This window comes from Cornus florida, unplaced genomic scaffold (genome assembly GCF_030987335.1).
Source record: "Cornus florida cultivar Cherokee Brave unplaced genomic scaffold, ASM3098733v1 CherokeeBrave_3.0.0_Hap2_Chr07, whole genome shotgun sequence".
Taxonomy (NCBI): domain Eukaryota; kingdom Viridiplantae; phylum Streptophyta; class Magnoliopsida; order Cornales; family Cornaceae; genus Cornus; species Cornus florida.
Genome location: NW_026775577.1, coordinates 20528579 through 20600667, shown reverse-complemented (window position 1 = coordinate 20600667; position 72089 = coordinate 20528579). Strand labels below are relative to the sequence as shown.

The following is a 72089-nucleotide window of genomic DNA, read 5'->3' as shown; positions in this document are numbered from 1 at the left end:
TTTGGCAAACTTTTTCACTTTCCTCTTTAGAATGATGATCGAACAGAGAAATGTAATGTTTGTGCAAAGAATTCTCACTCATTTTTTTAAAGAGGTGCCAAATGTCGTCTTCATGTTTCCCAAAATATGAGCCTCCACATGAGGTATCAATAATGTCCTTTTACATATCGGATAGGCTTTCATAGAAGTATTGGACCACTTGCCATTTTGGAATACCATGATGTGGACACTTTCTTAGCAAGTCATTCAATCTCTCCCAAGCCTTATGCAACAACTCTCCTTCCCTTTGAGAAAATTCTCTAATTGAAGCACACATGACATTGGTCAAACTTACGGGGTAAATTTTTTTAAAAAACTCATTTTGCATTTGCGCCCAAGATGTGATTGAATTTACCCTTAAAGTATTGAACCAATGCTTTACTTTGTTTTTAACTGTGAAAGGGAAGAGGAGTAGTTTAAGAACTTCCTCCGGGACATTCATATGCCTCACGGTGGAACATAGTTCAAGAAATTCATTAAGATGCCTATATGGTTCCTCTTCATTTAAACCATAAAAGAGTGGACACATTTAAATGGTCTCGGGCTTGATTTCATAATGATTAGTCTCAAAATTAAGCAACACGATGCAAGTAGGTGTATGGTATACATGAAGATTATAATGATCACGAAGGACCATTGGAGGAATTGGAGCATGGAATCCGGGGCCATGTTGATTAAGTGGTGGGTTTTGCATAAAATGTGGGTCTACGTAGCCATGATTACCCTCTAGATTTTCCATGTGAATGCCTAGTATGAATGGTATGGCGAGGTTTACACAAGACTACAAATAACACACAAATCACCACAAAACAAGCAAGCACTCCCCCTTTGCAACAATTCAACCATCAACAAACTTCCTCCACATACATTGTACCCACACTCCCATGCTTGAACAACATGCAAAGAAAAGTAAATTGCCTCTACGCGGGCTCACGATCTACCTAAGAATTTAAAAACTTGCCTCTACGCGGGCTGACGATTTAACTAAGGGATTGAGTAAAGAAAGTCTCACAAAGGTACTTTAGCACTTCAACTCTAAATTTAAAGCTTAGCTTGGCAATTTTTTTAAATTTTTAGCATTTGTCCTTTCCATGCTCAGCTTCTTTACTTGGATGTTCCTTTGCTTGCCTTCTTGCTCAATACTCCTTGTCAAATATGAACAAACACAATAAGTAACCAAAAGAAAAATGAAACAAGTAAAGACATGATCAAAAAAGTACTAATTCCTAATTGATCCCATAACTACGACGTTGCATAATCCCCGGCAACGGCCCCAAAAACTTGTTGGTCCTTATATTGTAGGTCGCAGTAACCACAAGCTTAGAGAAGCATGCAATTTAGGCGAGGGCCAAGTTTTACACTTGTAAAAGCCACTACTACATTTCACTATAAATATAGCTAGGGCGAGTAGGGATCGTCCCAAGGGATTGGAGTCGGAGTTGATTGTGGAATCGCTATTAGGGTTAGTAGGTCGAGTGATCAAACAATTGGTTAGTAGGTTGATTAAAGAGCAACAAAATTAAACTAAGTAATTGAATACAATGGAGATTAAGTAAAAGAGAGAGAAGAGTCTTGGGGTTAGAGATCACCACAAAGCAATGCATTTCTATATTATTGATAAGTGATTAATGAGGGCAATTAGGATGTTGCAATATTGGTGTGTGTGTATTTGGTTAATTTAACAAGCAAGGATGACTAATTAAGTATACATTGTCTAACCAACATGTTAAAAGTACAATATATCTAACAATTAAATATATATTGTCTAAATAGCATGTGAAAAACACAACATATCTAGCAAATCATTGGTCCTTTTCATTAGGCTCACAATCCAAATATAACACAAGATTAGAGACATATGCTACTTGCATTCAAAAGTATGGAGCACAAACAACTAGCATGGATTGTCTTCCCATCTAATATTATACTATCACTAAACTACAATTAAGCCATTGAAATTAAACTAATTTAGCTAAGAAGGAGACATAATCCATCAAGATATGAGTATGAAGAAGCACTATGTTTTGACAACCTCTAAATTTATGGCATCAATACACATATACATACATTAACAACACAAAATCTAGAGATAAACACATGAACATCTATTCTAACATACATAGACATATGGATAGAATGAAATGATCAATTGGAAGCATTAAACCACATAAATCATTGATTAAACAAGATCTATGTATATCAAAGTGTCAAAACATTAATTACAACACTAATTCCTCAATAATACACAAGATTAAGATATAGAAAGCATGCTTGGGGCTAACTCTAGCCCCAAGAGGATGTCTAGCCACTCATGGTGAGGATGCTCCAACCCTCAAAGGTTAACTCCATGGAAGAGGTTTGCTCCTTGTTGATGAAGATCTCTAATGGTGTTTCTAGCCTTCTTCTTCCTTTAAACTTCCTCTCCAAGAGATGATATCAAAAATAATGTTGGCTCCCCTTTGAAAAAACAATCCTTATTCTTATATAGGTAGGTCAAAATGACACCCAAAATGAGCTGGGGTCGTGCACACAATATTCCCTAATGATTGGATAAAGGACAACTTTCAATGGGATGAAATTTTAACTTTTTCGCACTGGAGGAAGTTCGATCGATCGAAAGTAAGTGAGATTGATCGAACTTAGGCTAGATCGATCCAACTGGTTGAGCTTTTTAGAAAAAGACAAATTCGAGATATTTATGGGAGATATTTATAGGAAAATGACAAAAGTGGTTTGTGGGTGGTACAGCTGTGGATATGATCAATTATTTGGATAAGGACAAAGGTGTTCGATCGATCGAAGAATGATGTTGGATCGATCGAACTTTTGGACTTAAGTGCTTTGGGTCAAGGCTTGGATCTATCTTGAAGTGCTGAGATCGATCAATGTTCGATCGATCGAACCTTGGACTTAGATCGATCGAACTTGCTGCTTTGCTTCATTTTGCTTCTTTCTTCCTCCACTTTGCTCCTTTCTTTGTTAAATCCCATAATTGCTTCAATTAAGCTCTTATTTGGCTGAATTAGCTTATTTTCGGGATAAGTGCCTGGAAATGGAAATAATACGAAATCAATCTAAAACGGTAAAATAAGATAGATAAAGATATTAGAATGCATAAGCTTAAGGGGTTTAAATACAATCTTTTCAGTGCTCATCACCAATCCATCAAGTATCAATAATTACATTGCATTCCTACTTTAGAAAACGTAGTGCATAGGGCCATAAAATAATTTTTATTATTTATATATATATATATATAAATTTTCAACAATCTCCCACTTGGTCCATGTACTTTAAGTTTTATAAAATGACACTATGAATTACTATGAATTGCAACACACTTTATAAAAGTCGAGTAGCCACTCATTTTTATTTAGAAAACACAATTATCGAAATTGATAGATTGAAACTTTAGAACACTCTCCTCCATAAATTTCCTCAATAGTGAATCATGAATGCGTAGACTAGTAATATATTAGTCTAAACAATTCCATGGTCTCAAAACCGTTTCCATCTAGGATTCAAGCAAATAGTGGTTTTTACTGTATTTCATAAGATGTGCAAACTGCATGTAGTCTAAACGCACACCTCACTATCCGTCCTGCTTCTATTCGGTGTGAGGGTTTACCGATATAGAGCCAATCCCACATCTAGCCCAAGCTATCCTCATAGAGTGTGAAATACTCCCACAGGCAAACTTTAATATTTATCTTTGGATTTACCAATGTGGTGTCAATCTCACATCTGGTCCAAACAACTTCATGAGTGAAATACCACTCCCAGACAAATCTTATATTTGGATTTACTGATATGGTGTCAATCTCATATCTAGCCCAAATAACCGTATGAGTGGAATATCACTCTCAGATAACCTTTAATAATTATTTTGGATTTACTGATATGGTGTCAATCTCACATCTAAACCAAACAACCTCATGAGTGAAATACCACTCCCAGACAACCATAATAGCACTTGCATAAACCGTATAAATCAAGATAATAATAATGATGCATCATAACTTTATTTTGGATGCAAATAACTGTCATCATGAGGTATAAACTGGAGGAAAAATAACCGTCACCACAAAGCGTAAAGAAACTAACTGCAATGTAACATATACAAAAAAAAATACCAGACATCATAACATAATGACTCTTGAACACTTATCCAAATCAAATGCTCTTTAAATACTTTATTATCTTCGGCTGAAGAATTTAGTAAGAGGATTTACAACAATCTTTCTGTAACCATATAGGGAAATCTTAGTGACACTTAAACCTTAACCTTCTCATGCTTGAAAATGTATTTTATGTCAATGGGCTTACTACACTTGGTCACCCTTAAATTGTTTTCATATACTTAATTAATATAAGTCTTTAAAGGAAACCTAAGTATTTGCGATGACCTTGTTGACGGGTGTGCCGTGGGCGGGTGTGAGAGACATTGACAGGCTACCACATTGGCGAGCTACGGGTACACAAGTCCCACATCGCTTGGGGTAGAGGAAAGGTGAAGTGCTTATATGTAAATGTGTCATCTCCAATTGGTATGAGGCCTTTTGGGGTGAAGTCCAAGAGCAAAACCATGCGGGCTCAGGTCTAAAGTGGACAATATCATACCATGTAGTGGAGTGGGTCGTTACAAATGGTATCAGAGCCTGACCCAGCCAGAAGTGTGCCGACGGCGACGTCGGGCCTCCAAGGGGGTGGATTTTGAGGACCCTGTGGGCGAGTGTGCCGTGGGCGGGTGCGAGAGATACTGACAAGCTACCACACTGGCGAGTTACGGGTGCACAGTCCCACATCGCCTGGGTAGAGGAAATGTGAAGTGCTTATATGTAAGTGTGTCATCTCCAATTGGTATGAGGCCTTTTGGGGTAAAGCTAAAGAGCAAAACCGTACGAACTCAGGCCCAAAGCGGACAATATCATACCATGGGATGGAGTGGGTTGTTACAAATGGTATCAGAGCCTGACCCAGCCGGAAGAGTGCCGACGGGGATGTCGGGCCTCTAAGGGGGGTAGATTGTGATGACCTTGTGGGCGAGTGTGCCGTGGGCGGGTGCGAGAGACACTGACAGGCTATTGCATTGGCGAGCTATGGGTATACAAGTCCTATATTGCCTGGGTAGAGGAAAGGTGAAGTGCTTATAAGTAAATGTGTCATCTCTAATTGGTATGAGGCCTTTTGGGGTGAAGCCCAAGAGCAAAATCGTGCGAGCTCAGGTCCAAAATGGACAATATCATACCATATGGTGGAGTGGGTCATTACAGTATTTTAGTAGCATGATCTCTATGGATTATAATATCAAGGACATACTTTGCATACCCATGTCCTTCATGTTAAAATTTCACTTAAAATTCTCAATATCATGTATCATAACATATAGGACAAAGAAAACAAAAAAAAAAAAAAATAAATAACTCCCACTGAACTTGAGGTATATGCAATTATCCATAACATTCTCTTTGAACCCACAATTAGCAATCATTGTATCAGGATACCACTTTTGTAAAATTTACTTAAGCCATAAACGAGCGATAATAAAATAATGACTCTTAAAGATTCCTTTAATGAAACTGAAGAAAAAATCTCAAAGAAATCAATACTTTACTTTTGCTTAAGCAATTGGCCATCAATTTTGTCTTATATCCATTAAACAGCTCAAAAACACCAACTATAGCAACTAAACATGCTTAGGAACTAGATTGGAAACTGAAAGAAAAACCTGCAAAACTGAAAGAGTGGGAACATGAGCTTTAACTGAAACCACTAAAGAAAGTGTAATGAAGCCTGGAATAAATAGAATAGATGCTGAAAATACTTTTCTGCAAAAAGAAACTACAATATCTTAAACTCCCACTGGATTAACCATTCTCATTAAATATGCATGACATATTCTAATAATCTCCATAAGTCTACAGGACAGTAAAATCTCGAATCTTTTAATAATTCAAGATGCCCAATAAAATAATCATTGGTAGTGTGAGTATTAAGCTCCTTAATATCTGCATTATATAACTCTATCTCTATAAGACATTCTTACACTTTCTATTTTTTGAAACTTTATTTTGTTCAAAAAAACTAGGAGTGGTGTACTGTTGCACAATGTACTGCTCTTTAAGTATGTACTAAAAGTATTACGATTTACACCATCCTTATCATTCTCCTATTAAAACTCACCACCTTAGTCCGATCTTTTACCCATAATATTTATACCAATTACTTTTAACTTTAGTCTGGTATATTTTACACACATCAAGTGCTTCGAACTTCTGGTGTATTAAGTACACAGTCATACCTTAAGAACTCATCAACGAAGACAATGAAATACCTTTACCGCAAATGAGCTACAATAAGAAATGGACCACAAAATTCTGTATAAATATAGTCTAAAAGACCAAATGACCGACTAGCCTCAAAATTATGTTTCTCTGCATCTATCATTTGATACAACCAACGCATAAAATTTGTGACCCAATAATCTCATCATTGACCAAGCAGTCAAGTCTTTTTTGAGACATTCCCGAATATTCTATGCATAACATAGATGAATCATCTTTAACCAAAACACGATTTTATTCGAACGGTATCGAGTCAATTGAAAAACAAGAAATAGATATGATCACATCCAGATCCATCTACTATGTCTATACCTATACTTTTACCAAGTTTGGCTCGAATATTAACATGTCAATTTTTTTTTTCTGCTTCGTTTTTCTTTTTCACCACAATAACCTTTTCTTTTTATGTCTTTTTATTTTTACAGAACCAACATTTATCATTCCATGATCAATGTCTTTTCATGCATTGTTCTGTCTTTCTTTATTTTGTTTAGCCTTATACACTTTCTTGCCACCTAGTCTCTTCTTGAAACTATTTTTACTGTCACGGTAAGATGAGCTCACTCAATTTTAACACCCTTGAGTCAGTCCCCTTCAATCACACAAAGTGCTAACAGCTGGTTAATGCCACATTTAACTTCTTGTGAATTATAATTCACCTTGAAAAAATTGAAACAATCTAAGTAGAAAATAGATCACCATGTGGACTAATAATTTCTTATCAAATATGAATACCTACTACTTTAGATCATTAATCAGCTTGCATATCATATAGATGTACTCCCTCACTGAACCATTGTCATCATATCTGACTAACATAAACCATGTCAGATAATAGTATTGTAGTTACTTCTTAATGTCCATTAACTCTTTCTTGATAAAATCAAGAAGTCCATTAACAGTATCAAAAACTAGAATACCATCCTAAATAGTATCACCAATAGAAGCATAAATTAACCTAATGGCATGGTAGTAACTTTAGTCTACCTAAAATTGCAATAATTTTTCCACCTAAAAAAACTCCACACTGGGCATATGGGTTTCTTCCTCGAAAAACATAGACTCATGGCTCAAGAAACCCAATATAATATTAAAACATGTCTTCTAGGCAACATAATTTTAACCATTCAATGGTTCAATCCCTATGAGCTATCTTTAAGTTGCAGAAGCGTCTGTAACCTGAATAAATGTTATATTGAATAACACCATAAAAACAACATATAAAATAATATGTCATAACTTTAGGGATTATTATTTTAATTCGTGCTTGGGGTTTTAAACCGAATATCTCAGGGTATTTTACTATGTGCAAAAATTATCCACCCTGCGGGAACAAATAAAATGCCATCTAAAAATCACATTTTGGCAGAATTTTAGATTTTCACTTTATCCCCAAATCTGCGATAAAATCGCACATAGATCTATTTGATTATATTTGAATTATTGCTAAACACTTCTACTACCTTTTGGGAAGAGGGTTATTTAGTTATAATTTAAACACTCTCAAATATTCTACTCACTTATTCCACACTAAGACATTGATCACCTTTTAGCATAACAAATGACCTCATGTAAGTAAGTGTACTGTGAGACCTCAATAAGACCAATGTCTTAAAATTTCAAAAAATAATAACCTCCGTGAGCATGTCACCTTTTGGCAAACATCACTCACTTTGGCTACCACATTTGAAACGGTCACTTTACCGTTCTTCCTAAACCCCAAGGAAAAACCTAAACTGCAAAAGTTTCATTTATTTAAGTTCAACAATTTATTTATAATGCACATAAACTAAACCCAAATATTATTGAACACTTGATTTCACTGTAATATAAATGACTTTAATATAAATAAAATAAAGTTTCTTCATATATCTTAAGAAATTACAGTGAACAATATAATAATAACATGCACAACAATCAAGATTTAAAAATCTCAATTCTTTATATACTTTAATTAAAATAAATTAACAAAACTTGACGCATGTATATTATATATCTGATAAACAATTTAAAGTATTTGATTCTTTAAATCAATCAAGTTAATACTGATTCTTTATGATACGCAAGCCTTATAGGTTTTCAACCTAAAATTAAACAATTAAACTTGAATCTTTAAATCAATCAGATCAATAATACTTGCTTATGGCATGCAAACTCCCATAATTTTTTCAACTTAAAATTGAACAAGTATCATGAATTACTAAATAAAAGCATTGGGCATAAGGTGTGGTTACATAGCCATACAACCTCGTATTTAACTTAAAAGTTACTTGTACCGTACCTTTATAAAAACTTTATAAAGAAAACATGTAAGGTATACACAATATTTAAGCTTGAACAAATTTGAATCTTCTAGCAACTTGATTCCAAAAGAATCATTGATTCATTACATTTTATAATCATACAAAAATCAAATTATTGAATAATTTGATAGTTGGTTAAATTTTCATATAAAATAGATTCACAAGTTCCATATAGAATATATATGAAATCATTAAATGCTGCACGATTATATTGCATACACACAAGATAAAGTAATTGTCCCATTCCATTGTCATGCACGTGAAACAAGATAAACAATTTTAATCTTTAAGTAACTTGATTTCAAAAGAAACCAATTCCTTGTACATGTAATACAATATTTAATCAATGTCTAATAAATGGAGAAACTAGCCAACCTATATATACATACAAGCCATGCACGAAAACTGAAATAGTAAAACATGATCACAATTTTCATATGAAACCATTATATCTATACTTTATGCACGGATCACGAAGTACTAGTTTAACAAGTGGGCTGGCCATCAAAACAAAGTAATAGTCGCATGGTTATAATAAACAGGCAACAACTGAGAACACAAACAACTGAGAGAAGTTTGGATTTTGTTTTAATGAAGGATAAAAATGTTGCAATAACCATAAAGAACCATGAAAACACAAACCCATAAAAGTTTGAAGAAAACCTTCTCCTGCAGTACTAATGGGTTGATTTATAATCAATCATGCTCATGCAATAAGTCCACGCAATTAAGACATGCTGATCCATAAGATTTAACTTTATATATATGCAGTATATTCATTATATTTATATACTACATGAACAGGTAATAAAAACTCATATGCAATTTTGAACAGTGTCGAATATCCATGGCGAGAAAGAACAATGAACCGAAAACAATAATCGGACAGTATAAATTACGAGCACATAAATTTAAATGATATATTTAATTACTTCAATTTTGACTTCTACAAAATTAAAACCCTAGTATAAACATGGCTCTGATACCAATTGTTGGGTTTTAAATAAATTATCCACAGGCAGAAATCAAGAATACTACAATTAATTAAATAAAGAATTTAGTCTCGTACCTGATTGATGATTAAATCGCAAATATCTTTAGATTTTGGAGGATAGCTTTATAATTCTTTATAATTCTGCAAAACATGAGAGTGCTTTACCCACTTCTGAGAGTTGTTCTTCGATATGATAGATCTAAATAAGGGTTTTAAAACTTTTATATATAATAACAACAGGGTGGACGGCTTCTTTACAAACAAGTATACCTAAGTCTCCCTTCCTATCATGGAAACTTAGATATTAATGGTTAAAATTAAATCACATCAAATAAGTTGGAAAATCACAATCCAACGGTATAAAAACCATACTCTCAATTAGACCACCAAGTTGGAAAGTACAACCCAATCCATCAAGTATCTATAATTACATTGCAAACCTACTTTAGAAAACATAGTGCATAGGACCATAAAATAATTTTTATTATTTATATATATATATAAAAATTTCCAGCACATACTACTTTACTCTTGGTATTTTACTGAAATTAAGTATATTTGAAATTATTTATTTATTTTACTAATCCTCTCTAAAGTACCGCTATCAGCTGGTTGGTGTTCAATTTCAATTAACATTTGTTCTTACAATGTAAATAAGATTAACAAAAATAAGAAAATTTTCTTTCAAAAACAAATATAGCAAAAGATAAGAGTTCGTTACCCCCACATCTCCAGAGCCCTTTAATTTTAATTACGGCAAAAAAAAAAAAAAAAAAAAAAAAAAATGCAAGTCCAAGGTCCAAGTATTCGCCAGAGACTAGGCAGAGATGAGGCAACCTCTCTCAGAGAAATATTTTAGTGCTCTTATTTTATTAGTGGCATAGTGTTATTAATTTATTACATATTAACCAATATTATCGATCAATACAGAGAAGTTTTTCTTCGCTCTTCGATCAAGTTTTCAATTAAAGATTTGACGTGAAAGTACTTCTCAGTATTAAGAGAATGAATTGAGTTGGATTTTTTGGAATTTGTAAGAAATAAAATAATTTTTTTAATAAAATTTTCAATACAAAAGTCAATAAAGAAAGGTCATGAATGAATTCTAATAATAGTATTGCTCATTCCAATATAAGAATGAATGGCAAGGATTTGAGTATCGAGCAAATGGATGGTTAAGTGATGTGTGTAAATTTCTTGGCAATAAATATATATATATATAACATGTGATTATATACTTTCAATTTGTTGAATATTTATACAATTTGAGTGTTCTTAATTTAAAAAGATTTACTTCATTCTCTAAAATAGCAATGTTGTTTATTATTTGAAAAGGATATAATCGAATGAATTTTCTTATATTTTAGAAAGATGAATATTTAATAGCTAAGTTTATAAAATGAAGGTGGGGAGTGTCAATCCATAACAAAATATTAAAACATGTTTGGATAGTTAAAAGGTTCATTTTTAATGACAAATTAAAATTTACACAAATATATATATATAATAAACAATAATACCTTTTATGAATCTCCTCTCATGTGAATCTCAAGTGTTGTTTGGGAACAGGAATAAAAATGCTCAATTTCCTTCCTTTCACTCCACTCCCGTATGGATTATAATAAACAATAATACCTTCTTTGTTTTTTTTTTCTTTTTTTCAAATAGCTTCAAACACGCTGAATTTATTCAAGGTAGCAAAACAAACAATGTACATCATACATATACTAACTGAAAAACAAAGCCATTGCTTTCAGTCACAACAAATTACATGCTCATTTAATTTCAGTTGGCAATTGTTGGCCACTTGAGATAGTGAATTGTAGGACGACCCCCCTTTGTAAAAGCTTGCACTGCACTTTTTTCAAGTTCCTTGGCTTTAGCTCTTTTAGAGTTCATTCCATTGTCCTCCGTAATCAACCTCACCATCTTCCTCCCTCGTCACCACTCCCTTCGACCGCGATACTTTTGGCCGGTAAGCCACTCCGACCACTTTCGTCAGAAAAACAGCATCCATACTTTGCTTTGCGAACAACGGTCATGCAATCGGTGACACTCCATTGATAATGCTCTCTAGAGTTGAATTCCATCTACAATATGATAAAAATCTTCCCACCGATGTGTGAGCTAAAATCTCAGCCTATTGGGCCCACATCGGGACCACAAGACCCCCATCCTTAGTTCGGGCTAAAAACCCATTGGGCAAAAAATCTAATGACCCATCACAGCCATTCGTTGCTGCGTTAAGATAATCAAGCGCACCGTTCTCCATTGGTGGGCGTACCACCCAAACAAATCTCTGGCGGCTCAGCTCCAACCCCCAAGCCAGCTAAGGTCATTTGCTGGCTTGACAAGGTTCCACCAGTCCAATACACCACTCCTCGAATTAGAAGGTTGAGCTCGTCTGGTCAATGGGCCCACAGAATAAATCGGTACCTTAATGGTTTCTCTAAAGACTTTGTGATTTCTGAGGACCCTAATTGTAATGGCATCTAGATCCTGCTACGTGTTCACTAAAACTACATCAGCCGTCGACATCTCAGGCCCAACACGCGCGTAATTATCAAACGTCTGACCGATCCGGTCCTAAACCGCATTGACAAGATCATCGAACCGGACCGGCCTACAACCCGGAATTGTCAACGGTTCATTTTCACTGCCAAATTCACTTTCGATATTTTTGTTCATGGCGGGAGTGTACAGTGTCATGGCCGCGAACAATGCTGCGTTGGGCATGTAGAAGCACTTCCACATCCCGAGCTCATCAGCCATGGCCAGAGAAAGAAGTTGACGACGAGAACGGTGGGCTAGGGCGAATTCAGGAATTATTAATGGGGGTTAATATTAAATAAGAGGGAATTGGGGATCGAAAGATTAAAGAGTTAAATTTTTTTTGAGGAAATAGGGTTACACTTTAAAGGGAGAGAGGAATGAACTTTTTAATTTGTGCAAGATTAGAAATTTAGGAGTTCTCTATGTTTTGACTTAGTGATTGTTTAGGATTTATTTGCCTTGACCTATTTGGTTGGACATTTGTTTTAAAATTATGGCTTAGATATTGGACTTGTTTGGATGGATTAAAATTGGGAGTTAATACTATTACTAATTTGTTTTTTTTTTTTTTAAACATTAGGCTAAAGATACCTATACTAAAAATAAAAAATAAAAAATAAAAAATAAAAAATTGGGGGGGGGGATGGGACTTCTTGCAGACCGGAGGTTGGGTATTGATTGGCAAATCATAGCTAGGAGTTGGATGGAAATATCGGCGTTGGGGTCCACTGAGCCGGAGATATCTACCAGGAGCGTAACGAAGTTGAAGAGATTGGAAGTGAGGTGTTGGGATTGTGTTGCTGGTGATGTCCCGGTTGAGATGGTGAACACAATGACATCGAAGTTGTGGTGGGTGAAGAGGCGGTTGGCGAGCTCAATGACGGGGATGAGGTGGCCAATGCCAGGGCTTGCGAGTAGGGCTGCGTGAGGCTTTGTGGTTGCCATGGCTGAAGAATGGAACTTCAGATATATATGTATATATATATATATATATGTATGTATGAGGGAGAGGGGTATTGAAACAATGAAAACGGAGAGAGATGTGATACAAGGGTGTTGATGCATGCAATGACTGGTTTTGGAATATATATAACAAAAACGTGGATCCTCAAGAAAATTTTCAAGAGGAAATTGTTGGGTGCATGTGGGAGAGAATTGTTTGTATCAATAATGAATTATATGGTACACTAACAGACCTGATATCACCATCGTGGACAATAATAATAATAATAAAATAATAATAACGGTCATGCATAGCTCTACAATCTTTCACTTGGTTTTTTGGTTCAATTTTCTTCTTATATTTGTTGCAGATTAATGTACTATGAATGAAAATGAAGAGAGATTTTATTAGGAAGGTGGCTGCAATTTAGTGATTAGGTACGTAAATGTAGGCATGTGGCTATACGTCTATGACATTAACTCGAAGAGTTTAAGGCCAATATATATATATATATATGCATGTGTGTACATGTGAAGTTGACATGATCTTGTTTTCATAATTATCTATTAATCCTGATCAACGTACATTTTTTTTCTCTTGAAGGCTTTCCATTGCTCTCATTTTATTTATGTTGATGTCCTTAATATATTAGGTTGTATTTAGCAGTATGGAATTAAAGTATTAGAATTAAAATTGGCTGAATTGGAGAAAATTTTAGTTTAATTTTCTAAGTTATTTTTCTTTAATTCTACAAATTCTAATTCTAAAACTTCAATTCTATGCGCATCAAACATAGTCTTAGAAACCTTTCAAATTTGAGAAATGTTAAACGCAGTAGTGACTCAAAAGCAAAGTCAAGAATCAATAGACTCAACAAAATTTAAGAGCTGTAGTTGCATGTACTCGTGCTTAGCATGTACAACTCAAAAGTGAATCAAACAATCTTTTGTGCAGTAATTTTTTTTTTCCCTTCAATAAATTATCAATGTTGATACAAACACGTGACTCTAATTTAGAAGCACTTCTAATTTTAAAAAATCCCTTCCAATTTTGTTTTATGACACCAATAAAATACTTTAAAACTGTACAAATTTTTGCAATAAAGTTTTCTGATACCAAGAAAGACCCTATTTCACATTTTTTTTGAAAAAAAAAAAAAAAAAAAAAAAAGAAGAAGAAAAAAGATAACTTGTGGGCCTTATCCTCAAACAGTAAGAGTTATGCTATTCAAGCCCAGTCTTCATGGGTGAATGATTTGGGGACGATGCATGCCGTATGCACTTGGATTTAGAGACGAGAACCGAGCCGTGTGCTTCGAAGATTTGGACTTTAGAGTATTTTTCTTATAGTTATAAATCTAATCAACAAAACCCAAGTCCAACTAGATTTAGATAGACACATTATATGACTTTGGATCAGGTCGGACTTGGGAAACAAAAATGCTACTTGGGCTAAAAATTACCAAACCAAGCCCACCCGCCCAAAAGATCGAACCCATGTGTAAATATTTTATAATGAACCCATTTTTTATTCCTATAGCATAAACCCCATTGGGTTCTGGTATTAGAAAAATCCTTTTATTCTTTAAATATTTTTTCGGGTCACTTGATTTTTTTGTATTTAGTTCTCTCACAATTTATTTTTCTTGTGAGTAACAAGTGTCGGATCAAAAGGCTATAAGCCTATAATATAGTAACATTTTTTCACATTTCAAAGTAAAAGTTGGAAGTTAAAAAAAAAAAAAAAAGGGTTAAATGAGAAAAAGGATTGAATTTCGCTGTGAATGTTACTGAATGTAATAAATAAAATGCACATTATTATTATTATTTTTTTTTCTTTTCTTGGGTTCAAATACCTTAGAATGCGGCCATTTGACTCACAAGAAGTGTGATGGAGGGAGAATATATATATATATAATCTGAATTTATTCAAGATTATTAGAGGGTAGCATAAGATACATATATTAGTAACTGAAAAAATAAGCCCTTGCTTTCAGTCACAGCAAATTACACGCTCATTTAATTTCATATGGCAATTGTTGGCCACTTGAGATAGTGAATTGTAAGAGTAACCCCCTTTGATCAAAGCATTCACTGCACTATTTTTGAGTTCCTTGACTTGAGCTCTTTTAGAGTTCATTCCATTTTCCTCCACTATAATCAACCTCACCATCTTCTCTATCTCCTCTCTCATCACCACTCCCTTGGACGGCGACACAAGCAAAGAATATTGGTAAGTAAAAGGAAAAAAAAGAAAAAGAAAAAAAAAGTGATAACTAAATATTGTAACTTTTGTAGAAACTTTTATGAGATTCAAAACAAAACTATATTACAGTATTAAGATTGAAAAAAAAGTAGATATTGGATCTAGAAAGAAACTACTATGTATTCTTATAAACTAATGGCTAAGATATTGGCACTCCACCTTTCTCCAATTGCATTATATTTATCATTTTCTTTTAAAGGAATGACAAGAAAGTTCTTGAATTTATTAATGCATAATTCCTTATTTTTTTTACCTTCTTTAATTTCTTGGCTATATATTTTTTTTTCCTTTTAGAGATAAGGATAGAAAAAATAAAAGGGCAGTTGTGTCATTTAAGAATTAATAATTATTTTTTGTAAAGGTAAGGTTAGTATTGTCACTTCATTTAAGATTGTAGTGCAAATGTTGAAAAGTGGAGTCCGGATATCGGCACCCATAATATAACAATATACGAAGTAAAATTTTGAGAAATTCAACTTTTTTAGAGACTAAAAAAATCATAACTAATTAGTCTAGTCCAATCCAAATTTAAGAAAGCTGGAAAAAAAAAAAAAAAAAAAAAAAAAAAAAAACTCTGAGATTAATCTGGATTGCAGTGTGCATAAAAATCATCTACACTGATGAGAAAAAAGTGATTCCTTAGGTTAAATCAATACATGTGTACAATGAAATAAGGGATTTTTTTAATTATTATTTTATTTGATGGAAAAGCAAACACACACTTTTTTGCCCACGCCAGTCTCGAACCCCTCCCCTCTTCTTTGAAGATGGAGAGGTTATACTATTGGGCCAAAGGCCCTTTGGTGAAGTTACATTGAAATAAGGGACTGTAAGAATATAATATTTTTTTGTATGTAAAACTTGTCTCTCTACACTCTCTTTCTCTGATGAGAAAAAGGGCAAACAAATTCAAGTGGGGAACAAGACAAAACAAATTAAAAGGTTAAAAGTGTCGATGAAAAGTATTAAATGGAAGTGTAAAAATAGGTAATTTAAAACCAAAATATAAAATGCCTTTCAAAACAAAAACTCTCCAAAAATAAATTAACAAAAATAATTCTCTTTACTTGCGGAAAGGAGAAAAAAAAAAAAAGAACAAAACAAAAATAACTTAAACAAAAAGTAACAATTGAAAATTTAACAAAACAATAACTATAATTAAAAATAAAAAAAAAAACACAAACAAATTAATAAAATAAGAATTTAGATTCTTCAATTATCAATTTTTGTTGATATTCAAGACTTCAAATGAAAATTTTGTTCTACATTTTGAAAATTAATTTCGTTTAGAATTCTTATAAAAGCATTCTAATAAAAAAAAAAAATGAAAAAAAAAAAAAGGTGATGGAAAGAATCACGTATAAGATGAAATTTTAGGATAACAAGGTCATAAAGAATCGTGCTTGAGTTGGAAGGATTTTAAAAATAGTCACGTTATGGAAAGAATTGCGTAAATAGTCACGTTATGGAAAGAATTGCGTTTGAATTGAAATTTTAAAATAGCCACATTAAATTTGTGAGCACGGCCCACGCCCCAAGTCTTCTCATCCCCTCTCTAAATATATACAAATGTTTACATATAAATAATATATATATATATATAAAGGCAGGCTCTCATGCGGTCCAAAACAACGGACTAAAAATCAAATAGTCAATTATACTTTACTACCATATAAAATGTAACCATAGTTAAAAATATTAACTTTAATGGTGAATTTACCATAGTTAGCAAATACAATCTCTCTCCTCCTTAATTCTCAAAATCGATCTCAAAATCGATCTAATTTATATATATATATATATATATATATATATATATATAGTAATTATGCAGAAAGGGTCAATGATTTGGTGGGATGATTTTACCAAGAAGATTCAGAAAAAACCGAGCTGAACAAAATTTGGAAAACAAATCAAAAGGTCAAAGGATTCATTATTGAGAAAGCAAAAGGAGGGAATAATTACTGAATAAGCTTTTTTCATAAGCAATGATTACAAATCTATGAACGAACAAATTGACTATTGCAGCCATGGCGGTTTTGGAGGAGGAATGGTGATACTCACGCTCTTTTGGGCATTTGATTGGTGGCAATGCATTATTTAGCGGAATTTTTACTTGATGACCTGACGATTGCATATCGCTTTTTAGCTTTTGTTGGTGCAAATTCAAAGTTTGAATTTGCTTTTGGGTTTTGTTTCTTTTCAAATGGGTTGCTTTTGTGGTGCATTGTACTAAAAAACAGAGCCTTTTATTATTTTTATGGCATTAAAATAGTGACCATCCAATTAAATATAAATGAGTTTCTCAATGTATGGTGACCTTTTATTATTTTCATAGCAGGATTAAGCAATATATGCTTTTTGTTTGAAACTCCATTAATTATTAGTGGTTGTGTTTATTCACGAACCCTAAAAAATTGGTATCCTTTGAACCCTTAAAAAAAAAAAAAAAAAAATGCCTATTCACAAAGTGTGGAAAATAATGGGTCTGAAGAAAAAAATTAAGAGAGCAAAAAAATAAAAAATAAATAAGTGAGCAATAGTCCAGCCATCAAGGGAAAAAAATTAATAGAACCAAAAAATAAAAAATAAATAAATCAAAGTGCAAAAAGAAGAGAGAGAGAATAAAAAATAAATAAATCAAAGTGCAAAAAGAAGAGAGAGAGAGTGCAAAAATAAGAGAGAGTGACTTGGATCTGTTAGCCTTGGAGTCCGATATTCGAGAATGAATATGATAATTGTGTTGTGGCTGTATTGGTGAAGACGGTGGCTGTGATGGTGTGGATATGGCGATAATGAACGATGGAAGAGATTAAGGAGGAGAGAGATTGTATTTTCTAATTATGGTAAATTCACTATTAAAGTAAATATTTTTAACTATGGTTACATTTTATAAAGTAGTAAAGTTTGACTTTTAGTTCGTTGAGAAGTCCATTGTTTTGGACTGCATGAAAGCCTGTCTGTATATTCATATATATATATATATATATATATATGAATATGTATATGTATTCCCTCTCTAAACTCTCTCTATTTTCATCATTTTCAGATGAATTATAAGACCGGTCAACTTATGAACCCCAGTTCTTTAATTTTCAATTATTGTTCTTGATATATAAAAAAAAATCTAGATGACGAAAAAGAGAAACGAAATAGATATATGTAAACCCAAATTTTTTTTTTTCTTCCTCTTTTTCTTTCTTGGGTTGAAAACTATATATAGTTGAAGTTGAAGATAATAGCAAAAGACAAAAAATTTCATTCCCTGCAACAAAGTCTTTTAATGAAAAAGATATTTTATAAAGAGATGAAATTTTAAGTAAAAATATGTATATATGAGTAACTTGCAAACAAAGAAAAGATATAATAGAAAGAGCAGAAGGGAAGGGTAATTTTGTTTAAAAAAATGTATTGCATTTAATATGCCATATAAGACTTGGTATTGCGATTAGTGTATTGCCACCTAAAAGTCGGTTTTTATCGGTATGAGAAAGTGGTCAAAAATCAGTTTTCATTGGGCGTAACGGTCACATAATTATCTAAATTGTTGATATTTTATTTGCGGCTAAAGATACTAAAAATAAATATGGAAAGAAGGTGAAAATGTTTTGACTACCCATATCTATCTATCTTATTTCTCTATTCATCTTCTTCGTTTAACTGCTTCACTACGTCATTGATTCGTTCATTGAGGAGTTGATGATCGGTCTGGTGGAGGCGTCATATTGAAGATTAAAGAGAGAGCGTATCCACTTTGTAATGAACTTTTGTAGTTAATTTTTTTTTTTTTTCCCTTCTAATCAAATCCCCAAAAACCGATACAATAAATAAAAGCTAAAATATATATTGAAAAATAAAAAATTAAATGAACGATGAGAGGGTAGTACTTGACAGTCGTACTTCTTCGTAACGAACTTTTGAAGGTTTTTTTTTTTTTTTAATCAAATCCCCAAAATTAATACAATAAAGTGAAAAAGAGAGAACCTCGAGTAAAAGAGAATCAAAGAAGCGTCAAAACCTCTTCAACTTCTTTCCATATTTATTGTTAGTATTTTAGCGCATAAATAAAATATAACTATTTAGGTAATTAGTTACGCGTAAAATTTGGATTAGGAGTAGGCTAATTTGATCGGACTATAGATTTTATACCATACATGCTATACTATTTTTATTTTTCTTTTGCGACGACCAGAGGCTCAGTGCCGATTCTGCCGAAGAAGTCGACGAGGAAGTTGGGAGGGGAGCCGTGGAGTTGATTGCAGATCGGAGGTTGGGTATTGAGTGGCGCATCATGGCTAGGAGTTGGGTGAAAATGGTGGTGTTGGGGTCCACCGAGCCAGAGATATTTACCGGTGGGAGTGTGTCGACGTTGAAGGGATTGGAAGTGAGATTTTTTGGATTGTGTTGGTGATGTTTGGAGGCGGTTGGAGAGCTCGAGCACGGGGATGAGGTGGCCGAGGCCGGCTGCGTGAGGCTTTGTGGTTGCCATGGCTGAGAATGAACTTTCAGATATATGAAGTATATGCATGGAGACTAGAGAGAGAGTATGGAAACAATGAAAATGAAAGAGAATTGCTTCCAGGTGTTCATTGAATATGTGAGCCACGTAAAATGTTCTACTCTCAATAATTAATAAGGGCTTTGACCAATAAATTACAAATATTAAAAAATCGTAAAAGTACAGTAATAAATAAGAAAAATATTGAGGTGGATAAATGTAGAATGTGATTTACTGTAAAGAAATATTTTTGGAAAGAGGTTGTTTTCTTCCTTATTAATATTATTTTTTTATTTTATGCAAAATTTTATTGTATTTAGTAGTTTTTATTATTTAGGTTTCTTGTTTATTTATATATAATTTTTGATAGCAAGTTTAATACTATTAGGTAGTTTTTTTTTGTCTTTTTTTGTTTAATTTCCTTATGTTATAAATTTTCTTTTAACTTCATAAAGTCCAAATCCCAAGAGAGGGACCAAAAATTTTGATTGAATGGCTTCCATCACTGCTACTGAAATCAGCATCTGCCGGCGAAATCCCTCTTTCGGTTCAAGTCAGTCTCTAAAGCATGGTTCTCTCTCATCTCCACTCCTTGCTTCCTCTGGCAACATCATCATCCCAAAGTCTCCGGCCTTTTCTTCAAAACTAGATCCCAAACTGAAACCATCAAATACATTCCTCTCACTCACTCCGACGACTTGAGGAATCAATGTGATGATATTGCAACCGTTATTAATGGTGGAGAAGAAAACAATTCACCTGTTAGAATCATAGACTCTCGTAATGGTTTTCTACTCGTCCTTTTTTATAAGAAGCAGAGCTATAGTTTCAGTTGGAGACGGTCGTACCACATTTATAATCCTACTACCAAGCAATTCTCTACTCTTCCGGGGCATTTTCCGATCACTTTCACTAGCCTTGGTGATCACAATGCATATTTGGTTTTCGATCCTTTAAAATCACTTCACTACAAAGTTGTTTTGGTTCAAGCTTCAGATCATGGTAATCCCTACATGTATCAAATACATATTTATTCGTCGAGAACCAATGACTGGCGGACATCACCACTTGGTGATTCTCATCCTTCCCCGAAATCATTAAATAAATCATTAAATAGTGTGAACTTTAATAAAGGAGTCTATTGCAATGGTTCCATCAATTGGATTTCTTACTGCGCAGACAAAACTTCCTTATACTTCGATGTTGATCAAGAAAGATTTTGCCCAATGCCATCTCCGCCATCTCCGCCATTTACAAGGCATTTTGGGGAGTCCGGAGGTCATTTGCATATTATTAACTATTATGATGATATGGGATTCAATATTGTCGACGTCTCGGAGATGGAAAGTGATTACTGTGATACCCCTCGATTCTAGAGCCACGGGTGATCAAGTCCGAGCACAGAATATAAGGGATATCAAACAATTAATATTTAAACAAGCATTGGAATACAAGATGAATTAAAAATAAACAGATAAACTGAAAGGAAAACTAAATAATAAATTCTTATTTAAAAATCCTCAAATAAATAGTGATTAAAATTCCATAATAAAATCCTCCAATCTTCTGATACCAGTAATTAATTAAACTACAACTCGGGAATCCATACTGTGGACCCCTAATAATATCCTAACTGACATAACTGAATCGAAAAAAATAATAAGTTACTAATGAAGAAGAGTCCTACGTAGTGTCGGAAGAATGAATGGCTGTCTCTGCTCGGCACGAACAATCTCTAAGACTGGAACTGACGAACACCTGAAAAATAATGGTGGGTCAGGCCCACATACAAGTTCTAATCTACTACATCCCAAACAGAGACCCGATACACGTACACATCCTAATTAATTCAACAATAACTAAATAGTCCATATATAGATATATACACACACTAAAGGAACCTCACTAGACTATAGAGTTGTCTCAACCTGAATAGTAGGCAACATGCAAAACGCACATATAGTGGGCATGAGTACCTAGACCTACCAGGGTACACAACTACGCTATATCTAGCTACACATCCCTGGCAATATACGCACCCTAACCACTGATCCTGAGACTCAAGCTCATATCATGGTGTATAATTATATATTTAAAATCCGTCCTATCCAACCATCAAAAATAAACTATCCAATTATTATTTCAATACTATGTCATCCAACTATTCCGTTGACCTGACACGAATAAGTAGGACTTAACACTATGGTTAATCCGTTCCCTTATTAAAAATAGGTAGGACTTAACTCGTAAGTTAATCCGTCCCTAATATGCCCCCATCCCATAATGGTGCATGAATCTATACCATAATCAAATAAAAGTTTCAAATCCAATGACAATGTAAATAATATTTACATCTAAGAATTCAAATAAATATGATGTAATCATATGTACATCACTTACGTTTAATTGAGCAAAAATAACAATTCTAAGTATCATGCAATTAATTTACCTCATAAAAATTAACATGTTTTTCAATTAATTGCACTCCTCCACAATTTGATTAAACTCATTTAAACCCAAATAATTTATTTAAATAATTTAATCCAACCCTATTTAATTAATTTAACCTTTAAATTAAATTTCACACTTGGCATGAGTACTCTAAATCATGCAACCCAATCCTTAATAAATCATAATAACAATTATTCTTTCAATCATTACTTTACTTTATAATAATCATTATTTAAATCATTAAAACAAAATCATGACTCCAATCATGAAAACACAATCATGACATCCATCATTATTTTAATCATTATTTAACTAAAAACCCCAAAATAATAAAACTGATTTCACGCCAAACTCAATCTCGCCTCGTTCGGCGTGCTATCTCTATGAAAAGAAAAAAAAACAAATAACAAACAAATAAAATTTAAATTTAAATTACACAAACTGGTGCCTTATTCCTTCCTCGTTCGGCGTGCTAAATGTGTGAAGAATCAATTCCGTACATGTACACAATTTGGTTTATGTTGATTTATATAAAATACTTTCCTCGTTCGGCGTGTACATCATGAACCTATTTTATTATATATATATTTTTTTCATCCATTAAATATTAAACTATCCGTACTAGCAACAATTCATGTAAAAATAGAATAAAATAATTCTAATTTAATTTATTCAAAGAACTTATAATTAATCTAGCATGCATAGAGTACGAATCAAAGGAGAAGAGAAGAATTAAAACTTGCCTTTAGGGATTAGATAAAAACCCTAACCTCCTTCTTCCTTTTCTCTTCCTTCATCTTCCTTCTTTCTCTCTCTAAAATATAGTACGTAATATATTTTCTAACCTCTTTCACAACCCTATAATTATATATTTATAGTCAAATAAAATAACACTAATCCTTTTCCCAATCCAAGCCAAACTAATAATAAAAATAAAATAAAATCTAAATACTAAAAAGGTAACTAAAATATATGGTACGTATAATCTATGTGTAATCCTTTTTATATGTAATATATAAATATATATGACTTTCCTTATATATATATATATATATTTATTTATTTATTAAATATACATATACATGGGTAATTATCCGTACCCATTAAACCCCTTATCCAAGTAGTCCATGGAGCCCAATTAGTTGGTCCATTACTACTATCCATATCCAATTCCCTAAAAATATTAAAATAAAAATAAAATAAAACAATTAAATTCCTAAATAAATACACATCATCACACACAATTTCATTTAAATAATTAAATCAATTAACACATTTAACAAATAATTAAATCAATTAAACAAGTAAACAATTAGCCAAGAAATCAACTAAATAATTAAATGTAATTAAAATAATTTTTTTTAAAAAAAAAAATACCGAGACTATCCTTTTAAAATCAGGGGTATTACATTCTTCCCCCCTAACAAAAGGAATTCCGTCCTCGGAATTCGCCCTTACCTTCTTCCATTATATCTGGAAACTGTGAGCGAATGACATCCTCTTGCTCCCAAGTAGACTCAGCCTCATTATGGTGACTCCACTGGACACGCACTAACGATATGACTTTATTGCGAAGAACATGATCCTTACGGTCTATAATGCGACACGGTGGCTCCACATAAGTTGCATCCGGTTGCAACTCAATCTCACCCACATCTATGTGCTGATACCTATCCTCATCGCGCAGAAATTTTCGCAACATGGAAACATGAAACACGTTGTGGATGCGATCCAAATGATCCGGAAGTGCCAACCGATAAGCTACAGCTCCCACGCGATCGGTAATCATGAATGGACCCACAAACCGTGGTGATAACTTCCCTTTCTTTCCAAAGCGCATTAAACCTTTCATAGGAGACACTTTGAGTAGAACCTGATCCCCAACCTGAAACTCCAAAACACGAGTACGACGATCCGCATAACTCTTCTGCCTACTCTGGGCAGTGCGCATGCGATCCCTAATAAGAGCAATCTTCTCAGAAGTATCCTTAATGAACTCAGGACCCAAAAAACGACTCTCGCCAACCTCCATCCAACAAACAGGAGATCTACATGGTCGTCCATATAATGCCTCAAACGGTGCCATACCAATAGTCTTCTGAAAACTATTGTTATATGCGAACTCCACAAGTGACAAATACTCCTCCCAATGGCCCTTAAAGTCAAGGACACAAGAACGAAGCATATCCTCCATTATCTGATTAACCCTCTCGGTCTGTCCATCAGTTTGAGGATGATAAGCAGTGCTAAGATGCAACTCTGTACCCAAAGCCTGCTGAAAACTCTTCCAAAACCCTGATACAAAGCTCGAATCCCTATCCGATATAATAGATAACGGAATGCCATGCAACTTCACAATCTCTGTAATGTAAAGTTTCGCCAACTGTTCCGAAGTGTAATCAGTGCGAATAGGCAAGAAATGAGCAGATTTAGTCAACCTATCAACGATGACCCAAATGGAATTGTGATTCTTAAACGAGTTAGGTAATCCCTCTACAAAATCCATAGAAATGCTCTCCCATTTCCACTCCGGTATCGGCAGTGGCTGTAGAGCTCCTGGCGGCCTCTGATGATTAATCTTGACCATCTGACAAGTACTACATCGTGAGACAAATAGAGCAATGTCCCTCTTCATACCTGCCTACCAAAACTGCCGCTTCATATCCTGATACATTTTGTCACCTCCAGGATGAACCGAAAACTCAGAGTGGTGAGTCTCAGTCATCACATCCTTCCTCAACTCATCAGCAGAAGGTACCACTAACCGTCCCTTGTACCTCAAACCTCCATCAGCCCCAACATAGTAGAATGGAACCTCTCCGGAAGTTATCTCTGCAACTTTATCAATGCACTGCTGATCCGTGAGTTGTGCCTTCAAAACTTTGTGAATGATAGAAGGTGTAACTACCATGCAAGCCAAGAAAGTATCCGACAATTCATCCACCCTCTTCAACGCATTCCACTCAGTAATGAACAGAGTGGAAAGACTACTAACAGGTCGACGACTAAGTGCATCTGCCACCACATTCGCTTTCCCTGGATGATACTGGATAGAGAAATGATAGTCTTTCACAAACTCCAACCATCGGCGCTGTCTCATATTCAGCTCTCGCTGAGTGAACAAGTACTGCAGACTCTTGTGATCACTAAATAATCTGAAGGATTCACCCAACAGATAATGCCTCCAAATACGTAAGGCAAAGACCACCGCTGCCAACTCCAAATCATGTGTTGGATAATTAAGCTCATGAGGCTTAAGTTTCCGAGATCCATACGAAATTGGTCGCTCCTCCTGCATCAAGACACATCCCAGACCCTGCAAAGAAGCATCTGTGTAGACAAGATACTCAATCCCGCTCTGTGGGGTAGACAAAACCGGTGCAGAAGTCAACTTAGTCTTCAGTTCATCAAAAGCTTTTTGACAATGTTCATCCCACACGAACCGTACACCCTTCTTAGTCAGATGAGTGAGTGGTCCCGCTATCTTTGAGAACCCCTGGATGAACCTTCTATAATAACCTGCCAAACCGAGAAAACTCCGAATCTCGGTAGGTGATGTAGGCTGTCCCCACTCAACCACCGCTGAAACCTTGGCTGGATCCACCGCTATTCCCCTTTCTGACACCACGTGACCCAGAAATTTCACTTCCCGCTGCCAAAATTCACACTTCTCAAACTTGGCATACAACTGATGCTCACGAAGCGTCTGTAAGACTATCCGAAGATGTCTAGCATGATCGTCCTCTGATCTCGAGTAAATCAAAATGTCATCCATGAAGACAATGACAAATTGATCCAAGTAAGCTCTAAAGACTCTATTCATTAAATCCATGAAAACCGCTGGTGCATTAGTCAACCCGAACGGCATCACCCGAAACTCATAAGATCCATATCTAGTGAGAAACGCTGTCCTCGGGACATCCTGCTCCCGAACCCGAAGTTGATGATATCCAGACCGCAGATCAATCTTAGAGAAATAAGTAGCTCCCTTCAACTGATCAAACAAGTCATCAATCCTGGGCAAAGGATACTTGTTACGAATAGTAACCTTGTTCAACTCCCTGTAATCTATACACAAGCGGAGCGAACCATCCTTCTTCTTCACAAATAAAACCGGTGCTCCCCAGGGTGAAGTACTCCGGCGAATGAAACCCTGGCTGAGTAGCTGCTGAATCTGATCCCTTAGCTCGCGCATCTCCACTGGTGCCATCCTATATGGTGCCCTAGCAATAGGCGTAGTGCCTGGAGCTAAGTCTATCACAAAGTCGATCTCGCGACTAGGCGGCAACCCTGGAATCTCCTGAAATACATCCGGGTAATCCTGTACAATTGGTATGTTATCCAATAATACAGTAGTCCCCTCATCCGTTTCCTCCTCCATATGAAACAAATAGGTGCTAGTGATCCCCTTAGAACGCGGCATAGCAACGACGTACATGTCCTGACCAGGTATAGTGAAAATAACTGATCTATCATAACAATTAACTTGGGCATGGTAATGCGATAACCAATCCATCCCAAGTATCACGTCATAAGTGTGCATGTCCAGGACCAATAGATTGGCTAGAAATCTGAGTCTACCAATATCTAGTGTCACAGGCCCATCACTCTCATGTAAAATGGCTGTATCGCCCAATGGTGTAGAAATACCTTGAGGTTTAGTGCATACCCTCGTCCTCATCCCAGATAAAGCAACAAAAGTCCTAGCTACAAATGAGTGTGTAGCACCCGTATCAAATAAAACACGTCTATGTAAACCATGAATAGGAAACTTACCCTCAATAGCCTGAGGTGCCCGAACATCCTGTGGCATGAGGTTGTACACCCTGCCATAATGTAACTGCTGCGATGCCTGTCCCTGAGGCTGCGGCGGCGCTGGTAAAGCTGGATATGTCTGTCCCTGAATCCGTGGAACCTGTGGAGCTGGTAAAGGCACTGGTGCCCTCTGCCCCTGCTGCACATGTTGTCCCTGTCTCTGTCCCTGTCTTACTGTAGGACACTGCCTGGAAGTGTGACCATACTCTCCACAAGTATAGCAACTACCCTGGAAAGTACCAAATGGCCTCCTCTGTCGGTTAGCCTGTGGCTGACCCTGTCCTGCCTGTGGTCCCCCATTCTGCTGCCTCTGAATAGGTGCCCCATTCTGCTGAGCATCTGAACCACCCTTGTGCTTCTTCCAAGGCTGATGTCCCTGGAATTTGCCCTTGTCATTCTGTCGGTGTCCGTTCCCATTCCCTTTCTCAGCTGACTGATTAGCAGAGTCTCGATCACCCCGCTTCTCACCCTTGGCCTGTCTAAAATCCACGGTCAACTGATACTGCTGTAGAGCGGCGTTTACCACCTGAGCATAAGTAGTATAGGCTGGACTACCCGTAATAGCTCTCTTGATAGACCACATCAGTCCCTTGACGAAACTGTTGCGCTTCTTCTCCTCTGTATCCACCTCCTCCGGTGCAAAGAGAGACAAGCGTGTGAACTGCTGCTCATACTCCGCTACTGTCATGTTCCCCTACTGCAGATTAAGAAACTCAGTCTTCATGGCTGCCCTGATTGCATAAGGGAAATACTTTTCATCAAAGCGTGCACTGAACTGATCGTAAGTCAATGCCATCCTCTCCGCTGCGGTGGTAACTGACTCCTCCCACCACTGTAGTGCATCCCCAACTAGCTTGAAAGTAGCAAGCATCTGCTTCTGAACCTCCGTGCACTGAACCAAGCGAAGATGTCGCTCGATGTCCTGTTTCCACTGATGAGCTGCTCTCGCATCGGTGGAGCCTGTGAACTCAGGTGGGCTCCCCTTTGTGAAAGAACTCCTAGCCTTCTCCCAAGTATCAATCCGAACAACCGGTGCCGGTAACGGTGCCGGCTGTACTTGAGGCTGATTCCGAAGTGCAGCGGTTACCCCTGCTTCTATAGCCCGAGCAATAAGGTCATTGATGTGAGGAGGAAACTCTGGATCTCCTCCCTGATCCCGAATCTGCTGAACTTCCTCATGCTCCTCATAGAACTGACCCTCATCCTCCTGACGCTGCCTATGAGCCGCCTCCCTTCGTTGCCTGTTTCTCTGATTGTCCCGTCTTCTTCTAGCGTTAACCATTCTGTTAACATAGAAAGACAGACATTAGTACGATTTAACCGAACCGTAAAGAATACAACGAATCCTAATCTTAGGCTCTAAATAAAAGAATACGCTACGCGGAAGTCTTAAAACGATAGATCCCTAGAGACACTTGAACCTGGAGTGCTCTGATACCAACTGTGATACCCCTCGATTCTAGAGCCACGGGTGATCAAGTCCGAGCACAGAATATAAGGGATATCAAACAATTAATATTTAAACAAGCATTGGAATACAAGATGAATTAAAAATAAACAGATAAACTGAAAGGAAACTAAATAATAAATTCTTATTTAAAAATCCTCAAATAAATAGTGATTAAAATTCCATAATAAAATCCTCCAATCTTCTGATACCAGTAATTAATTAAACTACAACTCGGGAATCCATACTGTGGACCCCTAATAATATCCTAACTGACATAACTGAATCGAAAAAAATAATAAGTTACTAATGAAGAAGAGTCCTACGTAGTGTCGGAAGAATGAATGGCTGTCTCTGCTCGGCACGAACAATCTCTAAGACTGGAACTGACGAACACCTGAAAAATAATGGTGGGTCAGGCCCACATACAAGTTCTAATCTACTACATCCCAAACAGAGACCCGATACACGTACACATCCTAATTAATTCAACAACAACTAAATAGTCCATATATAGATATATACACACACTAAAGAAACCTCACTAGACTATAGAGTTGTCTCAACCTGAATAGTAGGCAACATGCAAAACGCACATATAGTGGGCATGAGTACCTAGACCTACCAGGGTACACAACTACGCTATATCTAGCTACACATCCCTGGCAATATACGCACCCTAACCACTGATCCTGAGACTCAAGCTCATATCATGGTGTATAGTTATATATTTAAAATCCGTCCTATCCAACCATCAAAAATAAACTATCCAATTATTATTTCAATACTATGTCATCCAACTATTCCGTTGACCTGACACGAATAAGTAGGACTTAACACTATGGTTAATCCGTTCCCTTATTAAAAATAGGTAGGACTTAACTCGTAAGTTAATCCGTCCCTAATATGCCCCCATCCCATAATGGTGCATGAATCTATACCATAATCAAATAAAAGTTTCAAATCCAATGACAATGTAAATAATATTTACATCTAAGAATTCAAATAAATATGATGTAATCATATGTACATCACTTACGTTTAATTGAGCAAAAATAACAATTCTAAGTATCATGCAATTAATTTACCTCATAAAAATTAACATGTTTTTCAATTTCTTTTCATAGAGATAGCACGCCGAACGAGGCGAGATTGAGTTTGGCGTGAAATCAGTTTCATTATTTTGGGGTTTTTAGTTAAATAATGATTAAAATAATGATGGATGTCATGATTGTGTTTTCATGATTGGAGTCATGATTTTGTTTTAATGATTTAAATAATGATTATTATAAAGTAAAGTAATGATTGAAAGAATAATTGTTATTATGATTTATTAAGGATTGGGTTGCATGATTTAGAGTACTCATGCCAAGTGTGAAATTTAATTTAAAGGTTAAATTAATTAAATAGGGTTGGATTAAATTATTTAAATAAATTATTTGGGTTTAAATGAGTTTAATCAAATTGTGGAGGAGTGCAAAAAAAACAAATAACAAACAAATAAAATTTAAATTTAAATTACACAAACTGGTGCCTTATTCCTTCCTCGTTCGGCGTGCTAAATGTGTGAAGAATCAATTCCGTACATGTACACAATTTGGTTTATGTTGATTTATATAAAATACTTTCCTCGTTCGGCGTGTACATCATGAACCTATTTTATTATATATATATTTTTTTCATCCATTAAATATTAAACTATCCGTACTAGCAACAATTCATGTAAAAATAGAATAAAATAATTCTAATTTAATTTATTCAAAGAACTTATAATTAATCTAGCATGCATAGAGTACGAATCAAATGAGAAGAGAAGAATTAAAACTTGCCTTTAGGGATTAGATAAAAACCCTAACCTCCTTCTTCCTTTTCTCTTCCTTCCTCTTCCTTCTTTCTCTCTCTAAAATATAGTACGTAATATATTTTCTAACCTCTTTCACAACCCTATAATTATATATTTATAGTCAAATAAAATAACACTAATCCTTTTCCCAATCCAAGCCAAACTAATAATAAAAATAAAATAAAATCTAAATACTAAAAAGGTAACTAAAATATATGGTACGTATAATCTATGTGTAATCCTTTTTATATGTAATATATAAATATATATGACTTTCCTTATATATATATATATATATATATTTATTTATTAAATATACATATACATGGGTAATTATCCGTACCCATTAAACCCCTTATCCAAGTAGTCCATGGAGCCCAATTAGTTGGTCCATTACTACTATCCATATCCAATTCCCTAAAAATATTAAAATAAAAATAAAATAAAACAATTAAATTCCTAAATAAATACACATCATCACACACAATTTCATTTAAATAATTAAATCAATTAACACATTTAACAAATAATTAAATCAATTAAACAAGTAAACAATTAGCCAAGAAATCAACTAAATAATTAAATGTAATTAAAATAAATTTTTTTTTTTAAAAAAATACCGAGACTATCCTTTTAAAATCAGGGGTATTACAATTACTCCAAGTGGTCAGTGAAGTATCGAGTTTGCCTCTTCTTGCATTAGAGGGGGAGATGGTTGTCTCTTAGTTTAATCCATGGTGAAGATAAAGGGGATGTGTTTTTGGTACTTATTGTACGCACAGAGATGAATTATATGATCATCTCCTACAACATTAAGGAGAACACTTTTAAGAAGAGTCTTGTATCAAGACATCCTGTTACGTCTTGTTATGATGCTTGGTGGGGTACACATTCTTGTATCCATAGTTACGTTGAGACACTCTTTCCTCCATAGTTACATTGAAACACCCTTTTCTGTTTGATTGATCGTAGGTTGGTTTTTAGCTATTTCAGTATTCTTGAACTCCAATCTTAAAATCTATTTATTTTACATGCATTATATTTATTAATACTATTTTAGTTGTTTTATGTCCATCAATTTTATTATATTAATATTATTTTGTTTTATGGTATTCATTGATCATTTTGGGCTGTAACTATCTCAGAGTTTTAGTTGTCCTTGTTTTGCTTAGAAAAATCCTCTTATTCCTAGAGTCCTGGGGTGTTTACTTGGTTGTGTTGCTATTATAATACTTTACTCTGAAATTAAGTATTTGAAATTATTTATTTATTTATTTATGTTTATTTTAACACTGCATTGTGAATTGACTAATCCTCTTCAAAGTAACTGTTGGTTGGTGTTCAATTTTAATTGACATTTGTTCTTACAATGTAAATAAAATCAACAAAAATAAGAAATTTTTCTTTCAAAAATAGATACAGCAAAAGATAAGAGTTCGAGCCCTTTAATTTTAATTACGGCAAAAATAAAAATAAAAAAGCAAGTCCAAGGTCCAAGTCTCTGCCAGAGAATTGGCAGAGATGAGACAACCTCTCTCAGAGAAATATTTTATTGCTCTTATTGTATTAGTGGCATAGTATTATTAATTTATTAAATATTAACCAAGATTACCAATACGTACTTCTCAGTATCAAGAGGATGAATTGAGATGGTTTTTTTGAAATTTGTAGGAAATAAAATAATTTTTAATAAAATTATAATTCAATATTACCGTAAAGAAACGGCATCCAATATAAGAATAAATGGCGAGGCAATAAATATATATATATATAACATGGCAATATATATATATATATATATAACATGGAATTGTATACTTTCAATTTGTTGAATATTTATACAATTTGAGTGTTCTTAATTTAAAAAGATTTGCTTCATTCTCTAAAATAGCAATGCTGTTTATTATTTGAAAAGCATATGAATGAATTTTCTTATATTTTAGAAAGATGAATATTTAATAGCTAAGTTTATAAAATGAGGGTGGGGAGTGTCAATCGATAACAAAATATTAAAACATGTTTGGATAGTTAAAAAGTTATTTTTAATGACAAATTAAAATTTACACAAATATATATATATATAATTATAGAAAAATAGTTTTAATTTAAGAATGGTATAAATGAAAGATTGAGACATTAAAAACTTATGTGGAGAAAAACAGATTTCAAAAGTGAGACTTAATGGTGATTTTCCATATAATATATGCTTGAAAACTAGATTTAGATTTAGATTTACATTATATGACTCTGGATCAGGTTGGACTTGGGTAGGGAAAATACTACTATTGGGCTTCAAATTACCAAACCAAGCCCGCCAGGCCGAAAGATCAAACCTAAAGATATACTAATGAATCAAAATAACTTGCTATATATATATATATTGGAGTAGTTTATATAATTTATTTGCACGCCTTTTTCTACGTGACCAAACAGTACGTGCTGTGAATTTAAGTAATTGTGGAAAGAGAGATATCGTCACCGAGGCAATGGATGGCGAAGAAGATGACTTCCTTCTTTACACACACAGACATTGAAGCCATCTTCTTCATCCTCCTTTGTCTCGAGCCTAATCTCACGCTTCTTTGCTTCTACAATCAATTTTTTTTTTTTTTTTTTTTTTTTCTTTCATATTTCTCTCATCTTTGAAATCAAGAGTTAGTTTTATAATATATATATATATATATATATGAAAAAGATTCAATTGAGATGAGTTTTAAATTTTGGGGCTTGTATTCTTGAAACTGAAAATTCAAGAAATTAAACAATTTTTGTTGTGCAAATTCAAAGGTGGTTTTTGATGGATGACCAGGAAGAGTGGTTTCGATCAATTTTTGTAAATTCGATGAAATTAAAGACACCTTTCAGAATCTATATGTGTGCGTGGGGGAGAGAAACAAAGTGCATTGTGTTGTCTCATATCCACATGCATAGTAATCATTAGTAGTAGTATGAACATAATTTAGTTTAAGGTTTCTGCAGTAAAGTAAATTTCAGCAGCACTCCGAAGACGAAGCAGCATGTCCTTGCACTCCACAGTTTGGAGATGGTTATCGTCAAAATTCTCAATACTTTGATATAAGTTGTTCAGGCAACCAATCTCCCATTTTGATGCTTGTTCACGTGAGGGTCTAATAATGGTTCCAATAGGCATAGTCATGAGGCTGAAGAGAACATCAACGAAATCATTATTGGACTCGGCAAAAACAACTTGATTCGTCTCTTCATCCACCAGGACATTCAGACTTGGACTTTATGAAGCTTCATCTGCCATTGCTTTGAAAGAGGGGGGAAGGAAAAGAAAAGGAAAGAATTGGCAACTAAGTAAGCAAATGCAGTCTGCATTATTTAACACATGATAGTTTATAGCTACATTCACCACTGTAGAAAAAAAATCTAAAGCATCATCTGACTCGGACCTCAAGTAAATAACAAGGTAGGACATCCAACTAGAAGGTCAAAGAATCAAGGCCACAATGTTTCTTTGAAAGAAAAGAATATGTTACGTGAAATTCTTATGATTCCCCAACCTTGCCCTTCCCAGTAAGAAAATGGAGGACATAAAATTTTGTGATGTCAATTGGAACTAATACATTATAGAGATTTCGCAACTATATGTTCCACTTTCCCTGCCTTGTCTTTAGGAAAAACCTCTATAACCTTTCTGTTCACTATTTATAATTAAATATAATGGAATGGAAATTCATACCACATAAACTTATCTTATAAATATTGTGAAGTTTTTATGCAAAATTTTGTGAGTGTGAGCATTTGACACTTTCAGAATACAAATACACTCCCATGACTAATTGTCATCATGCACCATCTATTAACTTCAGTTAAGTTTGGGAGCACCGAATTGGTGTCTTGGATTTATGATTGGAGAAAGTTTAGTTCAAACTTGTACTAAATTTTCTCCCATTCCAAATCTAAAGAAATGATGCCAAACATAGCATTTTTGTTTCATCTTCGATTTGACACAATTGTTGTAGTAGTGTGTATAACATGATGGGAAAACTTAAAGAGGTCCAACTAGCAGTGGAGGATATATTTATTTTAAGACAAAAAAGAAAAGAAAAAGGAAAAGGAAAAAAAAGACACCCAAAATTGCAGAGAAATATGGTAAATTAAGGCCTATATGAGGAAAACATGGATTGAAAAAACCCAATAAAAAAAAAATAAAACAAAAACAAAGAACTGCAAGCGGAAAATTTACTATGAGGTTTTGACAATAACTAGTTGACAAATAATCCCTGGAATGTCATTGTATGCCTATTTTGTGGTTGGGAGGGCAGAATCAACATCTTGGAATTAGAATTGAAGAAAAATTAGTTGAAACTAGGAACTAAATTATGTCCGGTTCCAATTCTAAATTCAAAATGCCGATTCGATGCTCTCAAACCATAGCATTAACTCAATCAAGTAACTGTTAAAAGCATGTAAGGCTTAGAATTATACCTGTTCTGAATAATCAAACCTTGAGCACTGAACTCTAAACATGTTTTTGAACTTCTACTCATAACTGATTACAGAGTATGCACATCAGTCATGGGGTTATATTTGACTGATCACAGCGATTTTAGACTCAAATTACATAATGCACTTTGTTTATTTGTGCAAATTCAAGATGATAATCTTTATTATACTTCAGTTTTCTATCGTATAGATTCCCAATATTTTTATTTTTTTATTATTATTATTTATCCATGCAAAAATAAGATTGTTTAAAAAAAAATTAAAAAAAGAAAAAAAAAAATTTGCTAATTGGGCTGAAAATTACCAAATCAAGCCCACCAGCCCAAAAGATCAAACCCATGTGTAAATATTTTAAAATGAACCCATTTTTTATTCCTATACCATGTACCCCATTTGGGTTTTGCTATTAGAAAAATCCTTTTTATTCTTAAATATATTTTCAGTTCACTTGATTTGTATGTCCAAGTTCTCTCACAATCTATGTACTTGCAAGTAACAAGCGTGGGATCAAAGGCTAGCTATAAGCCTATATATAACATAGTGGTACTTTTTTTTACATTTCAAAGTAGAAGTTTGATGTTAAAAAAAAAAATTTCGTTGTGAATGTTGGGTGTCTATAGGTAATAAAGGAAAAAATAATGCTCAATTCCTTCCTTTCACTTCTCTCCCATACTGATTATAATAAATAAAATGCTTCAAGATTATTAGAGGGTGGGCAGCAAAAGATACATAGTAACCGAAAAAAATAAGCCCTTGGTTTCAGTCAGAGCAAATTACTTGCTCACTTAATTTCATTTGGCAATTGTTGGCCACTTGAGATAGTGAATTGTAAGAGGACCCCCCATTGCTCAAAGCATTCATTGCACTACTTTTTAGTTCCTTCACTTTAGCTCTTTTAGAGTTCATTCCATTTTCCTCCATGATTAACCTCGCCATCTTCTTTATCTCCTCCCTCGTCACCACTCCCTTGGACGGCGACACTTTTGGCCGATACGCCACCCCGACCTCCTCCGTCAGCAAAGCATCATTCATATTGTGCTTTCCAAACAGTGGCAATGTTATTAGTGGCACTCCATTGACAATGCTCTATAGAGCTGAATTCCACCCACAATGTGATAAAAATCTTCCTACTGATACGTGACCACCAGGCCCACATCCTTAGTCCGGGCCAAAAACCCATCAGGCAAGAAATCTAAAGACCCATCACAGCCGTTGGTTGCCGCGGTAAGATAATCAAGTTCACCGTGCCCCATGGGTGGGTGTACTGTTGGAAACGGGGGCATTAAAACCATAAACTTTGGATGAGGTTTGTAATAGATTCCGCTAATAATTTTTTGCGGAACTCTAGATGAGCGCGTTTCTCTGCTGTGGAGGGAAAAAAACTCCCTCCAATAAAAACCGCACACGTCACCACTACACATATCTACATTCCAAGGACATATAAGGTCCATCATGCTGAACCCCAAATTGAGGGTATTTACAGCCCAAGACCATTGTTATTTGTCCTCCAACCTCCATCAAGGCCGAATCAAGAGGTCATCAGCCCAACTTGTTAATATTTAACATCCGGTCTGTTACTCAAGCCCAGCCGGATCAAAATATGTTCAGCCCAGTTATTCAAGAATGCACAAGTCCTACCAGTTGAAGGATTTACTGTAGAAGGAAAATTCTGAGATAGGAAGTTCTATACAAGACAAGTTTTATGTATGGAAAATTAGACAATGGAAAGAACTCTATTAGTAAAGAATGTTTATATAGAAAGAATTGGAGGGCAAGCAATGCGAGTCCTACCATAATTTTACAATCTTTTGTATATAAATAGAGGCTAAGACCTCCAATAAAGGATCAAGCAATTCTACGCTTTTCTATACACTGTTCTTATTTATTCTTATTGTTTTTTGAGTGTGTTGTTCTATTTTTCTCAATCATTATTGGTTGAGCGAAATTTTGCACTTACACTTTGGCGCCGTCTGTGGGAAGAAGAACGCAGAAGTGCAGCAAGGGGCTGGGATTGAGAAAAATAGAACAACACACTCAAAAAACAATAAGAATAAATAAGAACAGTGTATAGAGAAGCGTAGAATTGCTTGATCATTTATTAGAGGTCTTAGCCTCTATTTATATACAAAAGATTGTAAAATTATGGTAGGACTCGCGTTGCTTGCCCTCCAATTCTTTCTATATAAACATTCTTTACTAATAGAGTTCTTTCCATTGTCTAATTTTCCATACATAGAACTTGCCTTGTACAGAACTTCCTATCTCAGAATTTTCCTTCTACAGTAAATCCTTCAACTGGTAGGACTTGTGCATTCTTGAATAACTGGGCTGAACATATTTTGATCCGGCTGGGCTTGAGTAACAGACCGAATGTTAAATATTAACAAGTTGGGCTGATGACCTCTTGATTCGGCCTTGATGGAGGTTGGAGGACAAATAACAATGGTCTTGGGCTGTAAATACCCTCAATTTAGGCTTGAGCATGATGGGCCTTATATGTCCTTGGAATGTAGATATGTGTAGTGGTGACGTGTGCGCTTTTTATTGGAGGGAGTTTTTTTTCCTCCACACTTTGCCCCAAATTTCATTTTTAATTGAGTGACGGCTCCTATTAAAGAGGGAATTGAAACCGGTTTTTTACTTTGCTTCAGAAACGGTTCGAGGTCTTTCATTATTACTCCGTCATACAAGATTTTACAAGAGTTACATTCGCCCTTGCTGCACTTCTGCGTTCTTCATTCCACCGCTTCCAACTAGAAAAGGGCAGGGGCCGGGATTGACATCACAACACCTAAGGGTACCAAGCTGCAGCAGTCAATTTTACTAGATTTCCCAACTACTAATAACGAGGCCGAGTATGAGGCGTTGCTTGCCGGACTTCGGCTAGCTAAACAGCTACAGGTACGGTGTTTAAAAGTTTTTAGTGACTCACAGCTTGTGATCAATCAAGTGACAGGGCACTATTCTCCCAAGGAGGAACGTATGAAGTCATACAAAGATGCTGTAGAAAGTGCTATCCGGGAGTTCGATCAAATCGAATTCCATCAGGTACCACGAGATGAAAATGCCGACGCAGATCGATTGGCCGCAGCCGCATCATCTTCAGACGAAGAGTTGATTCGGCTTGTTCCAATCGACGTTCTCGAAGAACCCAGCATTAATCCCCGGCAAGAGGTGATGGTAATCCCGGAAGTTCCACGCGAGCCATGCTGGATTGATCCAATCGAGGCCTACCTCAAGGAGGGAGTTCTCCAAAATCAAAAAGCTGAGGCAAGGAAGCTTAGGCTTACCGCGGCTAAGTATTCAATCATCAATAACCAGTTGTACCGAAGGTCATTCTTCGGTCCTTATCTCAAGTGTTTAACCCCCACTGAGGTTCTCACAATTCTAAAACAAATTCATGAAGGAGATTGTGGAAATCACTCGGGAGGAAGATCCCTTGCACACAAAATTCTAACCCAAGGTTATTTTTGGCCATACTTGGCTCGGAATGCCAAAGAATACTCAAGAAGATGTGACAAGTGTCAGCGCCATGGTCCAATAAAGCATCAACCTGCCGAAGGTTTGCACGCCATGGCTAATCCATGGCCGTTCGCCCAATGGGGGATTGATGTAGTAGGACCGTTACCCAAAACCATGGAAAAAAAGGAGCATGTGCTTCTGGCTACGGATTACTTCACCAAGTGGGTGGAAGCTGAAGCCTTCTCTAGCGTCACCCACGAAGAAGTAAAGAATTTCATTTGGAGCAACATTATTTGCCGGTTTGGGGTACCAAAGGTCATCGTAATGGACAATGGTAAGAACCTCGATAACAGAAGTACAAGAAAGTTCTTTAGCGAACATGGAATCCTGCAAAAATTGGCTGCAGTTAGTCATCCACAAGGCAATGGGCAAGCTGAAATAACTAATCGCACGATATTCGGGTGCTTAAAGAAAAAATTGGAGAAATTGAAGACAAAGTGGTACGAGAATCTCCCTCAAGTGCTCTGGGCCTATCGAACCATTCCAAGACGACCCACAGGAGAAAGCCCATTTGCTATGGCATATGGATCCGAAGCTGTCATTCCTACCGAGTCCATAATCCCAACCCTTTGGACATCCTTGGTACTGGAAGGGAACAATGAGTAACAACTCGAACATAGCCTTGATCTTGTGGACGAAAGGAGAGATGCAGCAGCAATTCGGCTCGCGGCATACCAACAGCAGGTGTGTAACAGTTATAACAAACGCGTCAGATTCAGGAGCTTTGTGGTAGGCGATTGGGTTTTGAAGCAGGAGACAGCTCATGTAAAGAAACTGGAACCTAATTGGACCAGACCCTACAGGGTTACCGAAGTAGTGGGGAAAGGAGCATATCGTTTGGCCGAAGCTGGCGGACGTCCCATTGCGCATCCTTAGAACGCAATACACCTTAAAAGGTATTTCCATTAGTTAAGTTTGTCAATTTTGCTGCAAATTCTTCACAAATAAGGCTGAGTATGTCCACAGTCAGCCAAACTTCTCTTTATTTTGCTTCTATATTCAGTACAACTCTACTCTATTTATTTCTTTCTATTAAAATGGGGGCCATACTACTCTGTGATTATTCAACTTTTATGCATGCGTCGCATTAGGCAATTTTTAGGCATGCCAAGTCGCACTATGCAATTTTTATGCAATTAGAAGCATGCTGCTAAAAAGCATTTGTCACAATGATTTTTAAGAAAAAAACAAACATGAGTTTTGGCCAATGCTTAAAACTTTCTATCCCACATCGACAAAAAAGTATATGCTACATTCTGTTATATGTGGGAATATTCAAATAGTTAATTACGGTGTAAGGAGGGCCCACTGGTATTTAAGGTTGTCAAGCTCGATACCAGAGGCATTCCTTACACCGACCTTTTTGACAAAATTTAGTCTATATCCCACATCGGATAGAAATAGAAAAGAAATGCGGTTCATATATGCGTGATCCACAACATTTGGTTGCCAAGAAGGGAGTATCAGTGGAGGAGGAAGGTCTCCAAAGTCAATAAATGGGAAACTTCACAGCCACTGTTACTCGCTTTCTTGGCCTCTTATCATTTTTGAATCCTTGGCCTCATGATAAGTTGTTTGAGGAAAAATATAAACAAACTTCCCCTCAGGCTCAGCGCCGTGGAGTAGTTAATTCGCCTCGGACCCTAAGTGTCCGGCTCGGCAAAACCTCCCCTCCGGCTCCGCGCCAGGGAGTGTTTAATTCGCCTCGGACCCTAAGTGTTCGAGGCAGCTTCGGACCTTAAGTGTCCGGCTCGGCAAAACCTCCCCTCTGGCTCAGCGCCGGGGAGTAATTCATGTAAACCTCCCCTCAGGCTCAGTGCCGGGGAGTAGGTCATTCACCTCGGACCCTAAGTGTTCGGCTCGGCAAAAATCTCGCCTCGGACCCTAAATGTTCGGCTCGGCAAAAATCTTGCCTCGGACCCTAAGTGTCCGGCTCGGTAAAACCTCCCTTCTGGCTCCGCGCCAGGGAGTGTTTAATTTGCCTCGGACCCTAAGTGTCCGAGGCAGCTTCGGACCCTAAGTGTCCTATTCAGCACTATTCCTCCACGACTCAGTGCCGAGGGACAATTTGCCTTGAATCCTAAGTGTCCGACCCTAAGTGTCCTATTCAACAATATTCCTCCACACTCAGTGCCGAGGAATAATTCGCTTCAGACCTCTGGTGCCCGGATCAGAACTCTTACCTCCGGAATCCAAGTGTTTAACACCCTGTGGATGTGGATCATGATCCACCCCACATCAGGAACACACGAGAAGGAAAGAGTATGTATACGTCTACTGCAGGCAAGTAAAAGGCAAGGAGAGTTCATTTAACAGTTAAATCATTGTCCATATGAATCATCCTGAGATACCAACTAAACTGTTAAAAGGATCTCCTTCTTCCCACCATCCTTGCTTTTTCTCGGATAGTATAAATCCGAAGCATAAGACAATGTTTATTGTTTAAACACATTACCAGTCAGAAAAATATGAGCAGTATCAAAAGCATACAGCAAAAACAAGTCAGGTATTGAAAGCCTAAAACAAAAAATTATATTCATTATCCCAAACATGCTGTCCATAAAAACAAAATACATGGTTCTACTTCCTCTTCGGATCGAAGGGAGTTAATTCAAAAGCATCCACTACAGTAGGACTTGGGGTAGGAGGAATTGAAGCCGCAGGGGCAGAAGAGCTAGGAGTACCCTTCAGGTGCGCCTTCACCATCTCGGCAAAGCGGATTTCAGCTTCCAAAGCCTCTGGCCCTTCATCATATGGGAAGTGCACCCTCACCTGCTTGTCAAAAGCGTCCGGATCCATCGTCCTAGGGCCTGAGCCCTGATTATAGCCAGACCAGAATGTTTTAACACTAGCCAGGTGTGTCAGACAGGAGTAGCGCCCCTGCATTTGCTTCCCCGCCTTGAAGCAAGTAGTAAGAGCCTCGGTCAGGCGTTGAACTTCGGCCTGAAGAGAATCCACCTTAGCCTCAGAGGCTGACAATTGCCTCTTATACGCATCCTTGGCTTCAGAAGCTATCTTCAGATTGGTAGAGGCAGTGGTAGCTCTCTTCTCTGCATTGTCAAGATCCTTTTCCAGCTTCTTGATGGAGAGGGATCGGGCTTCAGCAGTGGCGCGAGGGCCATGGTGTGGTATAGACTCTGTATAACAGAGGAACAAATATGAGCATAAATAGAAACATAAGCAAGCAAGAGTAACATAATTCTGAAGGAGCAATGCGAACCTCTATGGCCCGGACCGGGGCAGAGGGGAGTAGTTGTTCCAACCCCATTTGGCTGATGGCTTCCTCGTCCTTTAGGAGCCACATCCCTCGAGCCACCGCCAGTGCAGCTGAAGGGTCTGTAATCACAGAATCCCTTAAGTGCAGGACTGACCTGTCAGCCCTGGTGAAGGAAGGAGTCCAAGGAGCCCCAGTCTTAGCCAGAACAAAGGCCCTGACTTCATCTTCAGGTTCGGCCTCTCCAGCCTTTTTCCCTCTGCTTTTAGAAGGGACCTTACCCTTGCCAGAGGATGGGGGGTTGAGGCGAGATTTCTTCATTGGTGGTTCCTCAGCCTCCACCTCATCCTCAGTTGATCTAATAACGACCAAGGGTTGGGCATCTTCGGCTTTCTTTTTTAAAGCCTCAGCCCTCCGTATCTCCTCCTCAGTCATGGGGAAACTGTCAAAGGATGGTAGAGACAGATCCATGAGGTCTGCAACAACAGCACTGGAGGCAATATCCTTGAGGTTTGAAGAAGTTAGCAAGTCCTCGATAGGCGAGGGGTCACTCCAGACTCGTTCCTCAAGAAAAGAAAGTTTGTTCCTTGCTGCGAAGGATGGGAATGTAGCTGAAAAAACACCAAGAAACTCATAAGTACGGCGAAACATTAAGACTTGGCAAGGAAAACAGCCAGAACACTTGGTATGAAGGGAGGTTAAGTATTCTATACCTAATTTCCCGAACTTGCGCGGGATGGGGAGCGTAATTGATTGGGGCACGAACCATTTTCCTTTAACTATAACCATCCTTTCTTTCGATTTCTTTTCGGATGAAGGAAGGTTCGTGTTTATCCTCTGATGAAGGGGAGAGGTAAAAAAGAAGCGACCAGGCTCGGTCCCATGCTTAGATATATTGTAAGTAAGCAGAAGGTCGGCAAGGGTCAAATCTAGAGCCTCTAATTTTCGGCGCACCAACAGTGCCGAAAGGATGCGAAAGAAATTAGGATTTACCTGAAGGGGGGCAAGACCTAGCTTATTAAAAACTAAATGATAGAAGGGATGAAGAGGGAATCGGAGGGCGTTAAGATGCCCTACCGAAAGAAGCAATTCATTTTCCTCAATTCCCTCGCCGGAGGTAAAATCGGCACCCTCGGGATATTCTGCAATTTCTATTCCCTCAGGAATATCAAATTCTTCCATTACCGAAGCAATAGAGAACTTGATGCGGCGAATAGAGATGATTGCTTTCCTCTCTTCATGAGTAAGAACATAATCAGAGCCTGAGGTGGATGTCTCGGTTGGAAGGGGGGAAGTATCTAATGGATTCAACGAAAGACGATCTGTAGAAACCCTAGGAGGGGGATCCCTAATGCGAACGGGGGAAAATGAAGGTGTGGCTTCAGAATCCCCAATGTCTATACGTTCGGGAATAGATGAAGTACTCATAATGAAAGATTGAAGAGAAAGATGCGAAACTAACCTGACAAAGCGGTGGAATGAAGAACGCAGAAGTGCAGCAAGGGCGAATGTAACTCTTGCAAAATCTTGTATGACGGAGTAATAATGAAAGACCTCGAACTGTTTCTGAAGCAAAGTAAAAAACCGGTTTCAATTCCCTCTTTAATAGGAGCCGTCACTCAATTAAAAATGAAATTTAGGGCAAAGTGTGGAGGGAAAAAAACTCCCTCCAATAAAAAGCGCACACGTCACCACTACACATATCTACATTCCAAGGACATATAAGGCCCATCATGCTCAAGCCCAAATTGAGGGTATTTACAGCCCAAGACCATTGTTATTTGTCCTCCAACCTCCATCAAGGCCGAATCAAGAGGTCATCAGCCTAACTTGTTAATATTTAACATCCGGCCTGTTACTCAAGCCCAGCCGGATCAAAATATGTTCAGCCCAGTTATTCAAGAATGCACAAGTCCTACTAGTTGAAGGATTTACTGTAGAAGAAAAATTCTGAGATAGGAAGTTCTGTACAAGGTAAGTTCTATGTATGGAAAATTAGACAATGGAAAGAACTCTATTAGTAAAGAATGTTTATATAGAAAGAATTGGAGGGCAAGCAACGCGAGTCCTACCATAATTTTACAATCTTTTGTATATAAATAGAGGCTAAGACCTCCAATAAAGGATCAAGCAATTCTACGCTTCTTTATACACTGTTCTTATTTATTCTTATTGTTTTTTGAGTGTGTTGTTCTATTTTTCTCAATCATTATTGGTTGAGCGAAATTTTGCACCTACATCTGCGCAAGGAGATGAATGTAGTATATTTACCTTCTCAAATCCGTTTCCGGGTGAATGAGAAATTAGCTCCAAAGTGTGGTATTTTGATAAGTCTAAATGGGTATGCAAAATGTGAGAAGTGTTTATCCCACATGGAAAAAATGTTGAAACTAATTGAAATTTAAATAAGCTAAATTTGGGCTTGGGCTTGGGCTTGAGCCTAATTGTAAAGTCCAATTATTCTTTTTACTAAATGGAATCTTGGATTGGGCCTTTAATTTTGGGCTAGGCTTATTTAAATGGGTGGTTAGTTTTTGAATTTAAATTAAATGCTAGTTTTTTTTTCAAAGGGTTGCATCTATTTCTAAAGGGTTGCATCTGTTTTTCAAAGAGTTGCATCTATTTCTAAAGGGTTGCAACTTAAAACCAACAGGCATAACTATTCATGTGAACTATTGCAACCTATTGGAGTATATGTGTCTATTGGTGAACAGACACCATGTGAACCATTTCAACTAATTAGAGTGGATGTGTCTAGTATGAAGAGACACACATAAATGGTTGTGTCCAATGATGAAGAGACACACCCAATCCAAAAAGGCACATTAATTAAAAACTACTTTTTAGTTTTATTCCAAAGGGTTGCACCCAATCCGAAAAGGCACCTTGTTGCCTATAAATACCCTATTTGGATCATTTGCAAATCATTCATTTTCATTTTCTTCTATCTCTCTCTCTAGACTTGAACCCAACCCAAGTGGGTTCAAACCATAGGTTAAGTGGTTCGAATCACTTAGACCCTAGTCCAATTTCATCAAGCCATTTTTAGATTGGTCCGAACCATTTGGTTTGGATTTCACCCAATTCATTATTTATATAATATAGATGCATTTTTGAGTCAGAGAGAGTATTACACGGAGAAGGTTCGCCGTATCCACGAGTTTGTAGTACTGTTACTAGTGGATGTAAACCATTGTATCCTGGGAGATAGACGCCACTGAGTCCGTTAGCACCATAGCGGGGCGAATCTGTCTTAAGAACATAGTATCTAATATTAGTCTCGGTCCAGGTTCTTTATTTATTTTTATTATTTTATTATTTTATTTTATATATTTAATTAAATATAGAGTTGCATATTTAATTAATGATTTCTTAGCGTATTGTTAATTATCTCATGACATATTAGTATAAGGTTTGTTATATCTTAAATGTCACATGAAACATATATTTACCAACAATCTTAAGACAGATTCATTCTTGCGTATATTTTATTATATGTTTCTATTTAAGATATAAACAAGTAGAGATTATACCAATAATTGAGATATAATAAAATATTGTTATATATATTATTATATGACAAAAGATCAAGGTGTTAAGAAATGATAGAGATCGTGAATACGAAACATCATTTGCTTATATTTGTTCAGAATATGGTATCATTCTTGAAAAAATGATGAATGCTATATTGACAAGTTCTGGTTTAACTTAGAATTTATGAGGGGAAGTTTTGATTTCCGTAAATTATGTTATCAATAAAATACATCAAAAGAAACTGATATGACACCATATGAATTATGAAAAGGTTGAAAACCTTCCTATAAATTAATAGAAGTGTGGGGGTGTCTAACTAAGGTTGTAGTTCCAACTCCTAAGAAAGTTAAAGTAGGACCTATAATATGGCGACCTTGTGGGTGGGTGTGCCGTGGACGAGTGCAAGAGGCACTGACATACTACCACACTGAGCGAGCTACATGTGCACAGTCCCACACTACCTATGTAAGGGAAATGTGAAGTGCTTTTATGTGGTTGGCGACTTTTTGGGATAAAATCCAAAAACAAAACCATACGGGCTCAGACCCAAAGCAGATAATATCATACTATGTGGTAGAATGGATCATTACATAAAACCTTTGATAGGTTATGCTCATAACATCAGTGCATATCATTTTCTTGTACATAAATCATACAATGAAAATAAGGATGAGCTCTACATCTTTTGGTCCTGATTTTCTAGCATGTTTATTGGAGAATGAGCCACAAAACTTTAAGGAAGCAAAGTCTTCTCCTGAATATTATTATTTCTTTGATTAGTTATATGATATAATTAATCATGTGGTATAATTTATGTGAGTTCATTTTTATTTATATAAGTGCTTACTTGTATTTAAGATTATAATATTGAACTATGTAATTGAATTACTTAATGTGCATAGTAATTCAATTTTACAATATAATTTATTTAATGTGTGATATTATTAATTTTTTATGAGTTCGTGACTGGTTTGTGTATTTAATACAATAGACAAAAATTTACTAGTCTAGCTATGTCAATTATCCCGATAGTTAAGGGAAAAAGATCTATACTAGTGTTTAAAGACACGTATAGTTGTGAATGGGTTGAATAAGATAAGATTTTCCGACAACTTTAAAGTGTTTAATAGAAAATGTTATGGATATAGTAAGCAAGTACACTGAGACAAGCTAAATCAAGCTAGTTAGCTATAATGTACAATTTAGCTAAAAGCTAAAATGTTACCTAAGTTGCAAACTAGTTAGCTTAGTTATAAGTTAAAATGATTAATGAGGTGTACAGAACCTAAGAGGAAGATGAAAATCTGTTAGTTAGTTCTTGCTCTCTACTTGATAATAAAAAACACAAGGGTGATGAGTAGCTGTTTTAGCCATAAGCTATTTGAGTTATACATCATATCTGCTCATGTAGGAGTGAATAATACTAATTGTAAAGTAGTAGTTTTTGAAGAATATTCTTGAAAACAAATTACTCTACTACCAAGATAGACTACTTAGATAAGTGTGTACTAAAGTTATGAGCTACTAGAATTGATAACTAAACAAACTTAACTTCAAGCTAGTGGTAATAGCTGAGAAGTGGGTGCTCATCATAACTTAGTAGTGAGATGTGAGAAGAGTGTACTTAATCTATGCTAGTAATGATAGCTATGAACTCACTTTTAAGTAGGAACTATAGCTGAGAAGAGAGTGCTCACTTTGTGGTGATTGTATCCAAAGCTTAAATAATAAGATAATTATTTGCTTCAATGATTGAGTTATGTGATGTGTGACACATGAAAGGTTGTGACATGTTAATACGACTGACTTAACATGAACCTAAACATGAATAACTCTATTCATAAATACAAGAGATGTAGAAGCAAATATTAATTAGAGCTCATTGTAATTAATATCTCACTCATTAATTCACAGTAACGTCTGTGACATATTATAAGAACAAGTTAGAGATAAAGTGAATATATATGCACTAGAGACTATTATATATGCTTGTTGAAAATCGAATATGGAACCTTGGAAAGGTAGATGAGATGAAATATTTAATATATGGTATTTCAAGAGTTGGAAAACCATAAGAAATATATCATATATAAAATTTCAGGATTATCCCAAAGTTATGGGGGGATATTGTCCATAGATGAAATTTGCTATGAGTTACCTCACCAGATAAGAAATACTTATAAATGTAGGGTTCTTAATCCTAAGAGATTTTGGATAGAACCAAAAATCATTTATAGTATTATAACAATAGTGCATGTTGTTTCCTATGAGGAAAATATTATGGAAAAACTAGTAGAGTTCTTTTTCCAGCAGAAGAGCTGAGTTATTTGTTCTAGTTGAAGAATAAAGTGTGTAAGCTTATAAGTCCTTGAGTGGATTAAAGCTGGTACCAAGACAATGACATAAATGTGATGTATAAGTCATTGTATGGCTTAAAAAAAAAAAATAATGATATACTAATTAGTATATTTGATATGAAAGATTTAACATCTGATAACATAATATATTTTCAATAAAGTGAGATTGAGATACTACAAGTTATGATAACAAAAGCCTAGATAACTTTTTGTAGATGTAAATCTCAAATATAAATACTAGTCAAAGTATATCATTGGTTGAGATTGCAAAGTATCTTAATAACTATGTTTAATTGCACATTTTCAATCCAAGATCGGATCACTGAAAAATAATAAATTGGATAGTTAAGATACATCCTAAATCCAATATTGCATAGATCGAGATATCTAACTAAATTGGAGGTGTAACAGTGATGCAATCTAGATATGGGATATTAAAGACTTCAAATCCAAGAGTGGATATGTCTTTTATATTAAAGGTATAGTTGTATGTTCTTAATATAACTCAAAGTTAAAAACTTTGAATAAATCAAATAGGAAAGTCAATAGAGTTCACCTAATGGACATTTTAAAGTAAGTCTACACTAGTGCCACTAAAGAAAATGATATTGCTAACAATAAGCAATCTTAGGGCACAAAGTATACAGTTGCTCTCACTTGGAGAAATCTCTGCAGAGTGTAATATTTCTAAACACAACCTTGTGGCCACATATAAAATTGAAGGTTGTATTAGAGAGCAATTGTACAGTTCATCGAGGGGAATGGGGCTTAAAAGCCGAAAGCTAATGAGTCATCTTAATGGAAACCTAACCTAGTTGACTGGAGATCCCAAGATCTAGATTCAAAGGGATAACATAAATTCTGAATGGCTTACCAGAAGCACTGGGAAGATATAAATCTTCTGCCTATTTTTATGATGAGACAGTGCTACCTACAACGAGGATTATGATAAGTTACGCTTTTGATGACTCTTATACCTTGAAAATTCAAGTGGTGTATGGTAGGATACTCTTAATAAGAAGTCACCTATATGAGTGTGAAGTGGGGCCGCTTCTATGAGAACTATAAAGGCTAAGTTTTCTGGAGCACTCATTGAATACCAGGAGTTGTTCAGGGCCAAAATGAACACAACAATGAGAACCAACTTTATGAGGAAAGGTACTGTGTGTTTATTATTGTCTTGGTTTACACAAACGGCTAAACAGTTCAAGACATCGCATTCACTGGTTAGCCAATAAATCCGATAACAATACACTGGGGAAGGTTCAAAGCCAAAAGCTACCTATCCTGATGCAGTAACTTTCCGACTATACTCTCTCTAGTGTCTGCACAATCATCTTTTGCATTTTACGCAAATTTCCATTCATGTGGGGGATTGTTAGAAACGGGGGCATTAAAACCATAAACTTTGGATGAGGTTTGGAATAGATTCCGCTAATAATTTTTTGCGGATCCCTAGATGAGCGCGTTTCTCTCCGCAAGGAGATAAACGTGGTATATTTACTTTCTTAAATCCGTTTCCGGGTGAATGAGAAATTATCTCCAAATTGTGGTGTTTTGATAAGCCTAAATGGGTATGCAAAATGTGGGAAGTGTTTATCCTACATGGAAAAAATATTGAAACTAATTGAAATTTAAATAAGCCAAATTTGGGCTTGGGCTTGGGCTTGGGCCTAATTGTAAAGTCCAATTATTTTTTTTACTAAATGGAATCTTGGATTGGGCCTTTAATTTTGGGCTAGGCTTATTTAAATGGGTGGTTAGTTTTTGAATTTAAATTAAATGTTAGTTTTTTTTTTTTTCAAAGGGTTGTATCTATTTCTAAAGGGTTGCATCTATTTTTCAAAGAGTTGCATCTGTTTCTAATGGGTTGCAACTTAAAACCAACAGGCATAACTATTCATGTGAACCATTGCAACCTATTGGAGTAGATGTGTCTATTGGTGAACAGACACTATGTGAACCATTGCAACCTATTAGAGTAGATGTGTCTATTGGTGAACAGACACCATGTGAATCATTGCAACCAATTGGAGTGGATGTGTCCAATGTGAAGAGACACATATAAATGGTTGTGTCCAATGATGAAGAGACACACCCAATCCAAAAAGGCACATTAATTAAAAACTATTTTTTAGTTTTTTCCAAAGGGTTGCACCCAATCCGAAAAGGCACCTTGTTGCCTATAAATACCCCCCTTTGGATCATTTGCAAATCATTCATTTTCATTTTCTTCTATCTCCCTCTCTAGACTTGAACCCAACCCAAGTGGGTTCAAACCATAGGTTAAGTGGTTCGAATCACTTAGACCCTAATCCAATTTCATAAAGCCATATTAAGATTGGTCTGAACCATTTGGTTTGGATTGCACCCAATTCATTATTTATATAGTATAGATGTATTTTTGAGTCAGAGAGAGTATTATACAGAGAAGGTTCACCGTATCCACGAGTTTGTAGTGCTGTTACTGGTGGATGTAGACCATTGTATCCTAAGAGATAGACGCCACTGAATCCGTTAGCACCATTACGGGGCAAATTTGTCTTAAGGACATTGTATCCAATACTAGTTTCACTCCTGATTATTTATTTATTATTATTATTTTATTATTTTATTTTGCATATTTAATTAAATATAGAGTTGCATATTTAATTAATGATTTCTTAGCATATTGTTAATTATCTCATGACATATTAGTATAAGATTTGTTATATCTTAAATGTCTTATGAAACATATATTTACCAACATGTACCGCCCAAACAAATCTCTGGTAGCTCAGCTCCAACCCCCATGCCAGCTCGGTCATTTGTTGGCTTGATAAAGTCCCACCACTCCCAAACGAGGCATAGAGAACTGATTCCCTATTTTGCATGTCTAGCCAATGCAATACACTACTCCTCGAATCGGACAGTAGAACTAGTCTGATCAGTGGCCCAACGGGGTAAACCGGCACATCTTTAATAGTCTCTCTCAAATTTCTGAGGGCCCCAATTGTTGTGCTCTCCAGATCCTGCCATGTGTTCACTAAAACTCCATCAGCGGTCAACATCTGAGACCCAATACGCACGTAATCATCAAACATCTGACCGGTCCGGTCCTGGACCTCAACAAGAAGGTCATTGACCAGACCGGCTTGCAACCAAGAATTCTCAATGGTTCATTTTCGCTGCCAAACTCATCACTTTCAACATTTTTGGTCATGGCAATAGCATACAGTGTTATAGCCACGAATCATGCAGAGGTGGGCAGGTAGACATACTTTGACATTCCGAACTCGTCGGCAACGGCCAGAGACTCCGTGCCGAAGAAGTCAACGACGAGGACGGTGGGAGGGGTGTCCATAGAGTTTATTGTGGACCGGAGGTTGGGTATTGAGTGGTGCATCATGGCTAGGAGTTGGGTGAAAATGGTAGCGTTGGGGTCCACCAAGCCGAAAATATCTACCGGTGGGAGCGTGACGACGTCAAAGGGATTGGAAGTGAGATATTTGGATTGTGTTGGTGATGTTTGGGTTGAGATGGTGAAGACGGTGACATCAAAGTTGTGGTGGGTGAAGAGGCGGTTGGAGAGCTCGAGGACATGGATGAGGTGGCCAAGGTCGGGGGTGGCAAGTAGGGCTGCGTGAGGCTTTGTGGTTGCCATGGCTGAAGAATGGATCTTTCATCAGATATATAAATATATGTTTATAGAGAAACAGAGGAGGAAAGACAGAGAGAGTATGGAAACAATGAAAATGAAAGCTAGAGATTTACTACTTAGGGTGTTAATGCATGCATGAGTCCATGACTGGTTGTGGAATATATAAGCATTCATAGTCGGTTGTAAAAATTCCTTTCAAATTTTTCTTGAAACCAATAGAAGTTTTATGACGCCAAGAAAGTCCTATTTCACATTTAAAAAAGACCAAAAGAAAGAACAAAGAAGAGAGTTAACATGTACATACTTTGCTTATTCCACGTCTTGGTTAACAAACAATTTTTTTGTCATCTATATCTTCAACTCCTCCTTCAAACAATGAAAAAAGCAAGTCCAAGGTCCAAGTCTTCTGGCAAAGACCATGCAGAGATGAACCAACCTATTTCGAGAAATATTTTATTGCTATTATTGTATTGGTGGCATAGTATTATTAATTTATTAAATAGAGTAAAGTGCACTAACTCTCTTAAACTATGACCCGATTGTAAGAAACCTCTGAAGTAAGTAAAACCCCTTAAATCATCATTTTGTTGCATTGAATGACAAAAGGTTATCGGAAAAATTAAATTCCCTATTAGCCCTTTAGTTGAACGAAGTCGTTTTAAGTTCAATCTATCTTCAGTTGCTTATGTGGCACATGCAATTTCAATTTCCAATAACAAACTGATAGCACATCAATTTTTCTTTTTCTTTTTTTTTTTTTTTTTTTTTGTTCGACTGTGTAGCAAAACCTCCATTGTTCCAGAGGATAACACACGGGAGGTAAAGAGAGCGTAATTGCTTTTGTAACGATGGCAATCTGTGTTCAAGTGGTGGCATACAAGCTCGCATCGCATCGGCTTCACTTATGTTCCTAACAGGTTCCAAAAAAAAAAGAAACTTTGTGTCTCTAAATATGGCTTCTAAAGACCCAGCTTCTTTTTGGGTTGCTTCATTGTCCTTTTGTCTTCACTTTCTCTCTTCACCTTCTTCCTTATCAGGTGAACCAAAATTTCATTCTCTTGTTACCCAGTTAAATTTCATCAGATTTCGCTAACAAAAATCCCAAAATTAAGCTCTAATTGATTCACACAATTTTTTTTGTTTTTTTTTTTGTTTTTATTTTTATTTTTTTGGGGCGTCTTTTGAAATTCATCCAATTATGTGGAATTTTTTAGCATTAAAATTGAAGTTTGGGCATGATTCAATTTTGGGTTTCCTTCAGTTGATTCAATTTGGTGTTTGTTTAGTGAATTAAATGATTGATATAAGGATTTTGTACTGGAAATTGATATAGGGAATTCGTTCATTGATAACAAATTAAGCAGAATGATGGAATTGGAGTAGTTCGAAAACTGCTAATCGCACGTGTTAGGATAGGCACTTCGACTATAACCAATTATATGCAGTGTTATATCCGCGTTTTGGCAAGGATCTGACGCTTTCCGGTACATTTCGCAATTTCAGACCTCTCTGCTTCGCTGGACGACGCAATCCTCCACATCGTGGCTGACCAACTCTCTGATCAATACCCACCAATAATGAATAATGGGATGCGCAAATAGACTTGACACTGGCATCGTCAACAATAATAATAATAATAAAATAATAATAACGGTCATGCATGGCTCTACAATCCTTCACTTTGTTTATTGGTTCAATTTTCTTCTTATATTTGTTACAGATTAATGTACTGTGAATGAAAATGAAGAGAGATTTTATTAGGAAGGGGCCACAATTTAGTGATTGGGTACGTAAATGAAGGCATGTGGCTATACCTATATGACATTAATTGGGAGACTTTTAAGGCCTATATATATATATATATATATATATATATATATATAGATTAGGATTAATAGATAGTTATGAAAAGATGTGAAGTTGACAGGATCATGTTTTCATAACTATCTATATGCATGTGTATACATTCATGTGAAGTTGACATGACCATGTTTTCATAACTATCTACTAATCCTAATTAGTGTACTTTTTTTTTTTCTATTGAAGGCTTTCCATTGCTCTTATTGTTTTTTATGTTGTTGTCCTCAATACATTTAGGCTGTATTTGGTGACATGGAATTAGAGTATTGAAATTGAAATTGGTTGATGTGATACCCCTCGGATCTGAGATGCGGGTTGAACAGGTCCAAGCCTAAACCTGAGGGAATATCAAACAATCAATATGTTAAAACGAACACGGAATACAAAAATGATTTAAGAAATAAACATTATAAGCTGAAAGAAACTAAAATAAAAATCCTCAAATTATAATTATTAAAACTCGATAATCCAAATTCCATAAGTTTAACAACTCGGGAATTCATCCAGTGGACCCCTTATTAAAATTTCAACTGAAATTAATCTAATACTAAACATAGAAAAGATTCCTACGTAGTCGGAGGAATGAGTGTATGTATCTGCTCTACACGTCCAAGCTCTAACTCTGGAACTGACGAATACCTGAAAAATAAAGAGTGGGTTAGGCCGACATGCAAGTCCTGATCTACTACAATCCAAATAGGAATCTGATAAGCAGATACATCCTAGAAAGACTCAACAATATCTAGAATATTCTATATATGTATATATAGTACACACTATAGGACGCTCGCTAGTCCAATAGGTATGTCTCAGCCTGAGTAGAGATACCATGCAAATCGCATGTAATGTGGTCATATGTATCTGGACCTACCAGGGAACAAAACCCACTGTCCAGTTATCCATCCTAGGCGATATACGCACCCTAACCATGGTCCTGAGACTCAAACTCATACCATGGCACCATAACATAAATATATAAAGTTAGTTCAAGGTGTGTCATTCAAATAGTTTATTGACCTGACACATAGTTATAAGTAGGACTTAACTTTTGGTAGTTAATTCATCTTATTTTAGAATAGGTAGGACTTAGTGTTTGAACTAATCCATCCCTAATATAGGTAGGTCTTAGTGTTTTAACTAAGCCGTCCCCAATATGTCACTGTCCCATACCGGTACATATACATACATATAAGTAGAACTTCACCTTTATAGCTAATCCACTTATTTCAGAATAGGTAGGACTTATTGTTTGAACTAATCCATACCTAGTAAGCTACCGTCCCATACCGGTGCATACAATCCTCCAACCAACATAGTTGACAAAACAGTAATACATACTAGTCAACCATATTCCAGATTTAGCATAAATATAGTCCAACATGTATATGGCCAATTAATGCATTCAGTAAGATTTAGAAATCACATTCCAGTTCTTTATATAAGTGAAATAAGGCTGCACATTTATTTCCTCCAAACAATACCACAATTGATGCAATAATCAAAAGAGGTCACCATCAATTAATTTCAACTAAACATGCTTAGGTTTCTAGCTAAATAACTATATACTTGTAACACAGTTGAGACATGATTGATAATTTTAAATCATACAGAAGAAACCAAATTTGCTCAAAGCAGTAAGCAGTTTTAAGATTAATTAACCAACCTTTCATATACAATTTCATTGTTTAATCCTTAAGTTATTTCCTGTTTCAACACAATAACATTAACATGCTTCCAAACAGTTTCTACATCTCTGAAACAGTTATACAAATCACCCACACCCATTGAAACAACCCAGAAACCTTTCTACAGACCAAACTAGACCCAAAACCACGGAAAATTAGAGCTGGCTCCCCCCTTAGTGGAGCAGCCTCCACTTCATGTGGAGCCGGCTCTACCCCTTGTAGAGCTGGCTCCTCAAGCCCTAGAGCCGACTCCCTCTTTTGGTGAGCCGGCTCTCTTCCTTTGAGAGCCGTCGTCCGTTTCTGTTTGTTGTCTCCAACTCCGATGACTAACAGAGCCTCTGTAATGTGTTTTAATTCTCTTTCTAGGTTCAATCTTAGTCCTAGATAAATTTAAACCACTGAGATCCAATCCTAACATGCATAGAAACACAAGTTTTAAAACCACGATTACAGAACCACCGTTAGAAATCTTTTAAGCAAATCACAACAGACTTTATGCAGATTACTTTAGTACTATTAAATACTATTCTAAGCACTTGTTCTAGAGTTCAAACTCAATTCCAGATTAAGTACAAGGCATCCAAACATATTACTAATCTTAATTCAAGCAATGCTTAATCGTAAACTACATAAGGAACAAATAACAGAAAAATCAACAATCGTGCAAAACAGTTAATTCACGAGATTAAACAAATTCTTATATGCATAAAACATGTTATTATGTTTGTTTACAACCATTTTAACCTTTATTAAATCCCTGGAGTCTAACTAGGCATGCACAAACACGAATTAAAGGGAAAGAGAAGAATAGTGACTTGCTTTGAGTTTCGGTTTTGAAACTCTAAACCACCGTCTTTGAAACTTCTGTCCACGTCTGAGACTCCTGTTCTACACCTCAGGTGCTCTTGGTTCAACCCAGAAGCACTCTGTCCAGAAATCCTTGAGCCTCTCTGTGTATCCTAAGGTTCACGCTCTGTTTCTCTCTGTCTCTCAATAGGGTTTGTTCGTAACCCTATACCAACGTATATTGTTGTATATATATAGACTTTTAAAACCAAAACCCTAATCCTTATAATATTACAAGTATGAAGGTCCATGTGGCCAACAAGCTCTCGTCGCGCCACGCGCGCGAAGATGTGCGAGGTTTGTGAGCCTCATGTGTAAGGCCGACGCGGCAGCCCTATACGTCACGTGTGACCGCGAGATCCATTCCGATCCCTCGCTCGCCGCCACAAGCGCCTTCTGGTTATCCCCTTCTATGACTCCACCTCCGCCATGAAGTCCTCAATCGGCGACGACAGGTACTTCTCCGAGATTGACACAGCTGGCGGTGAGTCCAAGGAGGCTGAAGCGGCGTCATGTCTCCTCCCAAACCCTAACCTGAAGGTCATCAACAGTCCCGATCTCAAATCTATAACTGAATATCTCTTCTCTAATATGGATCTATACCTTGATATCGATATCATATCGGTGGATCAGAAGCCTCATCAGCAACAACAACAATATAGCTCAGGCACTGATAGAGTGGTTCCAGTTCAAACTAACAAAGTTCAACCAGCACCGCCACAGCTTCCGGCGGTGGTCGACGGTGTGCCTTATTATGTCATCGATTACTCTGGATCTAAACCTTTCATATACAACTTCAACGCTCCATCTCTCAGCCAGAGCTAAAGTGTCCGTACATATTCTCATATCAAATCAGTTCATCCTCTATTTGGTTGCCAATAAAATAAGAATGAACAAATTAGTTTCGAATTTAGTTTCCAATATATTAAAAAAGATACTCTCTCTGTCCCAATTTAGATGTTGCTTTTGGGGAGTATAAATTTTTAAGGGGACATGTGGGACATGCCTTGACTCCCCAAAAAGTTACTAATTTGCCCTTCTAAGTTTTAAATATTCAAGTTTAAAATTTTAAACTCGTGTATGGAAAGATGTAAAATATATTGTTTGAAAAAGGAAAGTGACAACTATTTTGGGACAGACCAAAAAGGAAAACATGATATTTTTTTGGGGACATAGGGAGTAGCATATTAAAATAAAAACTATATATATTTTTTCTTTTTCTTATACAACAAAACTTCTTATAGAAATAAGAGTCATTTAATGAAAATAAGGAAACAGATTTTGTTATAGAAATAAGAGTTGTTTTCCTAAAAGGACTGGCTTGTTGTATTCTATAAATAGGGGCTCAAGTCCCCAATAAAAATTCAATATTCTAAGAGTTTGTGTTAATCCAGTGTTATTAGTAGAGGCTAGGAATTTATCGTGAATCTTCCTTCCTCACAATTGGTCTCTTGTGTAGCAAAATAAGGGAAGAACTATTAGTTACGTGTCTTTATAACACGTGTGTGGCCTATACTGCCATAATACATTCATTTTCTAATCCATTGCGTCCAAAATCAGAATCAGAATATCTAACCACTTCCAAAAGATCTGATCTTTTATATGTCAGCATGTAATCCTTTGTCCCTTGTAGATATCGCATCACTTTCTTTACAGCTCGCCAATGAAGAATTAAAAGATTAGTAAATATTGGCATCAAACGTAAGGCTAAAACAAAGAAATCTTCTTTATTATGGCACAGGAGATTAAGACATATCTTCTTACAAAGAATTAAAAGATTAGTAAATGATGGAGTACTTGATACTTTTGATATTTCTAATTTTGGTATTTGTGTGAACTGCATAAAGGGTAAGCAAACTAATAAAACCAATAAAGGTGCCAGAAGGAGTTCTCAAGTTTTATAGATCATACACACTGATATATGTGGACCTTTTCAAATTTCATGTTTCAATGGTCAAAAATATTTTGTCACCTTTATTGACGATTGCACACGTTTTTATGTATCTTTACTTTCTAAATGATAAAAGTGAAGCACTTGATACATTTAAATCATATAAGGTGGAGGTAGAGAAACAAAGGGAAAAACAAATCAAGATAGTACGATCAGATAGAGGAGGAGAATATTATGGTAGATATACAGAATAAGGACAAAGACCAAGTCTATTTGCAAAATTCCTTATGGAGAATGGCCTTGTAGCGCAATATTCGATGCCAGGCACACCAGAACAAAATGGTGTAGCAGAAAGAAGAAATCGAATGCTAATGAACATGGTAAAAAGTATGATTAATAATTCTTCTATCTTTTTATCTCTATAGAGTGAGGCCTTAAAAATCGTTGTGTATATTTTAAACAAGGTTCCAACCAAATCGGTTCCAAAAACACCATTTGAGTTATGGAATGGTTAGAAACCAAGTTTAGGACACTTACACATATGGGGTTGTCTAGTTGAGGTCAAGGTGTACAATCCTATAGAGAAAAAGTTGGACTTAAAGACAATAAGTGAGTTTTTTATTGGCTATGCAGAAAAGTCCAATGGGTTTAAGTTTTATTATCCTTCGTATAAACCCATTATTGTTGAGGCGAGAAATGCTAGGTTTCTTGATGATGTTGACATTAGTGGGAGTGAACAACCTCGGAATTTAATTTTTGAGGAAACACGGGATTTGGTTGTTAGACCAGTGACTGGAAAACCTTTACCTGTACTTCAAGACATTTCTCAAGATGTTATTATAGAATAATAGGTAAATCAAGAAGTTCCTACCCACGAGAATTCTATTGTCAATGAACCTGTTTTAAATGAACAGATAGAGTTAAGAAGGTCCTCAAGAGTAAGAAAACCTGTAATCCCCTCTGATTATGTTGTATATCTACAAGAAATTGACCATGATATTGGAATTGATAAAGACCCAATTACGTTTTCATAAGCCATGAGTGGAGAAAATTCAAGGTTATGGTATGATGCAGTGTTAGAGGAACTAGACTCTATGGCTAAAAATTAAGTTTGGGATTTGGTTCAATTGCTAGAAAGGGCTAAATGCAGTTGGCTGTAAATGGGTTTATAAGGCTAAAAGAGATCCAAAAGACAAAATTGAACGATATAAGGCCAGACTTGTAGCCAAATGGTATACCTAAAGGGAAGACATTGATTACCATTATACATTTTCTCCTGTTTCTACAAAAGATTCCCTTCGTATTATCATAGCATTGGTAACTCATTTTGATTTAGAGTTACATCAAATGAATGTGAAAACGGCATTTCTTAATGGGGACTTGAATGAAGAGGTATACATGAAACAACCTGAAGGTTTTCATTCAGATAAAGAAAACAGTATGGTTTGCAAACTCAAGAAATCTATATATGGGTTGAAACAAGCTTCACGTCAGTGGTATTACAAATTTTCATGATGTTATCTCTTCTTTTGGGTTTAAAGAGAACATCGTTGATCAATGTATATATCTTAAGGTTAATGGGAGTATGTTCATTCTTTTGATCCTATATGTGGATGATATTTTGCTTGCCAGTAACGACTTAGGGTTGTTATATGAAGTTAAAGAATTTCTCTCTAAAAATTTTGATATGAAAGATATAGGTGAAGCATCCTATGTCATTGGCATAGAAATTTATAGGGATAGATCCCAAGGATTAATTGGATTATCCCAAAAGGAGATCAATAAAGTTTTAGAGAGATTTCGAATGTTGGGTTGTGCTTCAAGTGTTGCTCCTATTGTCAAGGGTAACAAATTCAGTCTAAATCAATGCCCGATGAATGATTTGGAAAGGGAAGAGATGGAAGTCATTCTTTATGCATCTGCAGTAGGATGTCTAATGTATGTGCAAGTATGCACTAGACCAGACATTGCATTTGTAGTAGGTATGTTAGACAGATACCAAAGTAATCCAATGATGGATCATTAGCGAGCTGCAAAGAAAGTGATGCGATATCTACAAGGGACAAATGATTACATGCTGACATACAAAAGATCAAATCTTTTTGAAGTGGTTGGATATTCTGATTCTGATTTTGGAGGATGCATTAACTCTAGAAAGTCAACATCAGGATGTGTATTCCTCTTTGTAGGAGGAGCTATCTTGTGGAAAAGATTAAAACAGAAATCAATCACTTCCTCTACTATGGAGGCAGAGTACGTAACATATCATAAGGCTATAGGACATGCCTTATGGTTACGGAATTTTATTACAGGTCTTAAAATTGTGAATTCCATCTCTATGCCATTGAGAATCTATTGTGATAATTCTGTTGCGGTTCGTTTTTGTATCAACAATGCAAGTGGGAGTTCAAATAGGTGGATTGACATAAAGTTCCTTGTTGTTAAAGAAAAGGTTCAGAATCATCAAGTGTTAGTAGATTACATAGGAACAAGGTCAATGGTCGCAGATCCTATGACAAAGGGTTTGCCACCCAAATTGTAGAAGGAACATGTAGGACATATGTGGTTTATTGATATGTCTTGTGTTTGATTTAGTAAGACACTTTAAAGTTTGCAATTGCATTTATGTTCTGATGATTCTTAGTATCTATTTGTCATTTTTAAAGAAGTATACATAAAGTTTATAAATGACAAATTATTCTTTTGGATAATAAAGTAGGACCTCAGAATAGGCTTATGAGAGCTTATTCATACAGATAGTCCATTAGGACAATAAAGTTAATTGACTTCCTTAAATAGTTTTTTGAAATAACTATTTATAACGTATTACCACATAAAGATATTTATCTAAAGAAAGACAGTGATATAGTGATACATGGAAGGTAGCACTCATATGTAAAGTGTGATTTCCGTCATAATTTTATACACTTAAATTCTTTAGATAAAGTTTTAGTTCTCAGACCTATAAGGAAAGTAAGTGTGTCAATATTGGCCAAGTGAGAGAATGTTAGACACATGTATTTATAACATGTGTGTAGCCTATATTGTCATAATACATTCATATTCTAATCTATCGAGTCTGACACATATTGCTGCTCACAACATTAGAATGTTTATGAAAATATTAGATAATACTTACCTCTTGCTGACCGGTGTTAGTAAATGCTAAATCACTTTTGTTAATCATTATATTATGTTATTTTATTTTATTTTTTATGGAACTTTTGGGATATATACTTTGAGACAATGTGTTTGTGTCATTTCAATGTTTGTCTGGAGACATTATAATGTGTTTTCTTTTGTGGAATGCTTGTTATTCGATATATTTTATTTTTTGTGGTTCATTGAATATGTTTCATATTTCACATCTAGATATATTTAGTGATACTAGGAGCTATGTTTCATGTCCAGACATACTAGTGCTGCGTGACTGTTCATGAACTGATTTCATGTCCAGGAGCTATTTTTTTTATTTTTTATTTTTCATGTCTATATGTAAATCATGTGTTTGATCAAAGAATTATTCTTGTATCAGTTAGTAACGGATTCATTTTCTGTAATGTTCACATTCTCTATTTTTTTTTTCAATACAATCAAATAAATTAATTAAGCAGTGGCGAAGAACTGTTGCAGTGGGCCAAATTAAAAACTCATTTGAGATAGGTAATTTTTTTTACATTATATATATATATATATATATATATATATATATATATTACCATATCTTTATGAGACCTGTTCGTTATTTCACAGAAAATTTCTGTTGGTATTGTTACTGAGGCTTTAGAAAAAGGATCGGGAGGGTCCAAAAAGCTGGACTAATGTTTATCATTTCTTTTCTTCTTCTTTTTTTTTTTTTTTTTTTTTTTTTTTTTCCTATGTATTTAAATAAAACCTAAATGTAGGTCATGGGATCGAATTAAAAAAATAGTTTCTTTCTCAAAACAAACGCATGATTGGGTACATTAAACTCTCCAAATCATGTGATTGTAACTAATGGGGCTTTAAAAGGTTTTGAACATGTGCTTTCATGACCCGAATCTTTTTGATATTATATGCATATAGTAGTTAAGCTTTTATGACTCATTATTCTGGCCAATAAATGACCACATCATCTGAAGTCTATAAAAGGAGTGTTTCTAAATTTTATACACATATTCTAAATTTTTTTATTATATATTTTTGGACAACTTAACACAAGACGGTGCATCTTTTATCTCCTTTGGATGTGTTTAAAGATTTTATCTTGGGGGTCTTATAGGAACACTTGTACCCACAGATAGGGAGGGCTTTGGGACTTTAAGACATTCAATCCTCACTATTCAGTTTGAAAATTAGAAAAAATACCATTGGTCACAAGACTCTTGGTAATTAAATTCATAAAGTCTTTACTATAATTGTTTCCGTAAATTAATTTCGTGCTCGTGAAAATTACAGACTAATTAGAGCTGAAAAGGAAGACCAACATTTTGTAAACAATGGATAATCGAATTTTTTTTTACCCTCATATACGAATATATCAAAAGGGTAAAATAAACCCAGCATAAGAATCAGATAAAAAATATAATAGGTATAAATGGGTTGAGTTTTAGCCTCACATAATAACTCAAGTTTTTGGGTCGGATCACGAAACACTTGACCTGTTATACTTCATAACAGAATTAGACTTAGCACTTGATCTAGTACCACGCCAAGCGCTCGGCCCGAAAGAGTCCGGGTGTGCCTTTCTGGATAAGTAAGGTGGTTTGATCGCAACGAGGACATTACGAGTTCAGGTAAGAGAGAATTTTACAAGTAAAAATTGTCCCACATCAGATACGGATGAAAAATGTAATGGGGTATAAAGGGTTATGGGTATAAATGGGTTAGCCCCACTTAATAACTTGAAATTTTTAGTCAAATGGTGAAGCCCTTGATCCGATACACATAACCGCTAATCCATTTGTATTTATAATTTATATATTTTTTCTACTACAAGAAAAGAGTGGATGGTAGATGGGAAGGAGTGTCCTTGTTTCCAAGGAAAACAAAAGCGGCAAATGTGGAAAAAGATGGACATGGGTTAGTCGGGTTGGTATGATTTCTAGATCTCCTAAAAAAAAAATTCTTTGCAGCAGAACTGCAAATGATGATAGAGAAAAATATCATTATTTAATCGGTGCAAAATAATAATAAATTCTAACAAAAATTGCATCTTAAATCAAAGATAGGCTATGAACAATTTTTAAAACCCTACTCCCCAACCAAATCAAATCACAATTAACAGCTCACATTAATAGTTAATGAGTACGAACAAACAACACAAAAATTATAGTAACTATTCATAGATAGAGTGTGAACAAACAATACCCAAATTACAAATAATTAGACCTGACTTGGTACCACTCCAGGCCACACCTCACGTGCAAGCGCGCGTGGGGATAGTGCTGGCCTGGGTTCAATTCGAGTTCCAGCCATTGAAACTCACTCAAACCATCATCAAACACACTCAAATTTACCCTGATTCTTTGGTCTACATAAGATCAAAATTAGACCCGTTGAACAATCAAATATAAGCACCATACAAAAGCAACAAAATGAACTTAGCTCCAAAATTTTAGTTAAACTTCATGTTTCTAAATCAACTGATCAAAATACTTCATTCTAGTCTAGATGTAAGCAACTAGATACAGAAACAATCAGCTTATAGCCAAGTAATTCAGCCTTATCTTCCTTTGCCTTAATTGCCCATACTAGTCTGCCTCGCCTTCCTTTGCATTCCCGGGATTCCTTCAAAAAATTAAAATAAAAAATAAGTAAGCAACAAAGTATAGAAATATTTATATGTTGGCAGTAAGCAACTTAAGCACAGTAAGCAAAAATATGAAAAAATAAATACTACACTAACCAATAAGTCAGCTACGTACCAATGAGCATATGCTTAATTAGGGTAATTACAAACTATAGCATGCTTTTATATAGAGACGATAAACTAAAGAAATTTAGAAATAGCTCAAGTACCCGCTTCTTTCAAATATATATATATATAAGAGTCTCTGATATGCCTTCCTGCTTAACTAAAATTTGAATGATGTGCTCTTGACTCTTTCATGTTGGCATATATATGTTAAAATTTCCACCTTTTTTACACTGAATTGCAGCCTCTGACCAAATTGACAAGGGTTTGCTCACCGGTATTTTACCATCCACAAAAAAGCTCATTGAACTTCTTTCCTGAGTTCAGAAACTGTTTTCAGTCTATTCGCAGACTCAAAAGAAGCCTGTAATGAATTACAACCCATCAAAGTAATGGGGTTATATGCAAAGTTCAATAATATTTTATTTTTTCCAATAACATAGTTCATCTGCTAACACATGTCATGTTAACTAGTTCGAAAATTCATGTATACACTAATTATTCCAGAGAGGAAAATTTTACTTCATATGCTCCTAGAACTAATATCATCTAAAATAGTTGTATGCTCTTCAACATATCCCCACAATAATTGTCCACACAAATCTTATTAGTATGGGTGGTCTCCATGAACACAAAATTCATGGCACAATATTAGAACACCCCTAATATGGGTAATAATTTTTTTGTTCAATATTAAATATTGAGTAACAGTGCTAAAACTGATCATAGCAGGCCTCTATACAATATAGATTAATTAAGAAACATACCAATATAAGGTCATAACGTATGGAGGACGGAGCACGTTTTATAGAAGTCTATTATCCTACAGACAAACAAAATGTTATCTAAGAGGCCCTCGGGGGCTTGGATGAGATGGTAGGGTGTTGGCCTGGGCTCAGCCCAGGTTCAAGCCTTGCCACCTCCTTTATAACCTGGTGCTATAATTGTAGGGCCCGTTATAGTATCTCCAATTTGGTACGTAGCGTTGGAATGGGGCCTGCCTAGGGGAGTTACGGGTCATAAAAAAAAATAATAATAATAATGTTATCTAAGAGAGCAATATCATAAACAGAAAAGAAAGGTACCCATTGATTGATTTGCCAAAATTGAACATAATCTTCAAAACATTATTTCTGGCCGTCGATATGGCACTGTGACAGTCGCCAATTTGATTCTTCAACAATTGAATAGCCTCCTGAAAAATCTTGAACTTTCTCCCTGATATTAGTTACAGTGGCTTTCAAATTCACTTCATAATCCAGTGCATCACCATCCATTGCATGCTCTAAGAGTGTCGTCATAAGAGACCTCAAACGACTCACATGATCCATAATGATCCCTAATTCATGAAACACAATTCCCCCATCATCTCTTATAGCACTAATTTCGAGCTCCGTTTTATACTTCTTCCAAACCTAGCTCATCCATGCCTCTGCAGATTTCAATGCCTCCGTCAAGGACTCCGTCAGTGCACCAACAACTGGTGAGAAAAATAGAAGCTAACGTTCAAATGATTTTCGAAACAGTTATCCAGGATTTTGATTTCTTTGTTTTTTTTGTCCAACTTTTTCTTTTTTCAATGATCAAAATTTGAAAGGATTACCTATCGCGTTGAAGTTTTCCAATGCCTTCAGAGTCCTGGGGTACTTTTGATCCACGCCCTCCATCCTAGATTCACTGTGTTCTCTCTCAAAGTGATTCAAAGCCACGGTGAGTTTGTGTTTAGCAGTTTCCAATTGAATAATGCAATTTTTTAGAGTGGTACAAAGTTGCAAAACCAAACTACTGTTTTCATCTTTCACCACTCTAGATAATACATTGTTTTTAAGAATATTATTCTTACTCTCAATAATGTGTTTGTTCTTTTTCATATAATAATCTGTGAAAGCCTTCAATGATTCCATAGAGAGTGTCGGAACCTTACCATCGTCGGAGATAGAAAATGAATCGACCACAGCATCAAACTCTCCAATGTCGTATTCATCTTTGACGGCAGCTTTGTATGAAGTAAGGCCGTGTTGTACCTTTACATCAGAGTCTAGGGCTAGCTTCTTGGTTTTGTCCAAGATTTGACCCATTCTTCAATTGAGATCAAATTGAGTATCAAATTGAGATCGGAGAGAAATAGAGGGCGAACTTGAAGGGAGAGAGAGGAGAGCGAAACTGAGGAAGGTACTGCAGATGTGATGGAAGAGAGGAGAGATAAAATGAGGATAGGAGAGAGAAGAGGGACGAAGAGTAAAAAGTCTTCATGAATTATGTAACCTAACCGTTTGATCAATCATCAATCATCTAGATCGAATGGATCTCGATTTTTAGATTTTTATATTATATTAATACGTAACTTCTGTATTTTAATTGGTAACTTATTGGATTTATTTTAATTGATAACTTATTTTATTATTTGTTAAATTACTTTATTATTTTATTTATAAATAATTTGAAACATCTTGAATAGTTCAAAATAGATTTTATTTTAATTATTAATTTATAGGATTTATTTTAATCGATAACTTATTTTATTGTTTGGTAAATTATTTAATTATTTTTTCAATAAATAATTTGAAATAAACAATTATCTATTTAATTTTCATTGGTAATTTATTTTATTATTTGGTAAATTATTTTAGTAAATAATTACCTATTTTATTTTAATAAATAAATTGTTGGTAATTTATTTTATTATTTGATAAATTATTTTATTAAATAATTACCTATTTTATTTTAATACGTAACTTTTTTATTTTAATTGTTAAATTATAGGATTTATTTTATTATTTGATAATTATTTTATTATTTTATCTATAAATGATTTGAAACATCTTAATTGGTGATTTATTAATCGTCATTTATTTTATCAAAATCTTTAAAATCATTAAATAAATCTTTCTATTAAACAATTACCTAATTTTAATTGTTAAATTATTTTATTATTTGGAAAAATTTAGATCTATATTTATATTTAGGAAAGATTTAGAAATAGAATAAAATAGAAAGAGTAAAGTTATTTTAACTTGGAAGAATTCCGAGAATAATAGGATTTATTTTAATTGGTAACTTGTAGGATTTATTTTAATTGGTAACTTATAGGATTATTTGGTAAATTATTTTATTATTTTATCTATATATGATTTGAAATATCTTGATTGAATTTCAATTAATCAATTACCTATTTAATTTTAATATATAATTTATTTCTTGATTGAATTTCAAATAAACAATTACCTATTTAATTTTAATTGGTAATTTATTTAATAATTTGAAACATCTTGAATTCATTTCAATTAAAACAGTTACCTTTTAATTTTAATTGGTAATTTATTTTATCATTTAGTAAATTATTTTATTAAATAATTACCTATTTTATTTAATAAGTAACTTGTTTTAATTATTTTAATAATGATTTGAAACTTCATGATTGAATTTCAGTTAAACAATTACATATTTAATTTTGATTGGTAATTTATTTTATTATTTGAAAAATTACTTTATTAAATTGAATTTCAATTAAACAATTTCCACATTAAAATTAAAATTTGTGCTCGGGAAAATTACAGACTAATTGGAGCTGAAAAGGAAGACCCAAAATTTTGTAAACAATAGATAATCGAATTTTTTTTACCCTCATATACGAATGTATCAAAAGGGTCAAATAAATCCGGCATCAGATTCAGATAAAAAATATAATGGGTATAAATGGGTTGAGTTTTAGCCCCACGTAATAGCTTAAGTTTTTGGGTCGGATCGCGAAACACTAACCTGTTATAGTTGATACTAGACTTAGTCCTTGATCCAGTGTTAAGCCAAGTGCTCGGTCCGGAAGAGTCCGGATGTGTCTCTCCAGGTAGACAGAGTGGCCTGATCACAATAAGGGCATTGCAGTTCAGGTGGGAGAGAATGTTACAAGTAAAACTTGTCCCACATTGGATACGGATGAAAAATGTAATGAGTATTAAGAGTTATGGGTATAAATGAGTTAGCCGCACTTAATGACTTAAATTTTTTTGTCGAATCGCGAAGCACTTCATCAGTTACACATAGCCGCTAATCCATTTGTGTTTATAATTTCTATATATTTTCTACTACAAGAGGAGGGTGGATGGTTGATGGGAAGGAGTGTGTTTGTTTCCAAGGAAAATAAAAGCTGCAAATGTGGAAAAAGATTGCAAATTTAAAAATGGTAAATGGGTCAAAGGCGGAGTAAATCAAGGGAGTAGGACCAATGAGTAGATCAATTTGATGTTTTCAACCATGGGTTAGTCGGGCTGGTATGATTTCTCTTTTTGAAAATGAAGATTAGGCCATAAGCTTATCAGGTTCGGGACTCGGATACATTCCGAACCAATGTATGATTCAACTAGAGCAAATTTATCCTGAACTTTTAATATACCAAAACAAAAAAAGGATCTTGATGTGGTAGATCTCTGAAAAAAAAAATAAAAAAATAAAAATAAAAATAAAAAATCTTGTAGCAGATGGTGGAGGAAGTTCTATCTCAAGGGTCTAAATCAGTCTCTCTCCGAAACGATTGTTTTTTATGACGCACTGAGCTACCATCCTAACATAGCCGATCAGATCCATTGCCATGAACAATTTCTCAACCCTATAAGCTTTGTAAGGTAGGTATGCAGGCTATTTAAATTATGTTAATTAATTAATTCATTGCTAATTCATGTTAGCTCATATATTGGTGCATAGGCATGTCTGCATATTTATGAATTTTTTGGGCTCTTATATGGGCCCATGCATAAAAAGAGGAATATTTCCCTACTCCAGTACATGCCTACTACGTACCCAACTCACAACAGATGATCTTAATGTTCAGATTAATAATTTGAGTTCCTTGGAAGTGATTATATTATCTTGTTTCATCGATATATAAATTGCATTTGCTTACAAATTCAGAATTAACCTACGTGTGTCTATTATAGACACAGATGCATTTCTGTTTTTACTAAGAAACAGATGTGTGCAGTGAATTAATTAAGCTTGAGAATGATATCTTAGTAGGGTTTCCTGAAATTTTATTTCACTGTTTGTTACGAGTTGAATTTGTTTAAATATATACAGCAATTGTCTCATCATTCCTATGAGACAAAGAGGATTTATCTAAAGTAGGTCGAATCTATCTCATAAAGAACATCAATTCTTTTGTTCTGATTCTTTTATTTTTGCTGATTGACCCACACTGTCCAGGTCGAATCTAAGTCCTGAAGATGGGATCAAATCTCATTCACATTGCTATTTATTATCTTTTAAACAAATGACAAAGGCTTTTGAATCCGAAAATTCAATATATATATATATATATATATATATAAATGAGTTACTGGCCTCGCATGTCAACAAATAATTTTTACATATCCGTTTGGCAACCGTTTCCAAATGGACTGCTATAAATGGTTTCAAAGAGTCACCTTGACCCTCCTGGTATGGATTATGCGTACTTTATATTTCATCTTCTTCGTTAAGATGAAGATTGTCCTTGCTACTCTCAAAAATTGATTGTTCCTGTTACGTATAGTACGTCTGGAGTTGCCTTCCAATATATTAATTTAGTTATTATTTCATCAACTAGTATATCAGAGCATATCTCTGGTGTCCAATTCCTAATTGAACTCTATCTTCTCGGCCTTTCATGGCCTAGGCAGTTGAAAACTCTCAATTAGTCCTCCTGCACCAAAAACAAACTCCTTTGCTCCCCTGAATCTTGTATCCCAGTGGACACAAATAATTCAATGGGTATGGTTGCTGAACCATACCACATGGAGAAAATTTGCTTTTTGATTCCCAGAAGGAGGTCTCCACCGTAAAGATATATCTATTCCCTCTCAATCCATTAATGACTTAGGTGCTATATTACACTGGACGACACAAAATTAGTGCCTAATTTTCCTTCCCGAAAACTTGGCAATATGTAGACTGCACAAAACAGAAAGTCGTGCAAATACAAAGCACATCTTCAATGAAAAAAAAAAGGGGTCATTTTTGTGTTTTTTGGGACTCTTTACAACAGTTTTCTGCTAGCACTTCATCCCCAATCTAGCTCAAGATATAGGAGAACTTAAATTTTGTAAATTCCTTGATCTTTTCAATTTCATTGGTTGAGGTTGAGTCCATTGAGGGGACTTATAAAACAATGGCCACCAACACTCTTTTCCTTCTTGATGTATATTTCAAGACTTCTTTTATCAGTGACCGATGCTACTGTAAATCCAATTTTGGATTCATATAAAAGTCATTTAGGTCATTCTAGAGTGTCCAAATTAACTTTTTACATCAAGAACATCATACCAGTATAAAACTCGCTTGAGATTATTGCTTTTACATAAAGGCAAAAATTGGACTTCATATTGACCATTGTTGTCGGATCACACATTGGATGTTGCCTCTAACAGGGTCTAGATCTATAAGGTTAATGATGGAGGCTTTGGACTCCAATCAGGTTTTCTTTCTTCCAGATTCTTTGCCTTTTGCATAAAATATTTCAAATGCTGATGATCATAAATATTCTAGATAAAGATGTTGAAAATTGTAGAAGTCCAAATTGTCCAGTCATTATAATCATATGCTTTTATAATGTTATGGTACAAATTAGTCTCTCCTTTTCAGAGAAGACTTACTGTGGAAATCAAGTCATGGAAAGAGTTCTTTGGATTTGAGTATTTGAAATTGATCAACTTTATCCAAAATAATTTTGGTTTGCTTATGTACTCGTATCATATGGCCCTTTAAAAACCATATTTTATTTATGAGAGACATGTTGGAAATAGTGGCTTAGTTACACACACAACACTATACTATTTGGAAGAGAATAGAAATGGAGGAAAATATTTCTTATTTCACTTGATGGAAAATGAGTACAATGCATGGGTTTATATAGGCTTCAAAACATAAATGTAAATGAAACTTAAAACCCCACTAACATATCATTTAGTAGGCAAAACTCCCACTAACCCACTAACATGACCATTTAGTAGGCAAAACTCCCACTAACCCACTAACATGACCATTTACTAGTTGTAACTCTCATGCCCCCCACTAACTCCAATAAAAAACTCACATAAATGTAAAACACTAAATAAAATAAAGTTTAATTTCTAACACCCCCTCTTAAACTTGATTTTTTTTCAACTCCAAGCAAACTCCTAAACTTGTGAAAATCTGCAAACTTGAGGGGCTTGGTGAAAATATCCGCAACTTGATCTTGTGACTTGATGAACTTGAGCTCCACCTCCTTCTTAGTTATACATTCTCTAATGAAATGAAATCTTGTATCAATATGCTTGCTTCGTTCATGAAACACCGGATTCTTGGCCAAAGCAATTGCTGATTTGTTGTCCACAAAAATCTCCGTTGACTCTTCTTGTAGCATGTGTAATTCCTTCAACAAATTCCTCAACCAAATTACTTGACAGACACATGAAGTGGCTGCAACATATTCTGCTTCACAAGTTGAGAGGGTGACAATGGGTTGCTTCTTTGAACATCATGTAAAAGCAGTATTTCCCATGAAAAAACAATAGCCTGAAGTACTTTTTCTATCATCCAAATCTCCGGCCCAATCACTATCACAATAACCCACAAGCTTGAAATCATTAGAAAATGAATAGAATAACCCAAAATCAAGGGTACCTTTGATGTAACGAAGAATCCTCTTAGCCGCCTTGAAATGAGTTATGGTGGGTCTTTCCATAAACCGACTAACAAGCCCAACCGCAAATAATATGTCCGGCCTTGTGCATGTTAAGTATCTCAAGCTTCCAACAAAACTTTTGAAAAATGTTGGATCCACCGTTTCTCCATCTTCATCTCTTGACAATTTAATTCCAACTTCCATGGGCGTGTTCACCAATTTACAATCTTCCATCTTGAAATTCTTAAGAATTTTCTTAGCATAGCCTTCTTGGTGAATGAAAATTCCATCCTTCATTTGCTTGACCTCAATGCCAAGATAATAAGCCATGATGCCAATATCTGTCATCTCGAACTCTCGAGCCATAACCTTCTTGAAATCTTCAAACATTTTTGGATTGCTACCTGTGAAGATTAAATCATCCACATACAAGCAAACAAAAAATACATCTCCATTCTCACTTACTTTGGAGTAAAGAGCATGTTCATATGGGCACTTTGAAAAATTATTGTCTTGAAAATATTTGTCAATTCGCTTATTCCACGCTCTTGGTGCTTGCTTCAAGCCATATAAAGCCTTCTTCAATTTCAAGACTCTGTTTTCTTGCCCCTTTACAACATAGCCCATGGGTTGTTGAACATACACCTCTTCTTCAAGAAACCCATTCAAGAAAGCCGATTTCACATCCATTTGGTGGATTCTCCAATTGTTCTGGGCTGCCAAAGAAATTAACAATCTAATTGTTTCCAAACGAGCTACGGGTGCAAATACCTCATCATAGTCAATTCCAGGCTTTTGGTTGTACCCCTTGGCGACCAATCTTGCTTTATATTTTTCAACTTCACCATTTGCATTATGCTTTGCTTTATACACCCACTTGACACCAATTGCCTTTTGCTCTTTTGGAAGTGTAGCAAGCTCCCATGTGTCATTCTTCTCTATGGATTTAATTTCTTCATCCATAGCATTTCTCCATTTTTTGTCTTGTGCAGCCTCTTCAAATCCTACGGGTTCACAATCCGCAAAGAGACAAAAAAGTG

At 35.3% G+C, this 72089-nt stretch overlaps 2 protein-coding genes and 1 pseudogene across 2 annotated transcripts; 1 reads left to right on the top strand and 2 right to left on the bottom strand.

Annotated features, from left to right (window-relative positions):
• Window positions 1-36095: 36095 nt before the first annotated feature.
• Window positions 36096-50678, bottom strand: LOC132316378 (anthocyanidin 3-O-glucosyltransferase 5-like). Its single transcript, XM_059814861.1, has 2 exons — window positions 50339-50678; window positions 36096-36232 (listed from the first exon to the last, which is right to left on the bottom strand). Exons 1-2 carry the CDS (start codon window positions 50676-50678, stop codon window positions 36096-36098), a joined length of 477 nt encoding a protein of 158 aa, XP_059670844.1.
• A 5187-nt stretch (window positions 50679-55865) lies between these two features.
• Window positions 55866-56451, top strand: LOC132316377 (zinc finger protein CONSTANS-LIKE 4-like; annotated as a pseudogene).
• An 8089-nt stretch (window positions 56452-64540) lies between these two features.
• Window positions 64541-65491, bottom strand: LOC132316376 (UPF0496 protein At3g28270-like). The gene is made up of 2 exons (XM_059814860.1): window positions 65017-65491; window positions 64541-64752 (listed from the first exon to the last, which is right to left on the bottom strand). Exons 1-2 carry the CDS (start codon window positions 65489-65491, stop codon window positions 64541-64543), a joined length of 687 nt encoding a protein of 228 aa, XP_059670843.1.
• Between the last annotated feature and the right edge of the window lie 6598 nt (window positions 65492-72089).

Coding starts and splice junctions, on each gene's coding strand:
- LOC132316378 (XM_059814861.1), bottom strand. CDS start 50,678: ATGTTTGATGATTACGTGCGTATTGGGTCTCAGATGTTGACCGCTGAT. Junction 36,233..50,338: donor TGTTTGGGCGGTACATGTTG/GTAAATATATGT, acceptor CGTTTCCAACAG/TACACCCACCCATGGGGCAC.
- LOC132316376 (XM_059814860.1), bottom strand. CDS start 65,491: ATGGGTCAAATCTTGGACAAAACCAAGAAGCTAGCCCTAGACTCTGAT. Junction 64,753..65,016: donor GGAAAACTTCAACGCGATAG/GTAATCCTTTCA, acceptor TTCATGAATTAG/GGATCATTATGGATCATGTG.